Genomic DNA, 72,089 nt, shown 5'->3' with positions numbered 1-72,089 from the left:
GGCCTAAACTCTAATGTAAACAGTGGTGGTAATACTCGAACATACCAATTAGTCGAGAAGATAACACTCCATTCGACAAAACAGTAGACCTAGGGTTCGTTATCTAATCGACCAGGCCCTTGCCAACTCGACTCGATTAACTAACCACAGGGTTTTTGGAATTTCAAATAGTATTCAAGTCATACACATATATATATCAAGCCAATAGTAACCAGCGCACAGTAATAAGTCACATTAGGGCAAGTGCGATAAATTACACCCTTTCCCGTCCAAACAAGTCAAGTACTATCCAATCGTATTAGCAAAGCATTTGATTCAAGTATCAAGTTCAATCATGCACTTGAAAACACTCACCAATGATTTTTTGCTTTCCAGAATCAAGCTCAGGTTCAACTCCCAGGCTAGAGTCAAAATCTGCAATAAAATACTATAACAACTTGCAATCAATTAGGGTTTCAAAATATAGAGGTTTTGCTGAAAGAAAACCAAGTAAATAGAACTCATTTAAGTAGTACTCATTTTTCTTATTAAACCCTAGAAGATTCATGCTCGCTCTTTTGGTTTCAATAAAGAAGTGTTTAAAACTTTTAAGCTTGCAACTTGATATAAGAAACTAGGAAATCGTGTTTAAAGTGGTCGCTACTTTCTCCTTATAAAATTTTTAGGTTTTGGCAAACATTTCAGCTTATACATCCCTACTAAGGGAAACTCAAATACCCTAAACAACCTAAGTTCAATTCAACCAAGAATCACCGCTCAAGTTCCGATTTCACTCACTTGAACTTCAAGAAATAAAATGGACAGCATTTCCTTTGTGTGTCCCTAATTTTCCAGCCATTTTCAAGGCTACATTTTCTTCTCAAATCAATACCACAAGTAATGAGATAAATTTGGTTCTCATACTAGCCATAAAACCATCCAATTAAAGCTCACTTCTAGCATATATGCATCACAATATCAAAGCTGGAAAATCTCTAATAAAGCTGGAAATTCCTATCTAGAAGCTAAAAGGTCACAATAAAGCTACCAATCATCACACAAGTCCATAACCAAACTCAATACCAACATATAATGGATGAACAACACAAAACAAGGCTAAAAATCATAAACCCTAGGCTGAAATTTCACTAATCTTCACGAAATCTAGTTTATCATCCATAGAATTCCAAGTTTCAAGTCATCTTCACCATAAATTGCAAAAATAAGGAGGAGAAAAAAAGTTGTTCAACTTATATCTTCAATCCCTTGAAGAAAGTGAAGAACCAAGGCTTTCTCTACAAAAAAACTATCCACTACAAGCTTCCTTGCTTCCTTAGTGCTAGTTTGTTCGGTTTAGTTTTGTGATTCTAACTTAAACAAGGCAAGAATCAAGGTGGAAATGGAAGTTTTTCTCCTCTCTTTTCTCTCCCTAGTGTTCGGCCAAGACAAGAAAAAAATGAAGGAAAGTTGGTCCAAGAGAAAGATAAAAAGGTAAGAAAGTTTCTTGGTCAAACATGTCTTGGGTCATTGACACTTGGCTAGGCCAAGTTTTCCCTTTTTTTTTTCTTTTCTTTCCTTCCTCCTAGTCAATATTTTTGGCAAGCTTAGGGTTAATTTTGGTGAAGATTAAATGAAATAAAAACAAGGAGATTAAGGAAAGAAAGTGTTGGTCAAGTGGTGTACTCAATCGGTAACAAACGGCGCACGTCGGTTCAAGCCTACATTCTTAACTCTCTTGTACTTTTGTTTTAATATATGATTTGTGAGACCCCGAAAATTTTCTTATTTTTTTTCGGGCATTTATTTTGGGCACTTTTAAGTCTATTTTTAGGGTTTTCTTTTATATGAAGGTTTTCTGGGGAATTTTATGAGAAGATATGAATTTTGCATCATTTTCTGGGTGTATGTCAATTTTGTGCTTTAAGGGTGTGCAGTGCATGTGGACCCACTAGGACGATCGGTACCATAAGATGTAACTTTGGGAAATTTTATATACGGAAGCTTAGTACCTAGTGTTATGAGTTAATTAGATGTTAGCCATATTAATTAAGTGTTACAAGGCACAAATGAGATAAGCTTGAAAGACAAATGTTGGATTTTTATTGGCCCTTGAATTTTGACTTTTCCTACACCTTTACTAAAACAAATTTTGACCCAAATTTATTCATTTTCTTCCTCCTCTTTGTCGACCAACAAGAAAGAAAGAAAGAGAGAAACCTCTTCAACTTTTGCTTCATTTCTTGGCCAAATCTTGCAAACCAACCATTAATATTCCAAATTTCTCCATAAAACTTGCTTGCTAGGAGGGATTGAACTACTTGGTGGTTTTGTTTGAAGAGAAAAGCTATCCTCCACCTTGTATCCAACATTTGTAAGGTAAGCAAGTTAGGAAATGTTTCTTTGTTGGTTGTAAGATGAAATTAGTACATGTTAGTGGTTATAGATGCCATTTTGTGGGTTATTTCAAGATTTATGGTTGAGTTGTGGAAATTTTCTATTTATGGGGGAATTTTCTGTTTTATATGGTAACTTGTTGTTGAGTATGGTGTGTTGGATTTTTCTTGAATGATTTGGAGCCTAGATATGTTAATGGTGGTTAATTGTATAGAATTTTGGCATTTTTGAGAATTTCCGGTTTTTAGGTTTGGAAGAAATTGGGGCTTTTATATGTATGGTATCTATGCTAGTATTTGGTGTGTAATTGAGTAGTTGGTGACTTAAATGTGATGAATGGATCAATTGATGATAGCTAAGTGTAATGGTATGAGTTGGATGTTGTGGGGTAGTTTGGAGAATCAAAGAAATTAAGGGGTTATGCCGTCCAAATGGTTAGAGATGTGGATGGTTTAGAATTTAGAAGGAAGAGAGTAGAAATGGATGAGTTGTGAGCGTTTGTTCACATTCCATACCTTTTGTACCATTTTATGTTATTTTGAATAACTTGTCTTAGTTAGTTAAACTTGTACGTGATTGGTGTTTGAGTCTTATTTATGGTTACTTGCTTGTTTTAGGTCGTACCGGTGGATCGGGACCTACTTCGGATCCAAATGTGTGATTTGCTTGAAAATTTGGTGAGTGTACCATTGTATGGGTGAAAATACTTGTTATGTGATTTAAATGACTTGATTTGGATCGAGAGTGTACTTGATCGCTCTTGACCACTTACTTGCATTACCATTACTATTTGGCTGTGAAATTGTATATGTACATGATTTGACATTTGACAGGGCAATGCCCTAATATTACTGTGAAATTGAGCTCATGCCCTTAGACCGTTAGTCGAGTCGAGCCGGCAAGGGCTTGGGCGATTCGTTAACGAGCCTTTGGGTCCTTGGTAGGCGAGTGAAGTGTTAACTCCTCGACCTTGTGGTATACTCGAGTATTACCTTTTGGAACTATGAGGCGGCGGGCCCGAATAGGGGGTGAATGGTGGAAGGAATTGGTGCGAAGTGGTGTCTACGGATCTTGGTTACTTTCAATGGTTGACGGAGTGTCAACGAGTACGATCAAATATGGACTGCGGAAACGGCCCTTGAGGGTCGAATGTATCCTTTTATCTGTGGATTAGTGTATGAAGGCATGTGTGAATATGTGTTTGTTGGCCTGCATCGTTATCTGTGCATATTGGTACCTCACGAGCGTAAGCTCACCCACGTTATTTTGTTTTCCTTACAAGAGCACTGTTGGACCCAAGTTTTGATATGAGTTGAGCTCGTTACGTAGCTAGTTTTGATAGCTCCTCGTACACTTGAAAACTTTGATGTATTGGAATTCAAGTACTTTTGAAGTGTGTAATGGAACCTTTCTCATGTATATATAACATGTATATATGCTCTTATCAAGTCTTGGATAAACTGTGTTAAGTGTTTAATGTGTTTAAGCAAGTTTCGGTTTCGAACGATGGAAGGAAAGATTTTGGCAAAAACTCTGCCCAGAATCCGGCCAAGAATCCGGCCAGTTTCTGGCCGGATACAAGGCCGAATATGCAGGGGAAAAGAAAAAAAAATTGGTTTTTGGCTTCGGGTGGCAATCCAGCCGAAGCAATCCGGCCAACTTCCGGCCGGATTGACAGGGGATTTGGAAAAAATTTTGAGGTTGGCTACTGCCTCATATCCGGCCAAGAATCCGGCCGGATAGTGACGCAGCAGGTCACTGTTCATCCGCGGCAAATTTTCATTTTTTCGTTTTCTTGTCCGTTTGAAGTGCTCGAGCGCTATACGTTCTTGTGTGGTAATTTTATGGCTATAAGAACACCTTAATGGAACAAATCGTTCATTTTGTCGAGTTTTCCATTTACATATTAAATACGATTTGATTGCTTGCGACCCGTAGACCCGGCAAGAGCTGGGCAGGCGGTCCGTTGACCCCTCTGGTTCGCCTTAGGGGGAGATGGGGTCGTCACATGATTCACTAACTTATTCTTAGTACTTCTAATCACACACTTCCTTTTACTCAATACTCACTCTTATCTATCAAATTTAGTACACACACCTCACCAACTGATCATACTACCAAAATGCACAAAAATCCTAGTTTATTCTAACTATAAAAGTAAAAATAAAACTCTCGATTCTATTATTTATTACAACTATTGAGGGAGTAAATTAGTAGTAAAGGTAGTATAAATTACCTTTTTCAAAATAAAAAAGATTATAAGAAAATATAAACAAATTTCCAAGTCCTCACAAATAATCTAGTAGATATAGGATATGAAGGAAAGCCTTAGACATGGAGTTCACATTGGGATGGCTAGGAAATAAAACAAAGACTGGATATAGTGCTAGCAAATTAGGAGTGGTGTCAGAAATTTGAAATAGCAAAGTGCAGACATATTGGGAAAGAGGACTCTGATCATAGTATACTCTTGCTGGACACAAATTCAGTGAGAAAGAGAATAGGAGAAAGGTTTTATTTTAATAAGAGATGGGCTCAAAATCAACAAGTTCAGGAACTAATCAGTAAAGCTTGGAATGAACCTCAATAAGGATCTAAAATGTTCACACTGACAAGGAAAATCAAGAAATGTAAACAAACCTTGATAAACTAGAATAAGGAAAATAAAAACAACTCAGGAAAAATGATAAAGTCCTTGAAGCAATAGATTCAAGAAGCAAAGCAAGAAGAGTATGACAAACACAAGGGGAAAATTGCTGATCTAAATCTGAAGTTAAGTCAGGCATATAAACAAGAGAAGCTATATTGGGCACAAAAGGCAAGGTGCAAATAACTTAAAGAAGGGGACAAGAACACAGCTTTCTTTCATGCAAGGGTAATGACTAGAAAGGCAAGGAATAGATTAACATGCTTACAAAACGAGGAAAAGAAGTGGTGTGAGACATAACAGAAAATTGAAGAGGAAATATGTAGTTTCTACAACAAAATTTTCACATCATCCCAGCCATCAGCCTTTGAAGTAGTTACAAAGGGTGTTCCTTGAATAGTCACAGTGGAGATGAATGCAATACTGATTAAACCAGTAGAAGAAAGGGAAGTGAAGATTGCTCTACTCTCAATGCATCCAGATAAAGTGCTAGGTCCTGATGGTATGTCTCCCTTTTTTTTTCAAAGACACTGGCATGTTATTAGAAATGACATTGTAATAGCTGTTCAAAGTTTCCTTAATAGTGGTCATCTTCTAAAAGCCCTTAATGAAACAATTGTCATCCTGATCCCAAAAGTAGAGGCTCCTATTATCTTATCTCATTACAGACCCATATGATTGTGTAATGTCCTATACAGAATCATTCCTTGGTTTAAATGTACTCTTTTATCCAAAGTATAAATATGGTTTTGGAAGTGAAAAGAGTACATTTAAACCAAAGAACATGAGTAAAATATTTGTAAAACTTATGTTCGCTCGTAAAACTTTGAAATCTCCATTTGAGTCGAAGCGACAAAGAAAACGTATTTCTATTAGTCGTAAATTTCATTTTTTCAAAGGTACAAGTTTCGATCGAATTCTAACTTATATACCTCGATAAAAGATGACGCAAATATCCTAGATGGTTCAAGTGGTATTCGTCCTCAAATCCTTACCTAGTTCTCGAGTGTAAATTTGGGCAGTGCGCCCTTTGTATTTACCTATTTTTCAACCATTTATGATTTCATTATTTTTCTCAATCAGTCCCAAAGTCACACAGAGTTAATCTCATTACAATAGCCGTTCAATAGGCTCAACAATCATCCAAGTACAACACAAGTATAACACAAGTAGAATAATCCAATCAAAAATCATGGGCCTGTTTGGAACCTGAGTTTTTTGGGAGTTTGTCCAAAACTTTACTGTAGTGCACTGTAGAAGTTTATGAAAAAATTTTGTAAAAGTTTTTGTTAGGTGAAAAATTTTGTAAAAGTTTTTGTAAGGTAAAAAACTTTTTTTTTCCTTTTCTTTTTTTTTCTTTCCCTTTCTTTTTCTTTTTCTTTTTCTTTCTTTCCTCTCTTTTTCTTCTTCTTTTTCTTCTTCTTCTTCCCCATTACCTCCACCACCCCCAGCTGCAACTCCACCTCCCGCCGCCCCCCTCTGCCCCTTCCCCCTCCCCCCGCCTTCCCTCTCTCCCCTGCCGTCCCTCTCCCCTCGTTTTCCCCCTCGCAGCCCCCCTCTGCCCCTCCCCCCGCAGCCTCTCTCTCCCCCGCCTTCCCTCTCTCCCCCGCCGTCCCCCTCCCTGCCGCCTTCCCCCTCCCACAGCCGCCTCTCTCTCCCCCATCTTCCCCCCCACAGCCCCCCCTGCCCCTTCCCCCTTCCCCCGCCTTCCTTCTCTCCCCCGCCTTCCCCCTCCCCACGCAGCCTCTCTCTCCCCCGCCTTCCTCCCCCCGTAGCCCCCCTCTGCCCCTCCCCCCGCCTTCCCTCTCTCCCCCGCCGTCCCCCTCCCTGCCCCCTTCCCCCTCCCCCCGCCGCCTCTCTCTCACCCATCTTCCCCCTCCCGCAGCCCCCCTCTGCCCCTTCCCCCTCCCCCCGCCTTCCCTCTCGCCGCCCCTCTCTGTGCCACCCCCCTCTGTGCCAGACGTAAGAGAGAAAAAAAAAAGACAAGGGAGGATAATGGCAGGGGAGGAAGAGGGGGAGAGGGAAAAAAATGGGGAAAAAAAAAGACCGTCACCGGCACCGAAAATTGGTGACGGAGCCGGCAATGGAGGTGGTGGTGAGGGAGGAAGAAGAAGAAAAGGGGAAGGGAATTTTTTTTTATTGTGTTTTGGATATTTTAAGTGTGTAGGTTAAAAACTTTGATAAATTTTTTGGGGTTCCTGTTACAAAAGTTGTTAAAAAACTAGTTTTATACAAACTTGGTAAAAAATCAAGCTTCCAAACAGGCCCCATGTTTTGAAGGCAAAAGGCTAAATGGCAGATTCGACATATTATAACATTTTAGTCACAACTTGAGTTATGTTTATCAGATTGGTGTGAACTTTATACCAGCTCGAATCTAAGACAAAGGGCTACAACTTTCATGAAGACCACTCAATCCAATTCACAATGATCTAGGTCAAAACTACAGATTACAGAACCCAAATGTCCTTGTCAATACGGTTGCTAGTACTAAATTCAAATAACAATAACTCAGGCTACACAATTCCGTTTGAGGTGTTTTTAGTTGCATTGGAAAGGTAAAACATAGGGCTAAAAGTTTTGTGTTTTGCCCAAAGGCTAATTTGATATGGATCAAGGTGAAAAAACGCAGCCAGAATAAGAAAATGTCAAAACTGTCCACAAAACTATACCTATGGCAGCAAGGGTAATTTTGTCATTTCATGTGATACAGTGCTCGAATTAAGCTAAAATTTTACATGCAGCTATAATACATCATTTTATACAACTTTCATGTTTTAACCTAAGGCTGATTCAGCCTCCATCATGGTCGAATAAAACTGGGCAAAACAAGGTAATACAAAACCGAGAAACTGGAATTCTTGCATTCAAGTGCTAATCTTCACAATTATAGCTTAAAACACTACTTCACCTCCTTATCTAAGATTATTCACATCATATTCGATCTAAACAAGAAGAAATATAGCTGAACAATTCAAAACCCTAACTCACAAATTCTCCATAATCATCAAAACTACTTGCATAACTATCAATTAACCAAGAATATGAGTTGTATAGCAACTTAAGAAAGATTAAGGGAACTAAAGATAATGGACAGCCAATATACCTCACTATGATGCTTGTAAGAGATACCCACCACCTCTCCTTGTAAAGTTTTAGCACACCAAACTTCCCAAGTGTTCAAAGAAAGGATTAATCGGTTTAGTTTCTTGATTTTTCACTCAAATGAGCTAAACCCCAAAGATGGAATGAAGCTTTTTTCTCCCTTTTTTTCTCTTAGGTTTAGCCAAGATGTGTCAAAATGGAGGAAGAATGAAGCTTCAAGAAAGTCAAGGTAATAGAAATGAGCTTGGGTCAAAGATGGTTGGATTGTCTCCAAGTGTCACTCCAAGATCTTTTCTCAAATTTTTTCTTTTCCTTTGGTTTTTATGGTCAATAATTTTGGCCAACAAGAGCTGATTAGGGGCTGATAGTTTGACTCTAATAACAATGATATTAAGTTAATGAAGTGGTGGTCAAGTGTTGTGTTCAATCGGTAGTGAACGTTACCCGTCGGTTCATGCCGATTTTCCATAAATCGCGTGTACTAGGGTTTTCACTTACAATTCACTGACTTATTATTATTATTTCTAATCATACACTTAATATCATCTAAAACTCACTCTAAATCACTAAATTTGATACACACTCCGTGTCGAATAATTACACTACGAAAAGGCGTAAAAATTCTAATTTACGATAACTTAAAAATGAAAGGAAAAAACCCTTGATTCTATATTTATTTGCACTTATTGTGGGGTAAATGAGTAGTAAGGCTATTCTAAAGTAATAAATTCCAAATAAAAGGGAATTTTAAGAAAAAATATAAGAAAATTTTTCCAGTCGTCACATTTTCTCCCCCTTAAAGAAATTTCGTCCTCGAAATTTTATTTTTTTATTTTTCTTTTTTACCTTCAGTTGCCTCAGATGACTCTGGAGCTTGTTGGTTGTCTAAGGCATATACTTTTGCCGGTACTTTTGTTCGGTTCCCTCTTTCATTTATTTGTTTCGGTTTGGTTCCATCCAATTGTTGAGTACTACTCTCTCACGCCTGCTTCATCGGGCAAGTATTAATTTGATGATTGCTACTGCCACAAATCAAACACTTTCGTCCTGTCCTCCAACAATCATTCTCGGTGTGATTAACCTTTCCACAGTATCCACAGGCCAAGTGAGAAGTCACTTTTTGGCCTTCTTGAGAAATTTCATCATGTCCTATATGATTTTCTCTTGTAGATCTTTCATCTAATGCTCCTAATGTCTATGGTGGACGAGGTAAATGGTTCACTTTTTGCACTTTGAAGGGCATTATCTTTTCTCTAGATTGCTCAGGCATGCTAATAGATGTACCTTTTTTTCGTGTTTGAAAAGTTTTTACTTGTGCTTTCGCATCCTTAATTCTTTGAACCTTCTCAAGAGCCTCCGTAAAAGTATTAATTTGAACCGCCGCTAAAGTTTCCTGGATTTCAAATTCAAGCCTTGTATGAACCGTCTTACTCTTCTTCGCTCCGTAACTACCAATTCAAACGCAAACTTAGACAGTTTAGTAAATTTAGTCTCATATTCGGCCACACTTTGGGTTCCCTGACGCAACCCAATAAACTCATCCTCCCTCTTTTTTTGGACCAAAGATGGGAGGTACTTTTCGTTAAATTTCCTTATAAAGTTCGCCCATGTCCATGCAGTCTGTTTTCTCTCCCATTTTACCCTAATAACATTCCACCATGCTCGAGCCGATCCTTCGAATTGGAATACAATAAAGTTCACCTATTTTTGCTCTGTGTAGTTCAAGATTGCGAAGATATTAATCATTGCCTCTAACCACTATTCAACTACATCTGGATCAGGCCCTCCAAAGAATTTAGGAGGTACAAACTTTTGAAATCGCTCCAAAACCCTATCCTCTCCTATCTCGGGATTCTAGGGTTGATTCACTGGCATCTGGCCTTGTTGATCTACCAATCGCGCTAAAATATTTGTCATTTGTTGTATCGCCGTCGTTACTTGACCTCCGGCCTCAACCCTCGGTCCCCGATTTTGTTCAACTACTGTTTCTCTTTCTTCTCTCAATTCTTGAACTTGCCTAACCCCACAGCCACGACTAGCTCCCCGACCACAACTACATCTACCCTCAATACCCTTTTCTGTCTCATTTTTTTCAAAAGGTGATTTAGTATGTAATAAAGTAAACTGACTAAAACAACAAGATATAACACACTAAATTCACATTGTTACATATCAAGCTGAACAAAAATAAAATCAAGTACAGCAAATACCATACACGTAAGTATTAACATGCCACAAGCCAAATACATACGATAGCAATACAGAGGCAAAACAAAAAAAAAACACGACATGCCGTTCCACACTCGATTAAAATATTTTCCGTCCAATCTCTCACTTCTATTACTATCCAAACTAGACGTCCGTAGATCCCTTGAATCTCACCAAACGCTAGCCCATTCCTATTCCTCGAAATGAAAATCGCAAGTCCTTGGTATTGCCCTCAACTCCCACGTATTTGGGTACAAGAATTCGAGATAATTCACCACTCGAGTTAGCCAGTCCCAAAAATAAATTATCTACCATTGAGATTCCTACCTGACGTACATAACTATTGTTCTCAAGTACCATGAGAAAGATTTAAAACCTATAACACTTTATGGTTCATAACTTTTGCTCAAAAGAGCACACAGTCCTTCATACTTATTCAAGCAATCAGGACCATAACACCACTTGGCCCAAACTCACTCCGCGCAAAGACCACGCGAAGTGGTTCTGATACCACCTGTGACGACCCCACCTCCCCCTAGGGCGTACCCAAGATTTAGCGGTCCGCCTGCCCAACTCTCGCCAGGAATCACTCACTTACTTCAAATAAAAGAGGTTACAACCTCAAGAGTAAAGGAAATAACTAATACAAATCCAAATATAACAAAGGTTCTCAATCTCAATACATCTAACCCTATCCAGGCATTAGAGTGAGTACAATTGCAAAAATTTGAACTGGACTATGCTATTCTATACAAGTCTCTCGCTCTCGCTCGCATCCCCTGTAAGAAAAATAAAACTAACGGAATGAGTTAAAAGCCCAACGAGGTTCCGTACGCAAGAATCAAATCAATTAGACAAGGACATTAATCAGATACTAACAAGTCATCCAGAAAACATTTACAATATAAAACAATAATAACACATTCATTACAAGGATACAAGCTCACGTGGAGCCCTTTGTTCATTCATTCCACCAATCATTTCCTTAATCCTCCAGCATTAAAATAATTTCATTTGTAAGTGAAAACCCCTCCATTGTTCTTGCCATTCATTCATTCATTTCATTTCCCCCTACTGGACATTGGCCAGTCTCCACCCGACAACGTGGTAATATTCGAGTATACCAAACTTTCACCCAGGGTAACCAAATCGCCCGATCGAATCCTCTTCTGCCTCGAGTCGACCGGCAACGAAGGACAAGGGTTCAGTTCAGCCATAAGCCTTACATTCATACACAACTAGTGTATAATCAAATAATCATTGAAAATTTTACATTTATTTTGATCGAGTAGGATAAAGTACACACTCGCCTAACAAAACTCATTTTCAGCAATCATTGAAAGCATTTAACATTTAATCAAACATCCACAATAAGTCACACAGTCAATGGAAACATAACTTACAAAGAACACTCACCTATTTAAGAAAAATAATATCCAAAGTATCTTTCCGGATAATACCTTCAATCACCAAGGAACCCTAATATTAACCAAGGAAAAATATTACGGTTAAACCATCCAAAGTTTAGGTAAACCAAAGAAAATCTGAATAACTACTAGTACAAAGTATAAATATGGTTTTGGAAGTGAAAAGAGTACATTTAAATCAAAGGACATGAGTAAAATATTTGTAAAACTTATACTCGCTCGTAAAACTTTGAAATCTCTATTTGAATCGAAGTGACAAAGAAAACATATTTTTATTAGTCGTAAATTTCATTTTTTCAAGGGTACAAGTTTCGACCGAATTCTAATTTATATACCTCGAGAAAAGAAGACGCAAATATCCTAGATGGTTCAAGTGGTATTCGTCCTCAAATCCTTACCTAGTTCTCGAGTGTAAATTTGGGCAGTGCGCCCTTTGTATTTACCTATTTTTCAACCATTTATGATTTCATTATTTTTCTCAATCAGTCCCAAAGTCACACACAAATAATCTCATTACAATAGCCGTTCAATAGGCTCAACAATCATCCAAGTACAACACAAGTATAACACAAGTATAATAATCCAATCGAAAATCATGTTTTGAAGGCAAAAGGCTAAATGGTAGATTCGACATCTTATAACATTTTAGTCACAACTTGAGTTACGTTTATCAGATTGGTGTGAACTTTATACCAGCTCGAATCTAAGACAAAGGGCTACAACTTTCATGAAAATCACTTAATCCAGTTCACAATTGATCTATGTCAAAAGTACAGATTACAGAACCAAAATGGCCTTGTCAGTACGGTTGCTAGTACTGAATTCAAATGACAATAACTCAGGCTACACAATTCCGTTTGAGGTGTTTTTAGTTGCGTTGGAAAGTTAAAACATAGGGCTAAAAGTTTTGTATTTTGGCCAAAGGCTAATTTGATACGGATCAAGGTGAAAAAATACAGCTAGAATGAGGAAATGTCAAAACTATTCACAAAACTATACCTATGGCAGCAAGGGTAATTTTGTCATTTCATGTGATACAATGCTTGGATTGAGTTGAAATTACTACATCATTTCCTACAACTTTCATGTTTTAACTTAAGGCTAATTCGGCCTCCATCATAGCCGAATAAAAGTGGGTAGAACAGGGTAATACAAAACCGAGAAACTGGAATTCATGCATTCAAGTGTTAATCTTCACAATTCTCGCTTGAAACACTACTTCACCTCCTTATCTAAGGTTATTCACATCATATTCTATCTAAACAAGAAGAAATATAGCTGAACAATTCAAAATCCTAACTCACAAATTCTCCATAATCATCAAAACTACTTGCATAGCTATCAATTAGCCAAGAATATGAGTTGTATAGCAACTTAAACAAGATTAAGGGAACTAAAGATTGTTAATCTTAGTCTCTAACTTTTGATGTTTACAAAATAAATGGATAATATGTATATCTCTTCAAGAAATACTTTTAGTTATGCTGCAATTTGATTCTAAAAACAAGTGCAATTGAAAGAAGACAAAGGTTGCTAAAAGCTGTCGGACGCTTGGATCGAACGTCCGATAATCATTGCGAAACTTCGGATGCATGAAGAACTCCACCACCAGACGTCCGAAGGAAATAAGATATTCTCTTGGCTCACTGACCTCGATTGGACGCAAGCATCGGACGTCCGATAGAATCGTTCAAACTCGACGAAACCTGTCGGATGCTCACAAAGACAATACTGGACGTCTGATAGAATTGAAGAAGATTTTGTAAACTCACTACCTGCTGCCGGACGCATGCTTGGGTAGTACCGGACGTCCGATACTCCAACGGTTAATTGACTGTTCAGCTACTTTTTATCCATTGGAAGCATTAATGAAACACTTTCTTGGTCTCCTATAAATAGAGTATGATCAAAATCTTCAATTAACTTTTGCACACTGATGATACAAAAGATCTAGAATAGTTTTAGTGAGAAAACACTGTCAAGGAAGATTTGTAGTTAGTGGTATGAGATTCATTGTAAACTTTTCATTTGTGAGTGAATACTTCATGAGTTTAGCTCTATGAAGGTTGTCCTGAGGGATAGTAAAACTTCCTAATTTGATCGAGTGGAGTTCGGAGTAAAGAGGAGGTGAACCTTCCTTTGCACACAAAAGTGATTGCAATTCATCAACTTGAAGAAACTTGTTTGAATTAATCTACAAGCTCAAGAGGAGTTGGGTAGTTAATTGGTTTGCAATTCTTTCCTTTTTTTTACTTATTGTTACGTTTGTGATCTTTACATTGCTTATCTCTTCTACTTTTCTTAAGTGATTTTGTTCATTCATTAATTGATTCATTGTGTGATCACTTAAAAAAGAGGGTAAATTTCATATTGAACAAAAAGTTCTTATAACTTAATTAGGTTTTTAATAAATCTAATTTACCCTCTCTTAGGTTGTCTTCGATCCTTACAATTGGTATCAGAATTTGGTCTCCTTGAGATTAAGCTCAATCGGCTTAGGAGTAACAATGACAACCAATAATGCCATGTTTTTTGAAAGACATTCTGTCATTAGACCACCTATGTTTAATGGGTCAAATTATGTGAGTTGGAAAGAAAGAATAATTATGTTTTTGCAATCAATTGATATTGAATTGTGGTTTATTATTAGTGGTACCTCTCTTATAGATGAAAATACTCACAGATTTAGACCAAAAACAAGAAATAAACTGACTACTATAGATAGAACTCATCTCACCTTAAATGCAAAAGTCATGAATGTGTTACATTGTGCTTTAGACTCAAATGAATCTATTAGAGTCAAGGGTTGTAAGTCCGCTAAAGAAATTTGCGACAAACTTAGAGAAATTCATGAAAGAAGTGAGAATATGAGAGAATAAAAGAAATCTATTCTGGTTACCAAGTATAAATCATTCAAGATGGAACCTCATGAAATTATTGATAAGATGTACTGTAGATTCAACGACCTTATTAAGGATTTAGAGGTGCTGGAAAAGGAATACTCTCTAGGTGAGAAAAATAGAAAAATTCTGAATACTTTATCCAAGAATTGGGAGAGTAAAGTTACTGCCATTGAAGAAGTTAGAGATCTAAATTTCTTACCCATTGAATCTCTTATTAATTCTCTAACATCTTATGAGCTGAAACTTAAGTCCAAAGTACAAGAGAAAGAGGATGCGAAAGTAAGAAGGAGCATTGCTCTAAAGACATCTCATGATGAAGATGATTCTGTCTCTCTAGATAGAGAAGATGTGGAAGTTGATGATAGTAATCTAACTCTCATCACAAGAAGTTTCAAGAGGATCCTCAACGAAAGGCAATTTAGAAAAGGAGGACCTAGCAATTCAGATTCTAATCAATTCAACAATGCAAGAAACAAAGGAAACTATGAGGCCAACAAAAAGCAAGGTAACAAATACTATGAATGGGGCCAACTTGGACACTACATGAGTGAGTGTCCAATGAAGAAGAGAAAAGTTGAAAGAAAATCAAAATTCAACAACTTCCAATTCACATGGAATGAGTGCAACTCCGATTGTGAAATTGAAGAGAAAGAAAAATCTGCTCAATTGACTTTCATGGCCATTGGAGATAATGAGATAACAACTTGTAACTATCAATCTGATAGTGATGATGAAACTGATGATGATCTTGAGTCTTTCATTAAAAAATTGTATGATAGTTTGAAAGAATCTTATGTTAGAAATAAGGAATTGAAATACAAAATTAGTTTTTTTCTTCAGGACAACACACGCCTTTTTCAAGAAAATAAGAATTTAAAAACTGAAAATGATTTCTTGAAAAAGAATGAGATTGATTTACAAAATAACCTTGATAGAAAAATAAAATTTTGTAAAATGTTCAAAGAGGAACAAGGTGATTTGAAAAGAAAAATAGATAATTTAAATGAGTTACTCCAATATGAAAAACAAAACTGCTTTCAAAAAAATGGAACAAAACCTCATTTTGGCACTTATGAGAAGAAGATAAATTCTGCTGCAAATAAATTTGCTGTTTATAAGAGAAAACAAGTAAGATTTATTAAACCTGTTCATGTAAATAACTCTTTGATTATGTGTAATTTTTGTTGTCAAAAAGGTCACATGAAAAGTGATTGCTATGTGAGAATGAACATGAGAAAAGGCATGAAATGCATGTGAATAGTTAGACATGATGCTAACTTTCAAGAATCCAAAAATTAAAGGGTATCAAATATTAGTTCTTGAACTCTTGAGTAGGTGAATCTGGTGAACATTCTAAGGAATCAAAGTGGGTGCTCAAGATACATGACCGATGATCCATCACATTTCATTAAATTCAAGCCAAAGTCTAGTGGCAAAATGACATTTGGAGATGACATGAAAACTAAAACAATTGGAGTAGGAGATATTGGTAAGATCGGTGAGATTCTTGTTCATAATGTTCTTTTGTAATTTTCTTTTGATGTTTTTGATATTTTGAACTGAGTTTTCCTTGATATTTTTGAATATTACTGAATTTTTATGATAACACAAAAGGGGAGAAATGAATGATACTGATCTAATGATGATTTATTTTAATAATTATTTTGATTGTTATTTCTCTGTTTAATACTTCTTTTTTCTCTGTTTAATACTTCTTTTGATATCAATTCTCTGTGATATGTTCGTAAATGTTGGTATGCTGGTGATTGTTGAATTCTGATATCATTTTTCTAGAATACTGAGTCTCTATTATTGTTGTTGGATTATTATTACTGATTTTTACTCTCATCTTATGATGACAAAAAGGAGGAGAAATGAATGTTATGTGAAAGGGGGAGTTTTCTGAGATTATAAGTTTGGCACTTAAAAAATTTTTTGATGCATTGAGTGAGGGGGAGCTTTTGGCTCAATTATTTCTTCCTTTATCCATTGTTTTGTCATCATCAAAAAGGGGGAGATTGTTAATCTTAGTCCCTAACTTTTGTTGTTTACAAAATAAATGGATAATATTAATATCTCCTCAAGAAATACTTTCAGTTATGCAACAATTTGATTCTAAGAACAAGTGCAATTGAAAGAAGACAAAGGTTGTTGAAAGCTGTCGGACGCTTGGATCGAACATCCGATAATCATTGCGCAACTTCGGACGCATGAAAAACTCCACCACCGGACGTCCGAAGGAAATAAGACATTCTCTTGGCTCACTAACCTCGATCGGATGCACGTATCGGACGTCCAATAGGATCGTTCAAACTCGATGAAACCTATCGGACGCTCACAAAGACAATACCGGACGTACAATAGAGTTGAAAAAGATTTTGTAAACTCACTGCCTGCTGTCGGACACATGCTTGGGTAGTACCGAACGTCCAATACTCCAACGGTTAATTTACTGCTCAACTACTTTCTATCCGTTGGAAGCATTAATGAAGCACTTTCTTGGTCTCCTATAAATAGAGTATGGTCAGAATCTTCAAATAACTTTTGCACACTGAAGATACAAAAGATTTAGAGTAGTTTTAGTGAGAAAACACTCTCCAAGGAAGATTTGTAGTCTTAGTGATATGAGATTCATTGTAAACTTTTCATTTGTGAGTGAATACTTCATAAGTGTAGCTCTATGAGGGTTGTTCTGAGAGATAGTAAAACTTCCTAATTTAATCGAGTAGAGTTCGGAGTAAAGAGGAGGTGAATCTTCCTTTGTACACAAGAGTGATTGTAATTCATCAATTTGAAGAAACTTGTTTGAATTAATCTACAAGTTCAAGAGGAGATGGGTAGTTAATTGGTTTGCAATTCTTTCCTTTTTATTTACTTATTGTTACGTTTGTGATCTTTACATTGCTTATCTCTTCTATTTCTCTCAAGTGATTTTGTTCATTCATTAATTGATTCGTCATTGTGTAATCACTTAGAAAAGAAGGTAAATTTCATATTGAACAAAAAGTGCTTATAACTTAATTAGGTTTTTAATCAACCTAATTCACCCCCTCTTAGGTTGTTTTCGATCCTTATAAAAATGATGGACAGCTAATATACCTCACTATGATCCTTGTAAGAGATATCCACCACCTCTCCTTGTAAAGTTTTAGCACACCAAGTTTTCCAAGTGCTCAAAGAAAGGATTAATCGGTTTAGTTTCTTGATTTTTCACTCAAATGAGCAAAACCCCAAAGATGGAACGAAGCTTTCTTCTCCTTTTTTTTTCTCTTAGGTTCGGCCAATATGTGTCAAAATGGAGGAGAATGAAGCTTCAAGAAGGTCAAGGTGATAGAAATGAGCTTGGGTCAAAGATGGTTGGATTGTCTCCAAGTGTTACTCTAAGATCTTTTCTCAAATTTTTTCTTTTCCTTTGGTTTTTATGGTCAATAATTTCGGCCAGCAAGAGCTGATTAGGGGCTGATATTTTGGCTCTAATAACGATGAGATTAAATTAATGAAGCAGTGATCAAATGGTGTGTTCAATCGGTAGTGAATGATACCCGTCGATTCAAGCCGATTTTCCATAAATAGCGTGTATTAGGGTTCTCACTTACAATTCACTGACTTATTATTATTATTTCTAATCATACATTTAATATCATCTAAAACTCACTCTAAATTACTAAATTTGATACACGCTCCGCGTCGAATAATTACACTACGAAAAGGCGTAAAAACTCTAATTTACAATAACTTGAAAACGAAAGGAAAAAATCCTTGATTCTATTTTTATTTGCACTTGTTGTGGGGTAAATGAGTAGTAAGGTTATTCTAAAGTAATAAATTTTAAATAAATGAGAATTTTAAGAAAAAATATAAGAAAATTTTTTCAGTCGTCACAATCTATGCTGATATGGAGATCAAAGCAATAAGTATTTAGATACATCAGGGAAAAGGTACAAAATAAGCTGCAAGGATGGAAGAGAAATTTGTTGAGCCTAGCAGGAAAAGATGTACTGATAAAATCTGTGGCTATGGCACTCCCTACTTACACGATGTCATATTTCAAACTCCCAAAAGTGTTATGTAAAGATATAGGCAAAATGATGGCAAAATTTTGGTGGGGCAATAGAGAAAGTGAAAAGTGGATGCATTGGACTAGTTGGGTAAAAATGTCTCAAGTGAAAGATAACGAGGGATTGGGGTTTATAGACTTGGAGAAATTCAATAATGCTCTACAAAACCAAATCTGCTTGTAAGTAAGGTGATGAGAATAAAGTATCTAGCAAGAGCACAAGATTGGGAAAAAGAGCCTCTAAAGATATCTTCTTGGATATGGAAAAGTCTAATGGGAGCTAGGAAATTATTAAACAAAGAATTGTGAAAAAAAAGTAGGAGATGGAGAAACTATTCACATCGGGTATGACAAGTCGATTCCAAGTAGTAAAGATGGTAGAATCAAAACAAGTAGGGAGCCAGAATGCACAATCCAGAAAGCAGCTAAGCTGATGAGAGAAGGTGAGTAGAAATAGGAGATACTCAAAAGATGGATCATAGAGAAGGATGTTCAACAAATTCTGGCTATCCCTATCAACATGGTAGGACGCAAAGATAGAGTGTACCAGAGGTATACAATGACTAGGCTTTTCACTACAAAATTAGCTTATGTTGTAGCAATGGAAGAAAATCAACAACAACAATTGGCAATGAGGGAAGAGGATGGAGAAAGCACTAGCTATGCTCAAAAGAAATCTAACATCTGGAAAGTAGTGTGGTCTCTGCAGATGAAACACAAGCTCAAACATTTCATCTAGCGATGTTTGCATCATAGCATACCAGTAAATGAGCAAATAAACAAGGGGATAGGGAAAAGAAGTGCAATGTGTGAATGCTATGGAGAAGTAGTGGAAATAGTAGAACACATGTTGTTTTTCTGCAAAAATGCTGAAACCACTTGGAGAATAGCACGCCTGCAATGGGACGGATTACATGATATGAGGAGCAACTTTGTTAGATGGTGGGAAAGGATATTAGAAGCAAAGAGGAGAGATTAGGGACTGGAACACAACACTAACTGTAATTATTTTGTGGAAGATCTGGAAAGTAAGGAACAAAAAGGTTTTTGCTAAAAAGAATGCATATCCAAGGATAACAGTGCAAAAAACTCAACTAGAGTGGAATGAATTTATAGAAGCTCGGAACAATATAGGTGGAGAGTACATTGATCAAACAACCAACTCAAATAGTTTGGAAAATTGGAAACCACCAACAGGAAGAGTGATAAAGATCAATTCTGATGCTATCTTCTCAAAGACTATGAACAAAAATGGATTAGGAGATGTTGCTAGAGATGGGAAGGAAGGTTGATGAAAGCCTAGGCCATAGCTAATATAAAATCAAGTGAGCCACTAGTGGAGAAAGCAGCAGCAATTAGAATGGGAATGGTGATGGCTTGACAAGCACAATGGAAGGAAGTGGAATTCCAGTCTGACTGTAAGGAGGTGATGGACCTAATCAACAAGAAAAATAGGAGAGAATCTAGAATTGGTATCATTCTAGAGGATATTGCTAACATGAGATGCTTGTTTGGCAAATATATTTTCTCTTTTGTCAATAGAATAGGAAACAAGTATGCATATATGTTGGCAAAGTTTGCAGTGTTTCTAGTTACGAATGTTAACGGGGAAGGAAATTTCCTGTGTAGCTCGATGAGAGTACACAAAAAGATTACAAAGGTAGTAACTGTTATGTATCAAACTTTGTGGTATCAAGTTAATGAGAACAAATATTGTTTTTGACCAAAAAAAAAAAAAACAAAAGCATTGGCACCAATAACCCATTTTATTATAAAGACCTTCAATGTGATTATACTTCACTTTCTTGGTTGCCTACGAATGGAAAAAAGTTGTGTTAGATTTCCCTCATGGTACCATTGAACTTACTTCTTTGCTTACACATCAAATTTTTATGATCAAGAATGTCTTCCAATTGATTGGTTAGAGAACCGATATCCACTTCAGCTAAATGAGTAAGCACCCCTTGCTGCAGTTGAGCAATTTTGGTCCTCAATTCATCACCCTTTTTGCAACAATTTCCATATTTTTGTTTACTCCAATTTAGAAGTCCTGCTCAACATTCATTCATTTTAGACAGCAAATTATCACAGGCATTAGTAGCTGATACACTATCTCTTGCCTGATTAATGATATCAACATAATCAATAGCTTCAACCCATATAACCTCAAACATAAAGCGCTTTTTCTTACGTACATATGTATACTGCTAACTTTTGGATAAGAGGTCTGATTTTAATAATCTCAACATGATGGGAATGCGAACTAAATATAAAGAATGAACATGAGATACTTCTACTCTATGGAACAGGTCAACAAGTTCTTGAGCACATGTGCGATCTAATTTGGCATAGATTGTGTTCGATGAATTTGGCTATGACATCAAGTGAATTTAAACCCCCTATACCCCAAATCATAAAGGTGACAATCTGTTAATGCTGTTAATGCTTTTCAAAAATTCATAGCCTGCTAATTCTGCCTCTGACCATTGCTCTAAAATTCACATTTATTGAATACTTCATTATAGCCACTAATACATATCCACAGAAGTGCAGATTGGCTGTTGAGAGCGCGTAATAAATCCCATGAAGATTTCCTTTTAGCAGTTTTAGAATGACCATAGAAACCAGTAAGACGCCAAAGAGAACCATTTGTATGTACACTGACATCAATAATGTTATTGGAGAACTAATTCAAAGATATATCTATATCTTTTTTCCACAATAGTGCCAAACCACCAGAAAATCCCTTAGCATCCACTCCCACACCAAACCATCCAAATTGTGTTTTCAATTTGTCCATAACCCTACTAGAACATTTAGTTTCTAAAAGATAAACAATAGCAATTTCCTCTCACTCGACAATATTTTAGAGTTCTTGAACTGTACAAGAGTTATTTAACCCCTGACAGTTCCAACTTAGTAGATTCATGGTTCTTGGTGGGATTGGATCCAAGTCTCTACCATTTGATCATTTGAAGAAGTAAAAGTAGCTAACTCTGCCATCTTATATCTCTTAAAGTCTATGGCATCCTCCATGTCCACATTAGCTAGCCCTGCATTTTTGTCACTATGCTTAACTTTATGACTAGACAACGTGCTATCTCCAGACACTTGTGTGGGATGTGATTTCAAAGGTTTACGAAAGATTTTGCTTCTTTTCTTTCCAACTAAACTAGCAATAGAATGAAGCTCCTAGAGATCAATGTTCTTCTTCTGCTATAAGAAAGTTGCATCAACTAGGAATAAGTCAGATGAGATCGAGCAATTGGTATTAATGTTTGTTTTAAATGGGTGGTTTGACAAATTGGATTTGGATGTTATAGTTTCAGGTTTATGCTGAAGATTTTAGGTTTGATGAAAGTGAGTTTGGATTGACATTTTCTTGGTCATTATTTTTCGGGATCTCCATAGGGCTGATAAGTTGGAGTTGGGATATTTGGCTCATTAGTTTTGTGTTTAATTGGCTTTGCAGAAAGGGATGTAATATCTTTGGTTAAAGTTGATCCACTTTGTTCAATGGTTTTGGGTTTATTGGGAAAGATCATAATATTATTGGTTAAGGTTAAGATATCTTGGTCTCTGGGTTTGGGTTTGAATGGTTTAGTGTGATAGGTTGACATAGTTTCGTTCGAGAGGATGAACAATACTAGTTTTTGAGTTGCTACATCAAGCTTGTTTGGAGAGATTGAGGCTTTAGATGGGTTAGACATCTCTATTTGCTTGTCTAAATAATTGAATAAGGGACTACCAATCTACTGTTCCGAAGTAGAGTATTCTTAACAATAGAAGAAGACACACCTGATTAGAATGATTCTAATAATCTTCCATTTAACGCTGTTTCATAGAGAATGCAAGATTTCCCTTTGTTCAAAATGGGTTGGGACTTATCATTATCCAACAGAAAGATCATAATCAATTTCCAAGGTATCATTTTTGAAAGTTGAGTTTTCAAAATCATATCCAAAGAGGACTCCTTATTCTTCGAGATTCTATTAGCATCAGTATTGCACTAGTCTTCTCTACTAACCGGAGCTTTGGCTTTGCCAAACTACTACTGATCGAAAAATTGCTTATCATTCCCTACCCTGAGCCATGTTGGGTATTAAGGTTTACTTGTGTCCAAATTTGTAGAGTCTAACTGGATTTCACACAATCCCGTTCATCTTGTCCAATTCTTCCACAAAAATAACAATACAAAGGAAAGCATTCGTACCGGAACTGGATTTTGCAGACCTCCCCTTCAATGTAAAGTTGCATTTGAGTTTTGAGAGATTTATTAAGTTGCAGCTTAACACAAATTCTATGAAACTTTCCCCATGCAAAATGTTCCCCTTTACATTCAAAACCTTCATATTCTCTCAATCTACCACAAATAAATTCTATAGTCTTAGAATTCATCCAACTAAGTAGGACATTGTATGCTCGAACCTAGAAGGAGCAAGCATCAAGCTTCACTTTAGTAGGCTGAATATGACCAATATAGTTACCGACCACAAGAAAATTATCATCAAAAGCCCAAAGACTAGCCACAAAGACTTTCTTCTTGTCCAATAAATCATTGAATTTGACTAGGAAAAGGTTATCGCTGATTGCAATATGAATAAGACCTTTTGATGGATTCTAAGCTTTCTTCATGATAGCCATCATTGCTTCTCCATTGAAAGGCTTTCGAGTAAGAAGTTTACCAAGGATGCATAAGTCACCCTGGAAATTGTCCTCACCATCTTTGTTCCCCAGCATCAGCATTACTTCTTCCTCATCTTCACATAAGCTTAAATTTTGGCACATCTTTTCTAATTCCTTAGCCATTGTACTGGAGGAAAGAAGACAATCCTTTTCAGAGTAGAGGAAGTTGTCTACACAAACAAAATTCTTCACAATCTGAAAACCTACAAATCACAAAAGAAATAAAAGCTAGGAACAGATAAGGCTAGAGGTAGAAAAACTAAGGAAAATGGAAGGAAGAACTATGAAAAAAAGGATAATAAAAGAAATTAAAGCAAAGAAGAGAATCATAGTTAATAATGAGAAAAGGTAGAACGGAATACGAATGATATGAGTATTAGATGTAATTGAGAGAGGTGTTAGTGAAAAGGTGCGAGGTCCCGAAATTTTACTTGTCTTTATAAATCTTATTTGAACTTACTTGCCTTAAATTCTTGGTTGCTTTAATAGTTCAATCATGATTTTTCTTCCATTATATTATTCAACTTGGTGCATGCTTAATTGGATGCATGTTAAGTTTCATAGTGCACGATACTGGTGTAACCGACAAGTGAGATATGTACGATACATTTGGTGGATTTCTTGGTTAAGAATCATGCTAGATGTCTCTTCATATTATAAAGAGGAAGGATTAGGTACATTTCATGAAAACCTTAGTAGCTTGATGGGGAGATTTATGGTGAGTTTGATATATGCTTCTATGTGGAAATATTAGTCATTTTATGATGATTTTGGCAAGGTTTTTGTTTAAGATACTTTGTTAAACCTTAATCTTCACATGTATGTTGAATTTGTGCCAAGGAAGTGAATTTTGTTAATAAAAGTTTCATTTTCTCAAATTATTAGAAAATCTAGAAATTTTCGCAGGAGGCTCTACGCAGTTTTGGGAAATTGACTATAATTTCGTATAGAAAAGTTGGAATTGAGTTTCGTTTGTTGCATTTGAAACTAGGCTCATAGAGCTTCCTACGGTATAAAATTCAAAGTTTGATTCAATTTCTATAAATACCAGAAAATCGGCAAAGTTGACTGAAAATTCTGCCCTGCACAAGTAAAAATAGGAATGTTATAGTAGCTTACAACTCAATTTGGACCAACTTATGAACTGAATCTCTTTAAGGTATCTTCTAAAGATTATTAGTGTTTCAAGTCTAGTTTTTAACAGGCCAAGTTGTATGAATTTTTGACATTTATAACTCAAGTTATGATTTTTCTAAAGGAATGGCGTAAGTTAGGGTTTTTTGTGCATTTTGGTAGTGTGATCACTTGATGAGGTGTGTGTACTAAATTTGGTGGATAAGAGTGGATATTAAGTAAGAGAAAATATGTGATTATACGTGCTAAAAATAAGTTAATGAATCATAAGTTAAAACAAAAGTGCAAGAGAGTTAAGAAAGTATACTTGAACCGACGTGTGCCGTTTGTTACCGGTTGAGTACGCCACTTGACCAATACTTTCTTACCCCAATCTCCTTGTTTTTGTTTCATTTAATCCTCCCTTAATCTAACCCTAAAGATGGCCGAAATTGTTGACTAAGAAAAGGAAAGAAAAGAAAAAAAAACTTGGCTGCCAAGTGTTGGCAATCCAAGACAAGTTTGACCAAAGTAACTTTCTTTCCTTCTTATCTTTCTTTTGGCCAATTTCCCTCCATTTCTTCTTGTCATGGCCGAACCACTAGGAGAGAAAAGAAAGGAGAGAAACTTCCATTTGGATCTTGATTCTTGCCTTGTTTAAGTTAGAATCACAAAACTAAACCGAACAAACTCACACCAAGGAAGCTTGTAGTGGAGAGTTTTTGGAAAGGAAGCCTTGGTTTCTTCATTTTCTTCAAGGGGTGAAGGTATAAAATGAACAACTTCCTTTCTCTTTCTTATTCTTGTAAAATATGGTGAAGATGACTTGAAACTTGGAATTTTATGGATGATAATCTGGATTTGGTGAAGATTAGTGAAAAATCAGCCTAGGGTTTATGATTTTTCTGCCTTGATTTATGTTTTTTATCCATGATATGTTCATATTGAGCTTGGTAATGGACTTGTGTGATGATTGTGGCCTTATTGTGACTTTTTAGCTTTTAAATAGGAAATTCTAGCTTTATTAGAGATTTTTCAGCTTTGATATTGTGATGTATATATGCTAGAAGCGAGCTTTAATTGGAAGGTTTATGGCCTAGATTAAGAGCTACTTTTATCTTATTACTTGTGATGTTGATTTGGGGTGAAGATGTAGCCTTGAAATGGCTGAAAAATTAGGTAAACACAAAGGAAATGCTGACCGTTTTTCCTCTCCTGGGATAAGTGAGTGAAAGCAGAAATAGGGATGTGACTTGTACTCAATTCGGGACTTAGTTATGTAGAGATGCTTAGGTTGGCCTTATGGGTGACTTATAAGCTAAAATTTTGCTCAAAAGTGTATATTTTTCAAAGACAAAGTAACGACCACTTTAAACAAGATTTCCTAGTTTCTTATACCAAGTTGCGAACTTAAAAGTTTTAACCGCTTCTTTATCGAAACCAAAAGAACGAGCACGAATTTTCTAGGGTTTAGTAAGTAAAACGAGTACTACTTAAATGAGTTCTATTTACTTAGTTTTCTTTAAGCGAAACTCCTATATTTTGAAACCCTAATTGATTGCAAGCTGTTAAACGGTAGTTTACCACAGATTTAGGCTCCAGCCAGGGAGTTGAACCTGAACTTGGTCTTGAAAAGCAATAAATCATTGGTGAATGTTTTCCAGTACATGATTGAACTTGATCCTTGAATGAAATGATTTGCTAATACAATTGAATAATACTTGACTTATTTAGTCGGGTAAGGGTGTACTTTATCGCACTTGCCCTTATGTGACTTATTACTGTGCATTGATTACAATTGACTTAATATACATGTATATGACTTGAATACTATCTAGAATTCTAAAAATCCTATGGCTAGTTAATCAAGTCGAGCCAACAAGGGCCTAGTCGATTAAATAACGAACCCTGGGTCTCCTGTTCTGTCGAGTGGAGTGTTATCTTTTCGACTAATTGGTATGCTCAAGTATTACCACCACTGTTTATATTGGAATCCGGGCCCGGTAGGGGGTTGGATGGTGGATGAAGATTAGAGTTAAGTAGTGCTCTACTGGACTGGTTACAACCCATCCCCTCCTCTAGATCCTTAGGATTTCAACACGAACGGGGGAATTTCCTTGCCTTCAAAGGAGTTAGAGTTCCTTTTATGTAGCTAGAAGTGTAAATTGAATTCCTAAATCTCTTCCTTCCTTCGGGTCGACTACTTCCTGGCAAGCTATGGCCGAGTTGGCTCGCAAAAGCGACTGTATCCTTATACTTGAAAATGTTGGATATTTATCTAATTTGCTACTTGAAGTGTTATTGCTCACTTTTATGAACTTTTATACTCACTAATTTAATATTTCAAATTTTATACAATGGTCAACTCGCTTGATGTTTTGGAACCTCACTGAGTTTTGACTCACCCTATTAGTTTTGTTTTCCTTACAGGGGGTACGAGCATAGGCGTGAGGTTGGTACAGACTGGTGATGTCTAGTTTTTGACTTTTGTAATTGTACTTGCACTAGTGCTCAATTAGGGTTGAAAGTTATCTAGAATTTGAATCTTTTGTTATATTGGAAAATGTATGAATGTTTGAGATAGAACTAGGTAAATGTACATTCTAAGTTTGGGAACTGTTGTTTCATTTACTTTTGAATTTGTAACTCGTTTTATGGAAGTGAGTAAGCGAGTCATGGCGAGAGTTAGGTAGGCGGTTCACCAAACCCTTGGGTTCGCCCTAAGGGGAGGTGTGATCGTTACAAAAGGTTGAGAGAGAAGCAGTTGAAAAAACTTCCACTAGAGTTTTAGGGAAGAAGGAAACTTGCATTCACAAAGAAGTGCCCACAGAGAGCAAAAACTCTCATGGGAAAAGTATAATATAATTCTAATAAAAATTAATTTCTCTACAACGTAAAAAAAAAGTTAGTATCACTTTTTAACCTCAAATTCTATAAGTTTTGTAATTTTCTTTTAACCTTTTCATTATGACTAGTATTGACTTAATTCGTAGATGATGCTATCTCTAAGATGCAGATTGCCGAATTAAGCATCAAACTAAAGTTCAATAAGAATAAATAATTCATGGTCTCGTAACAAGTTCTACAATGGATAAGTTTAAGCATGTGATTTTTCACAATAAAGTCAATTTAAGCATATAATTAACGATTTTCAAATTCATTTATCCAGATTAAGAAGAAGCAATTTCATTATAAAAAATTTCAATACAACAACATTCATTGTTACGAATGAAATAACCCCGTTTGGGTTGTGTTTTTTCTACACAAAAAATTTTGTTATTTTCTGTAAATATTCCTTGTACATAATTTCCAATCACTTTTTACATTATCTACATCACATCCTTAAAAAATGCCACAGTAATTTTTCCCCTGGAAACTCCCTAAAAAATGCAATCCAAATGAAAGATTGCCCGTATTGTGTAAAATAACTTAAAAGAAAACCACAGACCATAACCCAAGTAAGACAAACTTACCGCAAGAAAATCATGTAACAGCTTCTTGTATTCCACAATATCTATGCATTTAATGCCATTTGAAGTTGTACAGACGAGCCCTCAGAAAAAAAAATTTGTGCAGATAACAAATTTTGCGAAGAATTCTGAGTTACTCTTCTATAAGTAGCCAGACATGAGATAATTCTTCTTCTATAAGAGGTGACAAATCGTTTTAGGTTATTCACCGTCTTTCCATACTTCATGTATATACTCATTTGCTAATAATGTGAGTATTCCTTATTATGGGAGTAATCATATAACAAATAAAGTATAACTATTCATACTTAAGATACCATGATAACGGCCAATTACATCACTTACATCTAAAGATCAATTACACAAACATCACTTAGAACTCTGCCCTAACGGCCACCTCTTGCCTCAAGCCTCATGAATTATAAAGGAGAGAGCTAGCAGTCTCCTTCTCGGATGATGATATCCAGCTCCTGTCTGCTCCCTTCAAGTTTGCTTTTGTTGGAAAATTCTCCAAGGGGCGGCCATCAATGAAAGCCCTCTGAAAGGACTTCGTCACTATTGGATTCAAGGGTCCTTTATCCTTGGGACTCCTTGATACAAGACATGTTCTAATCCATTTCAAATTAGAAAACGACTTTCATAGATACTGGCTGCAGGGCTTCTGGTCCTTTCAAGGATTTGGTATGCGAGTTTTTAAATGATCTCTGAATTTTTCAGTTGACACTGAATTCTCGGTTGTTCCCATTTAGATCCATCTGCATTGCCTCCCAATCCACTTTTTTAACAAAGGCCTTTATTCTCCATTGCAAAATTGATTGGGGAGCCCCTATGCATGGATGCGTCGACAACGACACTAGCTAGGCCAAGCGTGGCTAGAATTTGTGTTGAAGTGGACCTATTATGACCCTTTCCTGAATGAGTATAGATTCGGAATGGCTCCATGGGATTCTGGTAGCGAATCGATTATGAAAACCTACCTGATTACTATAAGCATTGCAGGAAGTTGGGTCACTCAGACAAATTATGTAGACAGTTGAACGACGCACTGAAACAGCCTAGCAACAAAGATGAAAATCTGTGACAAGAGTTGGGGTAGCAGAGAATCTGGGTCCCAAGGGAAACCCATAACCACTTGATGGAGGTGAACCACCCCTTGGCAAAAGAGAAAGAGTTGCTGGCTAATGATCAGGTGATAATATACTATTAACACGCAATTATTGGCCAATCCACAGGCCTAAGGACAGGCCCCCCACCTATACCAGGAGACTGCGCAGGTGGCTAAGGACTAGGAACATGTCCAGAGCGATCCTCAGGAACAATCCACATGGACGAACAAGCTATGCTTGGTCACACAAACGAAAATAGCAGCACTGCCAATACCAGAAAAACAATGCCAGAGCAAGCTGCAACAAGCATCATCTTCGCTGCACAGAGAGGAGGTACAGCAGCGGTTATTGGAAGATTGATATGACCCATAGAAACCACTCCTACCTAACCACAATAGTCTAGCCAATACCCTTATGGATGACCACCAACTACTCTCCTTGCAGTGCGGAAGCCTGGACTCACTGTCGGATGTTGAGGGATAAAAACAGCGCAGCAAGCCACGTGACCTACAAATGGAGGATTTCATTCGGTTCAAGAAACAAGTTGATCATCTTTTTCCAATTCCCCAGAAGGTGGCACCCTCATCTAAGCACGGGTGACGGAGGCCATTTTTATACTTACCCAAGGCAGTAGTGTCAAGGCTATCTTCAAAGGTAACTTTAGAAGCTCTCTCCCAATCCTATCATGATTTACGCTATAGTCTAGAACGTATGGGGCATCGCTAGTCGAGACTCTATTCGTCAATTAAAGAAGTTAACAAGATTGTATTTAGTATCGTTATTAGTAGTCTTAGAGCCTATGGTTAAGCCTGATCAATTGGACAGCTCCACATCAAAGCTTCGTTTCAACCTACGGGTTTGTAATGTTTCCAATAAGATTTGGGTAATGTGGAAGCGTGGGCTGCCGGTAGATGTTATTGTTAATGTAGATCAATATATCCATTTAGCGCTCATGCACGAGTCCTGGAACTGTGTGTCTTATTGCTCGTTTATCTATGTGAAATGCTCAAGCATTGAAAGAAGATCTCTATGGTTGGATTTGGTTGCCCTATCGAGTAACCTGGTGTCCAAGCCATGGTTGATAGGTGGTGACTTCAATGTTGTTGCATCCATTGACGAGTACTTGGGACGAGCCCCATCCTTATGAACATAGAATGGCAGCGCCTCTTCCCAAACTCCGCTGTCCAGCATCTTAACCGTGCAACCTCGTACCACAACCCTTTATTATTGCAGCTCCAGCCGCTTTCCAGCTCTGGGACTCGATCATTCTGATTTCAACAAATGTGGATCAAACACACTAGCTTCTTAGATATGGTCCGACGCAATTGGACTCAGTCGACTCCAGGTTACGGAATGCCTCTTTTGGTCACAAAACTGAAGAGGTTAAAGCTTGATTTACGAGTATGGAATAAGACCACTTTTGGGAATATCTTCGATAATGTAGCTAAAGCTGAAGAAAATGTTAGGCTAAAAGAACTACAGCTAGAAAGAGAGGACACTTGTGAAACGCGCCTACAATGGAGTCAAGCTCATGCAGCTCTGCTGAAACACTTGGCAGATAAAGAGATTTTTGGCGACAAAAAGCTAGAATTAAGTGGTTAAAAGAAGGAGATGCAAACACAAAATATTGCCACTCCTCTCTAATGGACAAGAGATCGCAGCTTGCTATTAGAAGAATCAAAAACCAGAATAGGAGCACCATTGAGAGCGATAAAGCCATTGGTACTGCAGCTGTGGATTTTTTCAAGTCCTTGTTGGCAGAGCCCTCGGCCATAGACAACCTAGCATCTATGGAATTGCTGAATAATATTCTTGCTCTTATAACGCCTGAATAGAATAGTCAACTTCTAACTAAAGTCTCACTTAAGGAAGTTAAAAAACCAATTTTTGAACTAGATGGTAGTAGTGCAGCTGGTTGTGATGGGTTTGCAGGATGGTTTTACACTCATTGCTGGGATATAATTGCGACCGATGTTCTTCAGGCTGCTCGAGAATTTATGTGTGGTGTTCCACTCCCTAAAGGCATTGTGAGCACTCTCATGATACTAATCCAAAAAAAAGGAATCCCCGACGACATTTGTGGATTTTAGGTCGATTAGCCTGTGCACATTCATCAACAAGGTGTTCACTAAAATTCTTGGTAATCGATTAAAAAATGTTTTGCCTACTCTCATCTCTCCAAAGCAATCGATATTCGTCAGTGGTATGGAGATCTTGAATAACTTCTTGCTTGCACAGGAACTAGTTAATTCGATAGACAAAAAGGTTAAGGGACACAACGTTATGCTCAAGCTCGACATGATGAAGGCGTTCAACTATGTCTCATGGGATTTCTTGTCACTCTTGATGAACCGGTTCGGCATCCATCCTTGATTTACCTCCTTGATTGTAAACAACATGTCCTCTGCTTGGTTCTCAATCCTTGTCAATGGAAAGCCATACGGGTTTTTCCACGTGAGCCGAGATGTGAAGCAAGGAGATCCTCTTTCTCCATTCCTATTCATATTAATGTCAGAGGCACTAAACCGGGGTTTGAAGAACATGATCTTGACAAGGTCAGTACAACCATTCGATTTGGGCCGCGGCTGCATGCTAATATCACATCTAGCCTTTGCCAATGATATTGTTATTTTCTCTATGGGAGGAAGACGCACTATTCAAGCCTTAATGAATTTTTTGGAGCTGTAGCAAAGAGACTCTTGCCAGAAGATAAATAAGGAAAAGAGTTTTTTTATGATGTCTTTCAAATGCCCAACGGCTAGGAAGCAGTTGATAGCTCGATGGATGAGGTTCCAACAAAAAGATCTTCCCTTTATCTACTTCGGGAGCAAGCTATTCAAAGGTAAAGGTAAGAAGGAACACTTTGAACAAATCGTGGATAGGATGAGAGGGAAACTAGTTGGGTGGAAGAAAAGGTTGCTATTTGCGGGAGGGTGCCTAATTCCAATCAAGCACGTACTCGCGGCCATCCCTTTGTATACGCTCACAGTCTCATAACTGTTTAGAAGTGTTTTGTGCCAATTAGAGATGGTCATGTCCACCTTTTTCTGAGTAGAAGTGGATGGACGCGACAAATGACATTGGACAAAATGGAGCAATTTGTGCAAACCCACGCACGAAAACAAGTTGGGACTATGCGAGCTGGATGACATTGCGAAAGCCTTCAGATGCAAGTTATGGTGTAAGTTGCGGTCTTCCGACACTCTTTGGTGTCAGTTCATGCTCTCCAAATATGCTACATCTGAGCATATCTCTATAGCTACGGTGAAGCCTTCAAGCTCCTATAGTTGGAAACACATGTTACGAGTATGCGACTTGGTGGAAGATAACCTACAAGGCCTATTAAGGGATGGTAGAGCCTCATTCTGGCATGACAATTGGATTGGTTCTAGGCCCCTTGCAGGCCAGAAGAGGCAGGTGCCTTTTCCACACATTCGAGTTTGTGATTTCTTGCATGATAATGGTTGGGACTTAAGCCAAGTAGACTCGACTTTGCCAGGGTAAGGATAAGGTGGTGTGGTGTCTGACTACGAATGGCGCTTTCCAACTGTCCTCCGCGCTAGAAGTGCTTCAACAACCCTCAAGCTCAATGGTCTCCAGGAGATTGATGTGGAGCAAGAGGATACCACTCAAGATATCGATCTTCATGTAGAGATTGCTCAACTCTATGCTTCCATTCCCAGATATCCTGCAGCAGTTTGGCTTCAATCTTCCTTCAAAGTGCCCGTTCTGTGATAATAAGGACATCCTTACCCATTGTTTCCTTGAATGTCGATTGGTTAGGCAGATGTGGGAGAAAATGGAGCAGAAGTTGGGACTACAGACAGCGCTATCCGATGACATCATGCTCCAATTACAAAGCTGATGGTCACACTGCTCCAGGGGGTTGCTACAAACTGAGCTGACTCAAATTATCCCACTACTAATTTGTTGGGAACTATGGAAAGCTAGGAATAAAGCCATCTATGAGGGAGCTGTATTGACGGCTAACTAGGTTTTTCACCTCATACTTGAGTTGCTTCATTTCATCTCCTTCGCTCACTTTTTTGCCTCGGACAGCCACAATGGACTGGAGCTCTAGCCACTGCGTTGGTTACACATCTCCAAGTGTTCCAAGCCCACAAGATGCTTAACTATCGCTTGGTCGCTGCCTACAGATCGGTTCGTAAAACTGAATGTTGATGGTGCCTCACCTGGGAATCCGAGAAACTCGAGTAGTGGTGGGATTGTTAGAGACTCAAGTGGCCAAGTCTTAGCTACTTTTGCCTCACACTATGAGTATCAAACGAACATGCAAGCTAAAAGGCACTACTCGAAGGTCTATAACTATGTATCACCTTGGGCTGCAATCACGTGGAGGTAGAGATGGACTCTCTGGTCTTGTTGCACATTTTTAAAGGGTTGCCCAACTGGCCATGAAGAATTGATGCCATGAAGAATTGATGTGGAGGTCATAGGGATTCAAAATTTGCTAAACTAGGTTGTATTCGCCCTGTCACACTACTACAGAGAGGTTAATACGGAGGCGGATGACCTTGCAAGACAAGCCGCACACTTACAAAAATTGGGCACCTTTGATGCGCACTCACTATAGTCATGAACTATAGGGATTACACGGCTAGACTCGAGGCATTTCTCGCATGTCAAGCACGTAAAGAAGAAACTTCCACGCTTAGTCCTTTTTGGTTCAAAAAATACACTCTTCACTGTTGGGAAAAATAATGACATGATGTAAGAGAGTAAGTACTCCTTATTTATTTTCCCTTACAGGTTGTCACAATGGCCTTCTCAAACTACATTGTAACACCTATTCTCTTGCCTATCAATAACATATATAAATTTAAAAAAAAAAAAGGATATCTCTATACGGATCAATATAGTGAATTTGATCATCCTATCAAACACCCGTATACTACCTTAGATGTCCCATATGCTAGTTGATGAGATCTACTACTTATCATATAGAAACAACATAGTATATGCTAGTTTAACTGTACTAATAATGCCCTTTCTTATTAATACTTTGACTATGGATATTTAAGAATAAACCTTATTTATAATCGAATGAACCTTACCATCATAACTCTTATGATTTCATCAAAAGTTTACTCTAAGGGTTTTATCATACTTACATAAATATAAGCAATCAATATGATAAAGATGTCATTTGTAATAACACAAATAGTTCAAGTGCATATTAAACCCTAGAATTTTTTTTTTTTTGGGAAACCCCATACACAATAATGGGATGCCAGTCCGTTGCTTTATTCAAAACCATAAAAGACTACAATGAGTTGGCAAAAATTCTTCTATAAGCTACACAAACAAAAGCAAGAGGTGTACTGCTCCCTTATACGGTGTTTGCGCAAATGAGGACTAAGGACTTGTTAAGATGCACACTGGATTTAAGTGCAATTGGTAGGTGCTCGGATACTGTGGAAACCAAATCGCACTCTAGCCTAGCAGATGCCAAAATGTCTGCTGAGGAGTTGGCTTCCCTATATATGTGAACCAAAGAAGCATGTAGCTCGTTCAGAAGTGCCCGTATATGCTACAAAGTGCCAATTAAAGACCACCTAGCAATTGACCCAGAAGACACCAATTGAACAAGAACCTTTGAGTCGACCTCCACAAGAACATTGTAGGACATACACTCCTTACAAAATTGAAGACCGATCAGCAACGACAAATCTTCCACCATCAAAACATCAACATCTCCAAACTCTTTGAAAAAAGAAAAAACTAAATCCCCATCATGATTACGAAGCAATCGACCGCCTGCAGCCCCTACCTGAGATACGCTCGCGTCTGTATTCAGCTTGAGAGAATGGGTTGTTGGTTTAGACCAAGAAACCGAAAAGAACTTGGATTTAAACCGTGATCGAGGAACAAAACCAAACCACAGGTAGTCCCAATCACAAGAGAATTGAGAGGCTTCAAAAAACTTCGCAGCTCCCATTTGTTCCATAAATTGGTCCGCCTGAAAATTCACTTGAGATGCTATGAAGGAAGCACCTTGGAAGCGAGCGTTATTGCAGCCTTTCCATTTGAACCATTGAACCACCAAAGGAAGAAGAATCCAAAAATGGCCTGCTAAGACCCGTGAATGCAATAGAAACCAAGAAAGTAAGAAAGAGGAACCTCCTCTAGTGTAATGAAACCAAACCTTCGAGTGTAATGATGCCATACACACTAAAAGAAAAAGGGTCATCAGTGACAATATTTTCTAGTAACAACAGAAAGTTGTCACGGAATAGGGCTCTTTGGACACAACATTGAAGGTTGTCACAATTGACTCAAAGCAGCTAACTATTCAATTACAGCTCCTAATTGTCGTCACAAAATTACTTCGCACCATAGGACTCTGAAAGCACAGGTTTTACGATAATGACAACTTAATAAAAGTCGTCAGTATTTCTACTTCTTTCTTTGACAACTTTTCATTGTTGTCACTGTATAAGTTTACTGACAACCCGTTATTGTCAATAAAACTATGGTGTAGTTAGTGACAACACCATATCATCACTTACCTTAATATCAATTTAATTTTCTTGTAAATTTGGTGATTTATTGAACTAGTCATAGTTACTCAAATTGCAATAGGTTTTTAACTAAAAAATTAACAAAAGTTTCTAGTTAGAATACCTATATAAACTATTACAACCTGAGCAAGAGTACTTTTTTACTAGTTGTTTAAATTTAACAAAATTTTCCACCCATTAGAATTTTTTAATAAATATATTAAGAAATAATAGTGATTATAAATATATTAGTAAAGGAGGAGAAATGGTTTGATGATTCAGGGGAGGGAGTGTAAATATATTAGTAAATTAACTTAAAGCTAACAGTTGTTCGTAAATATATTAGTAATAAAAATATATATAGGTAAATTTAAATAAAACTTAAAGTTAACAATTGACATGGATGGTCTTGTTGAGTAGTACCAAAAATTTGTTCAAACAAAAAAATGGAAAATATGGCGCAGTACTTGTAATTACAAAGTGGGAACTTATTTTGAGTTGGATGGTCTTATATTTGACTAGTACTAGACGTCTTCAATATTACTCTTCACCTTCTTACACTTGCTATTTACACTCTCCAAAGAAGAAAGAAAACTCTCCACCAATTGTGCGTTCAAACTCTTCAAAACTTTAGACCAATTGTGCGTTCAATGCTGAAAGGGATTGATGTGCTCTCCACCAACTCTCAGGTAGGGTATCTCATGGCTTGCGGCCATTCCCTAATTTTTGCTCCAATTATTTTCCCCTAATTTTTTTTCTCAAAATATTCTCTGGCAAATTTTTTTGGTTGGCTGTTTGAGTCATGGCTTTACTCATTTTCTTCTTGTGTTGCTATTTGATTCATGGTTGCAATTGTTGAAGTTATTTTTATACATATGTTATTCACGGTGACAATCATCAGTAGGTGCATATATCTTTTTATGTGCGGGTGCATATATCTTTTTATGTTGTCGCTGGTTGGAATTGCTTGGGGCTAGTTGGGGTAAAAGTGACGCTAATTGGATGGTAATAGAGGGAGTGGAAGAGAATTATAATAGGTGTGGGTGAGGCTATAGCTGAGAGAAATAGTGGGTTAATTATGCCCGCTGTCTCCACTTTGGTTTTTAATCCAGGGCAATAGGAAAAGGTTAATTCTTAATGGTGGTATTGTTTTCAAAAGCCAATGAAGAAATGAAATCAGTGAAATTGTTGGGCAGTAGTATCACTGGTTGATTTCGGAAAGCTTATGAACTAATTATTTCCAAGTCCATTGAATTTATTTTAGATTTTTTTTTGGACACCAAACTCAACTCTCTGCCAATACTATTTTCACGTGCTCTTACACTTGCTATTTTCACGTGGGCAAGTCGGACATTTGATGAATTGAACTTACTAGAGATCCGTGGAAAAAGCCTTTCAAGCTTTAAGTGCAGTGGTGATTTGGTGGAAAAAATTGTCTCATCTTACCCATCAAAAATAGTCAATGTATGAAATCAACATTGGGATATTATGAACAAACCACGAACGAATGGGCGAATAACCTCGCATAGTCTTCCTCCAGCGTTAGCTAAATTAGGATATGGCTATCATCAAGCATTCTCCTTTCAAACCCAGTGAAACAAAGAATTTCCGCATCATGTCCGTAGAAGGCCTGTGATGACCGAATCTGCCAATCAGCGTGTTACGAAAGGGAGCAGCTAACAGTGATATCTCCTAGTGAGAAATGTGAAGGGCGGGCTCCCCCCGAAACATTGAAACTGAACCAAAATCCCTAGCTGAATCAATGGAAAGGGCGTTCCCCATGACTACCGCTGCACAAGACGGTGCCGCAACCACCATCCGCCATTATCCAGTGGATGAGACGGGTGTCACGCCCCATTTTTTTAAATGAAAAAAATAATGAGTTTATAAAAATGAATTTTGGATTTATTTTGTGTGAAAAATGGGTTTTTGATTTATTTTGAGTGAAAAGGAAGTTTTTGATTTCTTAGAAAATAAATAAAGAAAATTGGCCTAAATGGTACTTGAAAGTGCGACGATTTTGACCAAAAAATAGTTTAAAAAGGATTTTTAATAAAAATAGGAATCACTACTTGATATTGGGTTAAAGTGTATCAAGTCACTTAAAATGAATTTTTTTTTAAAGAAAAAGTAGAGCAGACCCCTTTTTAAACGACTCTCAGTCTTCAAAAATCACAAAAAAAGGATCGGGAGTCACATTTGAAGAAAGGGAAGGCAAGAATAATAATTCAAGGCACCCTTTCCACCTAACCAAGGCCAGTTGCGTGATTTAATCAAAAAATTTTCTTATTTTAATCTAAGAATTTATCACATTTGGATATATGGATGCAAATCTAGACCTAATGGTTATCGAAAGAATAAATATGTTTCTTCAAAACTCGATTGGCACTAATCGCACTAATTGCGGTGTCCAAAAGTGATTTTTTGAAAAGGTCATGAAATTTGAAAAAGATGAGACTCGAAGAAAAGAAAGAAAAAACAATAATAATCCACAAATGACCTAAGAAAATGCACCATAATGGGGGCAGGAAACTCATACTCGTGACTTTAATTTTTCCTTTAACAGAGAGAATGTTAAGCCTAAAAAATCACACTCGTCCATATCCCATATTCGAGGGGTAATGTCCCTAATTTAATCAAGCAAATGCACTAATCTACTCCTAACTTTCCTTAAATGAAATGCAAGTCTAATGTTATGTCTCACATGGGGATGAGAGATATATATATACAGCGAAAATATCATGCAAAAGTGATAAGGATCCTAAAAAGTAAAAAAATATACATGAAATGTATTGATTGTCACACAAATGTGATCTAACGCAAGGATGGTTCCTAAGGGTCTAACGTTGGACTAACCCATGTCTATAAGTTCTCACTAGCATTGAACTAGTGAGAACTCGGAAAAAGGAGCAACAACTAGCGTTGGACTAGTGTGGAATCAGAAACGGAGCCACAATTGGCATTGGACTAGTGTGATATCAGAAAAAGGGAGCCACGACTAGCGTGAGACTAGTGTGGTGACGTCATGCATTTATTACAATCAAATAAATCATGTAAAACATAATAAAGCAAATAAACACATAAATTACATATAGCACATAAGCATGATATCTAGATGCAAGATGCTAAAAAAGCGAGTAACACGTAAACACATAAGCATGCAAAACACACAAAGCAAATAAAACCCTAACTATTACATTTGAAGGCCCTAGCTACAATCTAAAGGGAATAAAGAATGAAGTAAAATAATAACCTAACTATTACAATTTTTGCATTTAATTGCCTTCCAAATAATTACAAATTAAATTTAAAAATATATATAAAATCAAAACAATAAATAAATGAAATAAAACATAAAAAGCCCATAAAAGGACATGCAATTACACATAAAAGTCACATAAGGGCACATAAGATCAAATATGATGAAATAAAAAATAAAGGATAGAGTATACCTCCCTTGAATTGGTGACCTAAGAAAGTGAAAATTTTCTTATTTACCCTCCAAAAAAAAAATAAAAAAGGTCAAGGCATCACTTTAATTAACAAACACTTATAAAAAATGAAAATAAACATGAAATTGAATCAATTAAATCATGTAAACAACCTACATTTAAGAAATTAAAACAAGCAGGGACTTAATTGCACAAATTAATAAAGTTTTAGGGGTCGAATTATAATTATCTCAAAGATTCGGGGCCACCATCAAAGACCAAAAGAGGCCCCTTAAAGCACTCAAAAGTTTTGGCCCATTAAAAACCATCAAAGATTCGGGGCCACCATTAAAGTTTTGGCCTATTTGCAATTAAATTAGGGACCTAATTGAAAGAAGTTAAAAATTTTTAGGGCCATAGAGAAAATACTCAAAAGTTAGGGGGCTGGAATGGAAATTCGTCACCAGACTTCTTCACCTAACAGGTCATTTGGGCCATTTCCTTATTTGTTTGGACCGAAAACTCCCCAGCCCAACGCAAACTCAGAACCAACGAAATGGGCCAATCTATCATTTATGACCCGAAGATTAGCCAATAAAACCGGTGGGCTTCTATCCTCTAGCCCAAACCAAAACCAAAAATAATAAACTAAACCCATTCCCTTAAACCCAAGCAAAATGACCTCTCAACCCAAATCACCTATTTCACTAAAACCCAACATGGAAAAATCAACTAAAATTATTAAGCCACAATTATAACCTAAAACCAAGAATTAATCTACCCCAAAAGACTACTTAAAAATGAAAAGATGATTAAAGTCGGAAAGGACGAAATAACTTTAACTTTTTCCAATTTTTTGAGTCATATCAGAATAAGGCGAAGGTTGGGGGTTCAAATGCAACAAAAATAGCGACCTAATTGAATGAATTATGAAGGTTTTGGGGTCGAATTATGAAGTTCTAAAAGATTTGGGGCTAAATTACAAAATAAAATGAAAATGGAGGGACTGAAAATGCAATTTTAGACAAGTAATTGCCTTCTCCAACGAGCTAACATCAGTTAGCATTTCAGCTTTCCTTGCGATCAGAGCAATACCAGAAATCTGGTTTCAATTCTAACCATTCCCAACTGACAATGAAACTCACAACACCCCCCTCTCATAACATCAATTCGGACTCAAACATAGGGCAGCATAAAAACAGAAAAAGTGCAAAAAACCAGCACGTCAGAGCCTCTCAAGACTCTGTTTTCTACCATAAAAAATTAGCTATCATGTTCGGACAAACACTGAACTAGCCGAATGTTCCTTTTTCTCACACGCAAAACGCAGGCAAAATCATCTTCAAGTAGAACTCTCAACTGGGCATTTCATCGAACAGGTCAGGGTTATAAAGAATTTCGCCAATCCTTTGCTCAATTTGAAGTTAATCAGCTCCAAAATTTACAGCATCCCAATCAAATTTCTCACACACAACAGAAATAATAGCCCCACATGAATACATAGACGTCAGAAAAGGATAAAAGTTTTACTAAAAAGAAGAAAGGAAGAGAAAATCAGGTCAATACCTCTCATTTTCACCCATCCGCTAGCAAAATTAAAGAGAGGAATGGAGAGAGGGAACCTTACCAAGCTTTTGCGGTGAGGATTTGCGGGTGGTGGTGGTGGATTCTGGTGGCAGCAGCGGCAACAGCAACTCCTTGCTGATTCCTTCGATTCTTGGTTTTCCTTTGCTCTGTTTTCTTGTCGAACCTCTTCCCTTTTTCCTCCCCTCTTTTTTCAATTTTTCTTCCGTCTACTCTCTGGCTCTCTCTCTCTCTTTTTGCTCTGTTTTCTTTTTCCTTTCTCCAAAACCTCCTCCCTTTTTCCGTTCAGCCGATGACCTCCTCTCCTTTTTCTCTGTTTTAGCCGAAGCCTTCCCCTGTTTTCCTTAGCTCCCCTTTCTTCTCTTATTTTTCAGTGGCTAATCCTTTTTTCCTTTTCACCGCCGCCCCATTTTCCCCTTTTCTTATTTTTCTTTTTGTCTCAAATTTCCTTAGGCCTCCACGTGTCCTGACACCTCACCTTCTTGGTGTTATGTTGTCAAAGAAATAAAGGGACACTTGTCCCTATTGCATGTGCCCCATTTGACCCTATTGCATTTGTGTCATATATTATTTTTGTTTTATATTTTTCTTTCTTTTCAAAAACCAATTTATAAATAAATGCTAATTTCTAATTACCTTACAAAATGTCATTTTTTATAACAAAAATTGAGTTTGAAAAAGATAAAAATGGATCTTTATTAAGAATTTTCTTTTTTCTGAAATTTATTGTAAAAAATGTTTTAAAAAGAAAAGAAAATGATGAATCGTAACGTACCAAAATAAAAATAAATGCCAATTACTACTTGCAACCTTAAATCAATTAAAATAATAAAAATGAAAACAAGAATAAATAATAATAATAGTAATAATAATAAAATAAAAATAAAAATAACAGAATAAAACTAAAATTGAATTAAATAAACAAATAAAGCTAAAAATAAATTAATTAAATAAATAAAGCTAAAAATTTGAAATAAATAAATCTAAATTTGAATTAATTAAATTAATAAAACTTAAAATTAAATTAATAAAATTTTGATGTCTGGAACGGGGTCCAAAGGCTGCCATGCAAGCAAACCCTCTTGGCTCTTATTATCTCTGCATAATTTCAAATCATGAAAGTTACCAAACTCATATTTTAATATCTTTTTACCCGACAACATTTATAACTCTCTCATATAATATGCCAAAAGGTGCGCCAATCCATTTTAAATTCACTCTTATAACTAATATCACTATAATTAGTCTAAACAAATAAAAAATCTTGTCAACAACTTTTTCCTTACTACTTTTCGATTGACACTTTTTGTTATTCAAATTCATCATACTAATATGATGGCACATTGTAAAGAAAATAATCATTGCTACAGCCATTTGATGAAGTTAAATTAAACCGTACTTATCACTCATAAGTGCACAAATTGTATGTAAAAAGGACAAGTATTCATGTGTCGATTCCATAGAAAAGATTAATAAAATATCAACATTTACTAAACTCTCTATTATTTAGACTACAAATTATCTCAAAAACTTCAAATAGTAAATAAAATTCAATTAAAACTAAAATAATCAAAGACAAAAGATTCCTAGATTTTAGAATTCCTCAATTATCCTAACCAAAAATATTAGTCAATAAATTAACTCTTGTATAATTCTCCTTAATTTTTAATATCTACTTTTGTAATGCATTAATTATCTCAAAAACAAGTCAAAGTTTGAGATATCAAGTAAAATAAAAAGTCATTAAAATCATGAGGTTGTACAAGAACACTTTATATGCTTCTCTACGTTTGTGAGTTACACAATAAAGTTTATACATTTACCAACTAAAACTTAAGTTTTTTTTTTTTAGAAAATCAACAGCTTAAGTTTTCACGACTAATAGCCTTTTAATTTTAAAGATAAACAAACAAAGGTGTAAAATAGCATGTGCAATATTCATCAATTAACTAAGTAAGATCATGAACTAAGGAGTAATTGAATCCATCCAATCCCAAAGTAAGTAATTAACTACTCTTAACAAAAATTAACTTAATAAAAACAATAAGTAACGTTGAATAGATAAAGGAAAAAGAGAAACTTTTATTCCAAGACAGGCAAAGAGCTCCTTCTTCCTTCAATTTTCTTCCAAAGTTGTATTACAGAAAACAAAGAAAAGCGTGCTCTAATTCTACTCTAACCTAAGAAAAGTAAGTTTAATTGAAGATCTACATTATTAATAGATACCAAAGTACATCTAACAGCTTCTTAAATTTGTCCACAAATTGTCTTTTTATACAAAAAAGAATTGGAAATCGATTCAAAAGAGGAATCCCTACCATGATGGATTTTGACTATTTTGCAACCGACTTGAAACGAAAAATCTCTATGAAGCATATAGAATCAGTTTTTATGAGAAACAGGAAAATTGTATTTAATTGAATTAGCTTTTCTATGATTCAAGAATCAAGTCATTTGGACATGTAAGTATGAAGCAATGTCTAAAATATATACCACTAACTTTTCAGAAGGCAATTTTAGAAGTTTCCAAAATACAACACTAGCAAATCATTTCTATAATTTGGACTTTTGGATAGGAAACTAGAGTGGCAGAGAATTGTATCCTTGATCTTAACTTTCAAACGTGTGAAAATTCAACTCAATATGATCTCTTTAGCTCAAGTTATAGTCAAAATACCGAGATATGTCAAACTAGAATCTAAATTGTATTTGAAAACAACTTTCTTAACTTCTTTGGCATGGTTTCAATTTGATTTCTTTCTTACTCTAAACTTCCAAAATGCCTATTGGTGCTCCTTTAACACATGTTTAAGTACTTTTTAAGCCCTTGTTTCAAATCCAAACTACACAAACATAAAATACCACCTAAAACTATTAATTTTGTAATTTTACAACAAACCATGTTTAAAACATGAAAACCAAAGTAAAACCCCGAATTGAACAACTTTCACATATAAATACATAACAAATGTATTCAAATATATATGGAAATAATGTAAAATATGACACTTATCATTATTGCACACATGAGATGAATATTATGAATTCATCTTTATCATCTTAATGTAGTAGAAGAGTGATCCATTCTATACAAAGATATATAGATTAACTTAAAACCAGAGCATCAGCTAATATATTAGATTTTTAGGTTCATAAAACTAAATAATATTGTCTCCTAAATAAATGACTGTATGCATGTTCAACCATCATTGAGAAAAAGAAAAAGAAATAGAATCAATCAAGTTATAAATTAGGCCAACCTTTTGAACAACTGCTGTGACAGCCCCACCTTCCCCTAGGGCGTATCCCAAGGTTCGGCGGGTCGCCTGCCCAACTCTCGCCCAGACTCAGTCATTCACTACAGTTCTCAATTAAAATCGAAATAAATCACAAGAATAAATAGGGCAGTGGTCCAAACTTAAAGCAGAACTTATATACATTGCCATCCCAAAAGGGAGTATAAGGATCGAATATACAAAGGTTCTCAATCCTTCATACGTTCAACCCGTGCTAAGCACTAGGGCGAGAACCAGTACCAAAAAAAAAAAAAAACAAAAGAACTAGACTAGACTAGTCTATACTCTCATCCTGCTCGCCGTCCCCTGTTAAGGAAAACAAAACTAAAGGGGTGAGCTAAAAACTCAGTGAGGTTCCGAACACATAGTCAGGTAGTCAATTCAATATATTAAACATGGAGTAGTCAATTCAATACATTAAACATGGAGTATCAATAATTCAAGAAATTTTTACAATGGAAAGCGATAGTAACACATTCATTAAAAGGATACGGGCTCACATGGAGCTATTTGTTCGTTCGTTCATTCCCTTGACATTTCCCCTTATTCCTCCAATTATTTGAAAATTTCCTTTTTGAGAAGTAAAATCCTCGTGCCTTCATTCGTTCATTCATCCCCTTCCGGACGTTGACCGGACTCCATCCATCCGGACGTTGGCCGGACTCCACCCATCCGGACGTGGTCGGACTACAAGGTAATACTCGAGTATACTAAATTCACCCAGGGTCACCATATCGCCCGACCGAGTCCGTTTCTGGCTCGAGTCGATCGGTAACGAAGGGCAGGGCCTGTGAGAACCCTGAAAATGGATATATATAAGCTAGTACATATTTCATTTGCATTTCTTTTATTGTTTAATAACTTCTAGCATTACTTTTAATTGTTCACAATTAAGTACGTAATAAAAAAAATAGGTTTACGTGAAAAATAATATAATTTTCCAAAGTTATGAAATTTCTTGGTTTTATTTGACTAAATTAATATCTTTAGGGTTGGTATAATTTTTGCCTTAAAATAAAATGTTAAAATACTTAATTCCTTTATGCTAAATTAATGATAATTGAATTGTTAGATTTACTATCTTAAAATAAATTATTTAAAGCCCTATGATTAATTTCAATTAGTTCCTAATGGTAAATGTTAATAAAAATTTCCGCGTTAAGATAAAAATCAATGAATTTTAGATAAATATGATTCTGATATACAAAACATACTTAATGCGTGAAAATTCAATAAATATATCCTTATCTTTCCTTGTTTTCACAATAAGTGCGTAAAAATAATTTTTTGTGCGAATTGACACCCTTGGATTAAATTATTATTTCATTTGACTTTATATTACTAAATCGATAAAGTTCGAGTTAGACTAACTCTATTTCTTGAGAAATAATAATTGGAAATTATAATAACTAATTTAATCGCTAAATAATATAAGAATTACAAGAAACCTTAGTATTCAAGTTTAATCGATAATTATTCGATAAAAAAAATGGTTTAGGTATATTAGAGTATAATTAGGCGTTTGAATCGCGCTTGGGGATAATTTTTAGAATTAAGATGGAATTGAGAAATTAAGTTGAGGTTAGGGAGCGAAGTGAAAAGACTAAAATGCCCTTACCTTACCTTTCCATGCAAACCAAACAAGACGTCTGACTGCAAATCAAATCACAATTGCTATTACCAATTCGATACGCAACCAATGTTATACGCAATCAATTCTTACACGTAAACCACTCTCACAAACTACGGCACCACCAAACCATTCTTTCTATCTCACGGCTAAAACCACCCTACCAATCACTCTATTTCACATTTCATCCCACAACCACAAGACACAATTCAATTTCCTTCTCTGCACAAAACCAAACCGCAAACCATTTCTCCTTTCTAAATACCGAGACACCACCTTCATCGAATCTCATTTCCTTCTCTGCACAACTCCATCGAAACCGCTGCAAATCCTCTCCACAGACGCGCCTCACCTCTTCCTTTGCATTCGACCAAGAGCATCCGAGAGAGAGAGCCACTTGGTGAGCTGCATCCGTGAGCTAGGAAGGAGGGAACGTGAGCTGCCAGAAATTTCTGGTTCTGCCGTGAGTTGGAGTGAAGCCAGGGAGGAGATTTGCAGGAAGCTTTACCATTGTGTACCTTCATCCCTACCAACTCCAACCAACCAAACTCAAATCTACCAGCTACAACCAATTCCAGCCGCAACTTAGAAGCCAGGAACCACCGACTGCACTTGAAGCCGTGAGCAAGGAAGAAATTTCTGGAAATTTTCGTGTGAGAGATTAGCTGCTATCTAAGGTAAATTCTGGATTAATTAGGTTGTTTATTAGTTGAACAAGCTATATCAGAGCTTGCATGTAGGGATTAGGCAATCGGATGCTGAAATCAAACCATTAGGAAAAATTTCTGTTTTGATAAAATGTTGCTACCGAGACTTTGAGCTGTTATTGCAGCTCCAATTGTGTTTTTATGTGACAATCTGAACACCTAAGTGTCTTTAGCTGAGTGAAAACTTGAAGATTAAGACCATGCATGTTGAATTGGGCATTCGGATGAAGTGTTAAAGCAGAGAAATATTTCTGGTTTGGTTAGGAAAATTTCTGCCGAGGAACTGGCTTGAATTTGTAATTTTATTTCTGACTTCCTGCGATAATCTGAGCTCAATTTGGTGTTTAACCAACTAATAACAATAAGGTTAAGTCATCTAAGAACTTGCATGTGGGGGTTAGGCATCCGGATGAGATTTTTAAGAAAAGAATTTCTGATAGGTGCTAGTATAGAAACTACCGAGAGCTTAGCTGGATTATTGCAGCCTAACTTGGTTCGATTTTGTTGTTGTTGTTATTGATGTTGTTGTTTAAACTTATAACCATGATTAGATGGTTAATAACAAGTTAATTAGGCTCTGCATGCAGCTAATTAGTTAGTTTAAACCAGAAAAATAAAATAGAAATGCCATCTGTTGCATGCCTGTTTGTCCGAAGCTAGCTGTACAAAATTTCTGGAAGTTTTGGGGATTTGCAGCTGTTGTTTGAGTTAAATTTTGAATTGGAAATATTAATTAGCTAGATAAGTTTTTGCATGACTAATTTGGGTATCTAAAACCATGTTTTAGCCGAGGAAAATTTGATTTATAAACACCCAAGTGCTGGAAAAATTCTGGAATAGCCGAGAGGTTTGATCAGAAATTTTCAGTTTGTTTTCTTTTGGATTTTAAACTATTTCTGGATTTTTCCTTGGAATATAATGGCTTAGAAATACAGAGGAGTTGTAAGTTTTAAGTTGTGTAAGTTGGTTATCAATGAAATATTTGATAAATTGAATATGGAATCAGAAAATGTTGGGTTATACATGTTGGAAATTCTTAAGTGATAGTCAAAGGGTGAGTTGGAACCTTAACTTGTTTTTTTTTTCTTTAAATTGTTCCTTGAAACTTGATGGATGGAAATGCTTGGAAAATGTTGTTTTGGAGTTCTATAAGAAGTGTATGATGGTTTAAATAAAAACATGTTGGTGTTAAAAGAGAAAAGGAGTTCTCACAAGTGAAAAATTGAAATTTCAGATTTTCGAATGTCCTGTTTCTTTGTGATACTGAAATTGGGTTTTGGATTGAGATTTTAGCTTACTTGTGGTTTAAATTTTTGATTGAATTGTAGTTGGAAGTGAATGATGTTGTCAAGGGCTAATGATTGATGAAGCCCTTAGCCATTTCAATGATTTTATAAGTACTACTGGGCGATGAAAGTTAATTGCTGGAATGTCTTGGAGGCTTTACTTTTATTTTTATTTGCTTATGATGGGTTTGCTGAAACCAAGTGCTAATGATTGATGAAGCCTTGGTTGATCATTTTATTTTATTCAGAAATGCACTTGTTGAAATCTAGGGCTAATGATTGACGAAACCCTAGTAATTTGCTATGTGATTTTTGCCATATTTTGATCCATATTATGATTTCGAAACGGAATCGGAGCTGTGGAAGTTGTATCGACCATGCGAACTCGAGTAACTGTGATCAAAGTAATCAAAAAATATTTTTCCAGCTAATATTATATTATAAAACTCCATATCTAGTGCTTTGCATAAAACTTTCCAACCCGATAATTTCCTTTAGCTCAAACTAGCCTTGATAGCTTTAGTAAATAAGTTCTATAGCTTTTGAAAACCCTAAGTCTTATTTTTATTCCTTTTCTTTCCATTAAATATTTCTCTTGGCTAGTTAACTATAGGAAAAGTTCCAAAATACGAGTTTTACTAATTTTAGTGAAAAGCTTGGAAAACTTGCTCGGCTAGAAACCCTATTTTAGGAAAAATAGTTTTTAAGGATAATTTTTGCAAAAGCCGTAACTTTGGAGAAATGTTCAAAGTAACTTTCTAACATTGATCTTGAGAGGTTTGTCGACTTATTTCAAGAAAATAATACTAGTTATTTTTTTTAGAAAAATACCTCAAGGAAAACTATAAGAAATATCTCTTCTACTTTTGTCAAGTTTTAACCTAAGGAACTCTTGATTTTTCTAAGGGAAAGTGAACTAGTAGTATATTAAATATACCTCAATGTCTATAAGCTTAAAAACTAAGTAGAAACTTATAGTTTCAAATTTTGGTTTTTAGGGTTTTTCGAGGACGCGGAATTCGATCCCCAACTTGATATCTGAACTCCACTCTTGGTGAGTGTCCCTGCTTGTTCTATTCCTACGTGATTAAAGTGCTTTCTTGAATTAAAATGTGATATTTGCAAAAATTGGTTTTTGATCCATCGAAGTGAGCGGTGGGTACTTTATCACACTAACCGTTCGAGTGGTGACTTGTGTGAAACATTTTCTAATAAATCCGTGAATCTAAATGTAGTTACGTCGTTGGGTGAATCCCTCGACGCGTGAATCAAACTACAATTACGTCGTTAGGTGAATCCCTCGACGCGTGAATCTAACTGCAGTACGTCGTTAGGTAAATCCCTCGACGCGTGAATCTAACTGCAATAACGTCATTGGGTGAATCTTTCGACTAATTTTATACGGGTATATCTCGAGTATACTGCGTCGGTAGGCGAAGTTCGGGCCCGAAGCAGAGGTATGAACGGTGACGGGTTAGGATTAAAATAAGTGGATCTACATGGACTACAAGTAGTGAAAGTTGACGGAGGGTCAACTACGATGGTATCTGATCAAGCGTGGAAAATGGCTCCTGAGAGCCCACGTATCCTACCTTGTGCTGTTATATGCTTTCCTAACTGTTTAAAGTTGTTCAGTTATTAATCGCTGTTTGAAATTATGTGATTGCATGTTTTGGGGCACCACTGAGCTTTAGCTCACCCCACGTTTATTGTTTTCCTTAACAGGTTCTGGAAACTGAAAGCTGGATGCTTACTTATGTTTTTTTTTTCTTTTGGACTGCATTTGAATACTATAACTTATTCTGTGGGTTGTAATGTGTTATTTGGGATAATGTATTTTACTTTTTGGATTGCCACTTGAAGCTGGAAAACGTGTAAACCCTAATTCGATTACTTGGCTTGTAAGTTGTATTATGGATTTATGCATTTTATCTATCCGGTTTGTTATGACTTTGTACTTTGGTAAGTAGCACGTAGGACGTTTAAGGGCATCGACTGGCGATTTTATCATTGCTATCTCTGAAGTTAATGTGGCTTTAGGTATGATTCTATTCGGGGAAGATTGTTTTGTAATAGATTAGTTTATTCTTCGAAAGGTTTCAGGTTAGATTGCTCGCGTGAGTCCTGGCGAGAGTTGGGCAGACGGCCCGCCAACCCTTTGGTTCGCCTCAGGGGGAAGTGGGGTCGCCACAGGGCCCAATTCAGCCAAAAGGCTTACATCATGCGCAACTAATGTTTCAATCGTTAAATCATTGAAAACTTCACATTTCATTTAGGTCGAGCGCGATAAAGTACACGCTCGTCTAGAAAATTCGTTTTGGAAATCATTGAAAACACTTAACACATCATCAAACAACAACAACAAGTCATGAAGTCATGGAGAATATAACAAACAAGAAAAACTCACCTATGTACACAAAACAACGGGTAAAATATCCTTCCGGACATTATCCTCAGTCATCGAGAAAACCTAAATTAAACGAGAAAGAATATTACAGATCATCTAGCACAACAATTAGGTGCAATCAAAGAAACTCGACAATTATTGAGTAGAATGTATAAAAAGACTTTAGAGTGAAACGAGGACATGTGGACCCGTGGACAAAAATAACTAGGGTTTCATAGACCCAACGTAAGTATACCAGTTCAAATAGAAACTTAGTCCTCGAGCGAAAATTTGGGCAGCATGCCCTTTGTATTTTCCTATTTCCAGCCATTTAGGCTTCATTCTTTTACTCAATCAAACCCAAAGTTACACACAATACAAATCCATTTCAATAGCCATTCCATAGGCTCAAGACAATACAAGAACAAAAATCAAGCTAATAACGAGTGCGGAAACGAAGTTTATAAAAGACAGTTTTGACGGATTTTTGCGGAATGGGCACATCCGAGGCTACGCTTATCGGATTGAGGTTCAAATTATACCCTTTCGAAACTAAGACATAGGGCTACAATGTTCATGAAGAACACTTAGTCTAATTTCCAGTGTAACCTAACCAAATTCCCAATTCACATAACCTAATTCCAACTAATCGGCTATTTAACCGTACTGCATTCAAATGGCCATATCTCAGTCTACCAAGGTTCGTTTAAGGTGTTCTTGGTGGTGTTGAAAAGCTAAGACAGAGTACTAAAACTTTTATGTTTTGGAAATTAGCTAAATCAGCACGGATCATAATAAAAAAACGTGATAAACTGGATGAACTGACTAAAACGGAACACTGGAAACAACCTAAAATAGTGAGGGTATTTTGATCTTTTCACAAGCTACGTTGCTCCGATTGAGCTGAAATTTTGTAGAAACCTATAAAATACCATTCTCTACAACTTTAATGTTTTACACCAAGCCTAATTCGGCCTATAACATGGTGCAATAAAACCAGACAGAACAAGGCTGAAATTTTCCAGAAATCTGGAAATTTTGGGATTCAAAGAAACTTTCTTCATTTCTTGCCTCAATCCACCACCACAACCTCCTATATAAGCTTAGATACAACATATCTCATCCATATAGCAAGTATAGGCAGAAATCATCAAACCCTAATTCATGTATCCACAAGGAAAAACAACACCCAAAACATGATAACAACCATTATTCACCACAAATTTGAAATGCTAAGCTAATTTAAACAAGATTAAGAGTAAGAATTGGAGAAATCATCATCTTTACCTTGCTTAGTGTCTACCAAGAGTAAACCTAGCTTTTCCCTTCAAAAATTCACCAACACCTCACTAAACCAACACTCAAAGATAACTTTAATCGGTTTACTTTCTTTGCTTCCTCACGTAGCTCAAATTCAAGATGAAGGAAGGTGGGTTTTTGCTCTCTCTTTTCCCCTCTCTTGTTCGGCCAACCAGCAGAAATAATGAAGAAGAAAGAGCAAAATTGGGGATAAGAAGGTTGGACTCTTGGTTGGTCAAGAAACCTTTAGGTGGCGACAAATGGCGCCACCACCACCACTCTTTTTTTCTCTTTCCTTTCCTTGCATTTGGTCCACATTTTTTGTCAAGACTAGCTGGAAATGAGGGAGATATTTTGCTCAAATATTAATGAGTTCATGTGGTAAGAAAGTGGTGGTCAAGTGGTGCGTTCAATCGGTAGTGCGCGGTACCCGTCGGTTCGCGCCGTTTTTCTTTAAAACACACGTACTAGGGTTTTTACTTCCTATTCACTAACCTTTTATCATTGCTCCTAGTCACATATCATTTCTCACCTAAAAGTCACTTTTAATCACCCAATTTGATCCTTACTCCGTACCGAAAAATCATCCTTTGGAAAATCGCGAAAACCCTAACTTTCTAGGTTCATTTGCACTTATTGGGAAATGATTGGGTAGTAGGGTTATAATAAATGAATAATTTCTAAATAAAAAGGCATTTTTGAAAAAAAATATAAGAAATTTGCGAGTTCTCACAACTGCACATTTTGATAACTCTCATTTTTATAATTCAAAATGAATTGCAATTTAAAGTAAATGGTCTATCATCAAAAGCAATACCTAATATGTCACAAGATTTATAGGATACTATAATATATATTGTTAGACATCATAACCCATAATGCATAACTCAATATTATAGTGGCACTAAAAATTTAGTTGAGCATCCTATCTTTATGATGATAGTGCTACTAAGTGTGATGCAAGGGAAGGATTTAACCCTCAATGAGACCAAGGCAATATTTCCAAGGGCATACGTCATTCATACCCTTGGAGGACTTCCGTATATAAGAGTTGCCACGAGAACTTGTGTTATGCATTTGGGCTATCTCTAGAGACTCTCTTGAGAATCAAGATAAGATCCCATGGCTAGTAATAGTGCTAAGCCACATTAGAACTAATGACCAATCAATATTATGTGTGTGGTGGTTAACATTTGATCAAGGGGACATGAGTCAAGGTTTAAACCATTATGGTTTTGGTCAAATAAAAACTATCAACACTAAGTATAGCTATCAACATCTATACCTATTGCGGAGTATAATGTCACCCAATAATTAATAATATAAAACTTTGAAACCTTGTAGGGAATTGTTAGTAAAGCTTTAAAGCTTCCAATAATACTTTGTCAAGTATCTTTACTTAGTCAATTCTCTTCACTTTTGTTAGTAAACTAAATCCTACAATAAAATAGCTAACTAAACTTGCCATTAACTAGCCATTATGATATCGATAATTATCTCAATCTTAGGAACCTATTACTACTTATGTGGCTTTTATTACGTCCTTCATCCTATTTTTATATCATGATTAACTTTGTACATAGTTTAAAAACTCATCAACTATTAAAGTAAGTCTTTCCATTAGTGCCCTCAATTAAAATTCAACATCTTGTTAGTTGAGCTTGAAATTTTAAAAAAGGCACAACTACTAAATTACAAAAATAGTCTGTAACATGATTTATTAGGAAAATAGAATTTAAAGCTTTTTCTTGGAAATTGTATCAAAGATATAGTAGAAAAGTTGGGCTTTATTTTTTGTATTGAAACCATGACAAATATTTTAGGATAAACCAAATTTGAAACCAATGACTAATAAGTACTATAAATAGTAGACATATGTGAAGACGATTGACAACAATATATATCTCTTCTGCTATTCTTCTACTTCTATAAAGAATTCTCTAAGTTCAGTAATTATGGTAGAGTAGATCAATTGAACAATTAGACTGGTAAATTCTACGCTGACCTCCACTATATGTGTACGTGTACATTGAAGAGGAAAAGCTACATTTGAATTTTATTTTGGAGTTACGGATGATAGCTAGAACCTGTACGTATGGAGGTCCTTACGACTTTAGAATAGTGACATTTGTCATGACTCTAGAAAAGGCTAGCTTTTCTTTTATTTTAATTATTTAACTCTTGCTGCTATTAGTGATTTATATGTTGCATGAAAATGAAATATTCATATTACTGAAGTGTTGAGGGAAAATATTAAGATGTTCATACAAATAGGCAAAAACATGTGTAGGTACAGCCTATGGGCCCATCAGTAAATCAAGTGGTTCATAATTTGCCACATCATCGTGGATAAATTTTTAATCCGGAAGCTCTCTCCTTCACAAAGCCTAATTTTCAATTGACACCTTCTAGGGGATGCTTGTTTCACAGATTAAAATCGGAAATGAAAATGAAATTATAGACTCTGGTTTTGAAATTAAACTTTTCATTCCAATATCTAACTTGGTTCACACATTGAAATTAGCATCATCCCAATTCCTAATGCTTGGTTTGATGAGTGTTTCGGAATTAAATGCAATTAAATTTTAAATTTACCCCTGATATAACAATTCTTATAAAACAAAAGAATTACACATACGACAAATTAACATCTTCATAATTGTAACTACAATAGTTATTAACTTTTTTATAAAATATAAGAAAATCATAAACCATAAAAAAAATTAATAACAGAAAATAAATATAGTAGCTACATTAACAAGGAGTAAATTCCCAAAAAAAGGGAGTTTTTAAACTAACTTCCCAAAGGACGGCGATTTTTGAGTCTCTTCCCAAAGGGTGAAAAATGCATCCAAGGAATGCGTTCTTCCAAATAAAAACGCAACTTTCAAATATGTTATTTTAATTTTCATAAATTTGTTTAAATATGAAAAATTGGTTAAATAGTGCATAACATACTAGCTCTTTATGGGAAACTGACAGGTTTTATAATATGTTTTGTACCAACTCTTTATGGGAAACATACCAGCTCTTTATGGAAAAAAAAAATGGTTAAATAGTGCCCAAAGGAAAAGTAGTATGTTTTGTATTTAACATAAATTAAATATGTGAAAGTTAAAAAAAAAAAAAGAAATTGCTCATATCATACCAGCTCTTTATGGGAAACTGGCAGGTTTTGTATTTAATGCCCATAACTATGAAACTGAAAGGTATTCAGGCAAACAATTTTACAAATAGGTACAAGGCAACCAGAAGCCCACCCAAACTATACCAGTATTCACGGATCAAATAACCAAAAGATCAAGAATCGATTCGCCCTTTGTTTCTGAGCTTCCATTGAATGCATAATTCAAGAAAACACAGTGAGTAGCGTGAGTGGAATAAAAGTGAGAAGGTGATGGGTCCAGAGCATAGCATTTTGGTCCAGTTAGTGTTATTGTGTCACATTCCCTTCTTTTCTTTTTTATTTTTAGCTAGCCAGTGAGTAGCCTGATAAAACAGAGAAGAAGGAAGAGAAAAGCTTGCATACGGAGAAAAAAATTGCAGAGGCAACGGAGAAGAAATTTTGGATAAGAGATGAAGAAAAAGAGATAGGAAATCTGATGAAGAAGAAGAACAGAAGGTGCGGCGTGTGATGGAGAGAAAGAGAGGATAGGTCCGTCATAAATATTGTCTGAGGAAATCAGTTGAGGGTTTTGTCCAAAACCTCCCGATTTGCTCGGGAATGCGATAAGTTTGATTTTTTAGAAATGATTCCAAAATTTGCATTTCAATAAACTTAACCCAAGCAACAAATAAAAGGTTCATTCCTTTCTGTGATTCCCAAACCCTTTAACCAAGCAGCCCCCTAGTTTTTTTTCTAAACTCCAACTTGGCTCTTCAATCATCATGACCACCATAAAAGATCACCACCCACTTCTTTACTTTTTCCTATCTAACTATAGCATTACCACTTCCTTCTATACCACCACCATTACCTCTTACTCGTCACCTTGCAAGTTGCAATCTATACCATCAATCCCCTCTAATGATTGTCTTCCCCCACAAGCATCCCCTTCACCTCCATTAGGGACTACAACTTCCCCTCCAAATATTTCATCCTTTCCTCATCCACCGATTAGAGTCTCATCAAACCTGCCTTTCTCAATTCCTCTAAAAATGTAATACTTGCAATTTTTTTAGTAGATCTAAAAATCTAAGAAAGAAGTGCATTAGGGATGGGTTTTGAAATGGAAGAGCCATAATTTTATTCCCATAAATTTGTGTCGTTAAGAATCAGTTCCAATGGCTTAGTTCAGCATAAATATGATGGCAAAGGGAAAACTAGTTGATACTTGATAGTAGAAAAAAAAGGAAATAAACGAAAATGAGAATTTAGATCTATGAATATTCAATGCACTTATGATGATGTGGCAAATTGTGGACCAAGCCCATGCTCAAGCCTACATAAATGTCTTACATTCTTTTCATCCTCAACTGTTGATTCAAATCCTGAGTCTAATAATGAAGAAAACTTGACGAGCCCTCACTAACCACAGAACCTACCCTAGCAGTTATATGAAATATATATGTTATTGAAGTGTTAAGCAAAAATATAGAGATAATATTAGAAACCTCCCTTGAGGTTTCTCTTAATATCACCTAATACTTTTGAGATTTTAAAAATATCACTTGCCTCCCTAACTTTTACTATTTATATGATAGAAATCTTTAAAAATTCTAAACTACCATTTTGCTCCTTTTGCTAAACAGAAATACTTTTAAACCATTTTTTTCACTCCATTAGCAAAAATAAATTTTACAAAAAGAAGATGTTACTCTTAAATGACATCAGGGAGCCATAGCTCCTAAAAGTATAAATTTGAAAAACAAAAATGATATTCATAAAGAAATACATTAGCACCAATATAACTTTACATAAGTGAAACTAAATTTTTTGTGAACCTTACTTTTTTCCAACCTCTTCTCAATCATGACTCAAGCTTTTAAATTGTACTAAATCATTATAAAAATCAAACAAAAATAACCAAAGAAATTGTACTACACTCTTACCACAATTACTCAAAAAAAAAGATAAACAAAATTTAGTTTACGACAATTTACCAAAAAAATGCATAATTATCCAAAAAAAAATGGACAAGATAGAATGTTGGAGAAAGGGAAAAGAAAAGAAAGTAACTTTTGTTTCTTTTTTTTTAGCTTTTTGAACTTCATTTATTTGATATATATGTTGGTATGAAGCGAGAATTAATATAATTATTTTACAATTAATAGGGGATGTAAGTGATATTTTCAAAATGTCAAGGATGCTAACTGCTGTTAAAAGAAACCCTACCAAACGGTCCAACTAATGATTCTTCATCCCGTTGCCCTAAGTCGTCGGATTTCTCTCAAACCCACCACGTTCAACACCGATGTAGCTGGAATTCACAAAACGAAGATGAGAAAGCTATAACTCGAATAAACCCACCACCGCCCCGTCACCGCTGAACGAAAATTCACGGAAAACGAAATACATCAAAGGTCTGTTTGTTTGGAAGGAAAAGGTTTTCCGGAAAATATTTTCCATATTTTCTTTTGTTTGGTTGTCAATTATTTTGGGAAAATAATTTCCGATAGAAAATAAATTACACCCAGATGAGGAAAATAACTTCCTCATCTGTCTTTGTGAAGTTATTTTCCTTTCTAAAAAGGGATAATTGCAGAAACCTCCCCTGAAATTTCTGACATTTGCACTGACCTCCCCTCTAGGTTTTGAAATTGCATTCACCTTCCCTGAACAGTAACAATTCGTTGCAGAAACCTCCCTGACAGCTTTTGTAGAAGTGAGATAAGAAATTTCTTCCAATTTTGCCCTTTTCTTGCTTGACAATTATTATTTTCTTGACAATTGCTTAACTAATTATCTAATTAGTTAATAGTTAAGCTAATTAACTATGAACTAATTATCTGATTAATTATTAACTAATTAACTAATTATCTAATTAACTAATTAACTAATTAATTAATTAATTTCTATTTATCTAATTAACTGCTTAACTAATTAACTAATTAACTAAAGCTGTTGTCTGTCCGAAACTAACAAACTATTTGCATGTTAAACTAATTAACTAATTAACTGCTTAACTAATCAACTAATTAACTAACTAACTAATTAACAGACTATTTGCATGTTAAAGTATATGCAGTACGCATTACCTATTTAAAGTATCGGCTCTTTATGAGTATTTTACTTTCAAACATTTAATTTATGATAAAAACATCAATGTTTGTAAGTAAAATTCAAAAGTGCTACAGTAATATTCTTACAAAAAGGGAGGGGCATAGGGCCATAAATTAAATGTTTGAAAGTAAGAATATTGATATTTTTTGTAACACTTTTTGAATTTTACTTACAAACATTGATATTTTTATCATAAATTAAATGTTTGAAAGTAACATACTTATAAAGAGCCGATACTTTAAATAGGTAATCCGTACTGCATACAGTTTAGCATGCAAATAGTTTTTTAATTAGTTAGCTAATTAATTAGTTAAGCAGTTAATTAGTTAATTAGTTTAACATGCAAATAGTTTGTTAGTTTCGGACAGATAATAGCTTTAGTTAATTAGTTAATTAGATAAATAGAAATTAGTTAATTAGTTAATTAATTAATTAGATAATTAGTTAGTTAATTAGTTAAGCAGTTAATTAGTTAATTAGTTTAACATGCAAATAGTTTATTAGTTTCAGATAGACAACAGCTTTAGTTAATTAGTTAATTAGATAAACATAAATTAGTTCATTAGTTAAGTAGTTAATTAGTTAATTAGTTTAACATGCAAATAGTTTGTTAGTTTCGGACAGACAACAGCTTTAGTTAATTGGTTAATTAGTTAAGCAGTTAATTAGTTTAACATGCAAATAGTTTATTAGTTTCGGATAGACAACAACTTTAGTTAATTAGTTAATTAGATAATTAGTTAATTAGATAAACAAAAATTAGTTAATTAATTAATTGGATAATTAGTTAGTTAATTAGTTAAGCAGTTAATTAGTTTAACATGCAAATAGTTTGTTAGTTTAGGATAGACAACAGGTTTAGTTAATTAGTTAATTAGATAATTAGATAATTAGTTAATTAGATAAACAAAAATTAGTTAATTAGTTAGTTAATTAGTTAAGCAGTTAATTAGTTAATTAGTTTAACATGCAAATAGTTTATTAGTTTAGGATAGACAACATGTTTAGTTAATTAGTTAATTAGTTAAGCAGTTAATTGGTTAATTAGTTTAACATGCAAATAGTTTGTTAGTTTTGGATAGACAACAACTTTAGTTAATTAGATAATTAGTTAATTAGATAAACAAAAATTAGTTAATTAGTTAATTAATTAATTAGATAATTAGGTAGTTAATTAGCTAAGCAGCTAATTAGTTAATTAGTTTAACATGCAAATAATTTATTAGTTTCGGACAGACAACAACTTTAGTTAATTAGTTAATTAGTTAATTAGATAAATAGAAATTAGTTAATTAGATAAACAGAAATTAGTTAATTAGTTAATTAATTAATTAGATAATTAGTTAATTAGTTAATAGTTAATTAGTTTAATTATGCAGAAATAGTTTGATTAGTTAATAACTATTAACAATTAGATAATTAGTTATTAATTAATTAGATTATTAGTTATTTAGTTAATTAGTTAAACTATGCAGAAATAGTTAATTTAGTGTAATTTTAATTAACAAATGTTTTGTTGGGTTTGATGAAAGTACTCATCACTAGGGGTGAGCAAATTCGGTTCTTACCGAATTCATAACCGATTTCAAATTCAGTTCGGTAATTTGAAATCGGGTATTTGGTAATTTGGTACAAATTCGGTACGTACCAAATTCATCGAATTCTAATATGGTATGAAATAGGTAATGAGATTATGAATTAGGTAATAACCGATTTCGCATTCAAATTCGGTAATTGAAATCGGGTACCGCATTACCGCATTCGAATTACCAAATTAGTATATAAAATTATATAATATATAGATAAATGCTATTTAGTATTAGTATATACTTCTAATACTTTATTATATTATATAGGTAAATGCTATTAATAATAATTAGTATATGGTATTATCATCATATCATGTACTTATAATACTAATAATATATAATAATGTACAATATATTTATATTATTTTAGTATTTATTAATTGTTATATGACTACAATAATGCATAGTAATACATTACAATATAACATAACCATAATACTTATTATTTTACACATGAGTAACATGACTAGAATTAGATAATAATTAATACATATATGTATAATACTAAATATTAAACAATAAACATAATTAGTAATTAGAATTTAGATATTGGTAATTTGATACATCATTCATGTTTGAATTATTGAATGTTTGAATGCGTAATCTATAACTTGCAAGTATTAGTGTACTCTAAATTTACATTACATATTCACTAATCTTAAGGCTTTAAGTATAGATAAGATAACTAAGCAGTGTAAGTGAATGTATATGAATTGCAAATCAATGTATTAGTGTATTGACTTTCACAATAACATATGTAAATAAATAAGTTTAATTTTGATTTGAAATAAATTATAAGTTTGTAACTAACATAACTTATCACTAATCATTGTAATTTGTAAGTTTGTAACTAATATTACTTATTATTAATCATTGTAAATTATAAATTCATAAATTATTACTAATCATTGTACAGTCTAAGGTTTATTCTAGTTTAAATTAATCACTTTTTATGTGTTTCTTAAATCATAGACTAAGGATTGTAGGTATAAGTGATCAAATAAGTTAAAAGTTCATATTATCTATTTACTAATCTTAAGGCTTTAAGTATAGACAAAATAACTAAGCGGTGTAAGTAAATACATGTGAGTTGCAAATCAAGTAAATAAGTTTTATTTTTATTTGAAATAAATTATAAGTTTGTAACTAATATAACTTATCACTAATCATTGATTCATTATAATTTGTAAGTTTGTAACTAATATTACTTATTATTAATCATTGTAAATTATAAATTCATTGTAACTACTAACTAAATTAGTTTAAATTAATCACTTTTTATGTGTTTCTTAAATCATATATCAAGGATTTTAGGTATAAGTGATCAAATAAATGCCAATTAAACCACAAAATGATTTGAACATAAGTAATGTGTTCAATTATGAATAAATTTGGGGATCAAATCAGTAATAATTTTTAAATCATTGAGGAGCATAATGAATGTATTATAATTTAGGAGCCCCAATTTGTAAATTAAAAATTACAAAATCACTTCATTTGGGAAAAGTCGGATTTCATCTTTAGCTGATGAAAATTGAAAAGTGAGAAAACAACCATTGCAAATTTGCAATATTGCATAGTGCCGTGACTGCCGTCACCTAGGGCTTTCACAGCACTAACAATCCCAAGTCCCAAGTCCCAATTCCCAAATCGAAGGTGCTCTCTGCCTCTCCGGCCTCCGCCAGTCCGCCGCGCTCTACGTCTCCTGTCGGCTGTGTCCTGCCGTGCTGGTTCGTCGCTGCCGAGTGTCGAAGACGAAGCACCAAGATCTCACTAGTTCATCGCTGGTTCATCACTGCTCATCTCTGGCTCACTTAGGTAAGTGCTCCTCTGTTTTTGGCTCTGTATCTCTGGCATTAAAATGGGCCAAGATCGACTAGGAAATTTGTTATCCTGAATTGATAAGGGGACGAAATCTGAGCTTCCAATTGCAAACTCTAACTGTTGTAGTAGTTTAGATTAGGTGTGATATAACATAAGCTTTGTATTTTATACACAAGAAGCTCTCTCCAGTTGTGCAGCCTTTAAAAGTTAAGGCCTTGGGGAAAAATTCCACCTTTTACCCGTTAGAAAAATTAAAAAGGAAAAAACTTGTTAAAATGAAAATTTTACCTCCTTGTCCGTGGAGATTCTCAATCTTTGGTGCACATCTAGTGAAAGTACGGCTCCAGAAGTTGTACCTAGGATTCTGGATATGAATTTTCTGCAATGTGTAAAAGAGAAACATCTAATGGCTTGCGGGGGTTGGTAGTTGCTGAACTATAAAGATTGGTTTTATATATTCTCTTAATTTGCTTCAGGTTTTTTTTTTTTAAATAATAGATGAATTCGGTTAGACCGAATTCATTACCGTTTTCGAATCTGAAATCGGGTACCGCATGAATTCGGTAATGCCCAATTCGAAATTGAAAACGGTTTAGATTTCTATAGGTGCAATAACCGAAAAAACCGAATTCAGCGCACCGATTTACCGCATTTGCACCGAATGCTCACCCCTAATCTCTGGCATTAAAATGGGCCAAGATCGACTAGGAAATTTGTTATCCTGAATTGATAAGGGGACGAAATCTGAGCTTCCAATTGCAAACTCTAACTGTTGTAGTAGTTTAGATTAGGTGTGATATAACATAAGCTTTGTATTTTATACACAAGAAGCTCTCTCCAGTTGTGCAGCCTTTAAAAGTTAAGGCCTTGGGGAAAAATTCCACCTTTTACCCGTTAGAAAAATTAAAAAGGAAAAAACTTGTTAAAATGAAAATTTTACCTCCTTGTCCGTGGAGATTCTCAATCTTTGGTGCACATCTAGTGAAAGTACGGCTCCAGAAGTTGTACCTAGGATTCTGGATATGAATTTTCTGCAATGTGTAAAAGAGAAACATCTAATGGCTTGCGGGGGTTGGTAGTTGCTGAACTATAAAGATTGGTTTTATATATTCTCTTAATTTGCTTCAGGTTTTTTTTTTTTAAATAATAGATGAATTCGGTTAGACCGAATTCATTACCGTTTTCGAATCTGAAATCGGGTACCGCATGAATTCGGTAATGCCCAATTCGAAATTGAAAACGGTTTAGATTTCTATAGGTGCAATAACCGAAAAAACCGAATTCAGCGCACCGATTTACCGCATTTGCACCGAATGCTCACCCCTACTCATCACATTCATTTGGTAAAATTAAATCATGTCAGGGGTACTTTAGTAAATTGACCCACTTTTACCTATTAAATTGCCTCCAACTTTTGATAGGGGAGGTCAATGCTATTACTATAAAAGTCAGGGGAGGTTTCTGCAATTATCCCTTCTAAAAAAGCAGTCTTCTTTTTCGCAGCGACATCTCCTCATCTCCGGCAATAAAAGCCTCCAGCGATACCAATAAAAGCCTCCGGCGACATCTCATCAGCAAACAAATCCCTTCTTCGCAGGCGGCATCTCCAACTCCGACAAAGACCCAATTTCGGAGGTAACAGATCATCTCCCTCTCTCTCTCTCTCTCTCTCTCTCTCTCTCTCTCTCTCTCTCTCTCATTTTTTTTCCTTTAAAAGCTGCCAATATCAACGGTCATGTGTGGATGCGTTTGTGTGAGTGTGAGTTTGTGTGGTCCATTTCTCTAGTCATCGGAACTAGACTTTGCCATTGCGGCCGGTAACCATCTCTCTCTCTCTCTCTCTTCAGTCTGCTTTTTGTGGGTTGCTTTTGTTTTAGTTTGTTCTTACCTGATTAGGGTTAAATCTGATTTGATTGATGCTAATGAATTAATTTGGCTGCTGAGTTTTGGGGCTTTTAGACCATTTGTAAAAGTTTTAGTGAATTCATTGAGTTTGTGAAGCCACGGGCTGATTCTTGCCGCAGCTGCTTGATTGAAAAGGGCATATAACCGTGGAAATACTTCTGTCTTAATATACTGAAATCTTTCCTCAAACGAAATGAAACACAAGCAGGGCAGCTTCCCAAGGCAGTGACTTTAGAAATTGCCCTGCACAAGCTTGATTTTCTAGTTTGTTCATCTGAACAAATACCTATTAGAAATTGCCCTGTACAACCATGAACCAGCTGAAGTCATAGCATTTTCTACTGCACCTCTAGCCTGTGATTTTAACTGGAATCTAATGGACTGTGCTTGAATATGTCTCAAAGGCAAATTCATGGAGTGCTGGGAATTTCCTCGTGTTAGTTGGTGCTAACTTTGTTGTTTTAATTTCATCCTCTTTTCTGCAACCTATAAAGCCACTTTCGACATGAATGGAATCATTGAAAAACTTAGACAAAAATACTGGGTAATTCAGATTAGAAGTAGAAAATTGCAGTGTAAATTAGGATAAGCATAGACTAAGAACAGGCTGAATTTGGAATAGCATAGATTTGTTAATGGCTTGCAGCTTGAAGTTTTTTAAGTTTAGCATTTGGTGCACAATTTAAGGGACCGCCTGAAGAAAACCAATTTGTTACCTGTAAAACTAGAGATTAAACAGTTTTTCCCTGGCTCTCTGCTGTAGTATTTGCTTGTACTCCCTCTGGCTAGTTGATAAGACATGTCCCTTTTAGTGCAAAGTGATAAGCTTGGTTGGGCAGCTAGATCATGCAGGACATGATGGTGATAAATTCCCAAATGACAGGCTATGGTGCATTTTTTACACTGTCATTTTGGCTCTCTCCCGGTTAGAGCTTGGGTTCACCCCTTGGTTTCCCCTACTTAGCAGGTTTTCCCCCTTAAATGGTTATGTGTCATGTGTAGGGATGGAAGATTAGAGTAAATCAGCAGTTTGAGAGCTGAGAGCCTGGAGTAATGGAATTTTCTTCATCTGGTCACTTGGAGGTTGATTACCATTAAAGTACAATGCTCTAGCTGCCCAAGTTCAATCAGCACTTTTTTTTTGGGTAATAATTCAATCAGCACTTTGAACTAGAATAGATACCTCAAAACATGGAACTTGGGGGGAAAGAATGTGTTTGAAAATGTCTACTGTCCTAAACTTGTACAAGTGTTTTAGCCCCACGCAGCCCATGGAGTGCCCAGAATCCCACTTTATAATAAGGAATTCTGGTGGATGGTTATTATCATTACTTTGATTACAAAAGGAAAAGAAATATCTACAAGCATTTGAGTACATACTAGTGATGAAAGCGCAATTCTGCATCTCTAATGAAACAGACACATTTAAATCTATTGTTTGGGAAAAATTTGACAAAGGCAGACTTCAGAATAAGATTAGTGCTATCTTGTTCTCAAGGTAAATAAGGAATCTAAATGCTGTTTTATAGGTGATCGAAGTCGAAATCAAGGTCCAAGCAATAGAACAATATGGTGCATAGGAGCAATATGGTATATGGTATTCGCTTGTCCTTCTGACTTTTGTCCACTGCCAACCCCAACTGCAAATTCAGATGATGAATTTTGGCTGCATAGCCTACCAAATACATTTCCAAAATTTTGTGATTCTATGGTGGGAAAATTGTAAATAACAGGTGCATTCGCAATATTTTTGATTCGATTATTTTGTGTACATGTAAGAGAGACAGTTGATTCAGTTGGTCAATAGTACCTCAATTTTTTGTAGTCCGAGATTTTAATATTAACCATTTCAAATTGCTCAAAATATTAACAATATACCCTTACTTGATAAAAACCCCAACCTAGGGCCGAAGTTAGGAATAGCATAAGTAATCTCAGTCTTTATGCGCTAAGCATATCTTTTGATGAGAAATGATTAAATCCTCAGTGTCGCAAACACGTGTATAGTTCAACTTGAGCCTTTACTCATTAAGTGTATATTTCTTACACAAGCTAATATAATCAATTATCGTTTTCGAAAAAAAAAAAAGATAAAAACCCCAACCAACAACAGTCCCAAGGGAAAAAAAAAACAGAGAAAATATTATCAGCAGAGTCAAGAATTGGCTAGTTCTAAGCTGGGAGATATATGGCCATAAGCTAGCCATGGAAACATGAGAACCTTAAGCTGAGAAGTAACAGCAACTGGTTTGGGAGGGGTGAGCTATGAATTTTCTAACCGAGTTTGCTGTTATCTGTCAAATACTCATATGCTTGACCTTGGACTTTGCTAATCGAAAGCTCCATTGGTCGGCAGCAAGAATTAACAAATTATGAATAAATCCAAGATTCCATTAATAATTCCATTTAAGAATTCATGGTATAATATGAATAGATATTTTATAGAAATGATAATATGATTATAATGGATAGAAACTAAAATTAGCTTGTAATGAAATGAATGTTTTGATAGTAGAAAAATATTTGCAACATATCAACAAATATATCAGAAAATATTTTCATTGACAAACCAAACACCGGAAAATTATGAAAAAAGGAATTTGGAAAATATTTTCACTTAATAACCAAACACTGGAAAATTATGGGGAAGGAAATGATTTTCCAGAAAAATGACTTCGATGGAAAATATTTTCAGTCCAACCAAACGGACCACAAGAGTCTGTTTGATTGGTGTAAACAATTTTCACAAAAATTTTACTTGTGAAAATGTTTTTTTTAAATTTATTTTCCCAATAAGAAAAAGTAATTTCACTATATTTTCTGGTGTTTGGTCGAATTTTGAAAAGTATTTTCATCGGTAACTGCAAAATTAGCTCACGGTAACGGGCCGCCGCCACGACCACCACCATACCACTACCACTACCATCCCTGCAATTACTCAACAGAACCACTACCATCCCTGCAATTACTCTAACAGAACCAGCACCGTCTCCGCTGTATTCTCCTTGCGCACTATCCTTAACTCGTCCAGAGGTCTTTCTCTATTTTACCTAATCATCAAGCCTTTTTTAATTTCAAAGTTTTCTGTCTTTTTTTTCAAATTCCTGCTTTGCGTGGGCTCCATGGGTGTCATTGCTGACGTATGTGATGAGTGAAGCCTGGGGGGTCGGCGGCGGCACCGACCAATAGGGCAGACTACGTTGTATATTTAGCTTTTGATATTTACATTCGATTCATTGTGCAGGAATTATCGGAAGAAGTTTGGAAGGGAGGAAGAGATGCCGGGGTTAACCTGTAACGCTTGCAATAAGGAATTTCAAGATGAAATTGAGCAGAAGCTCCATTACAAATCCGAATGGCACCGTTACAACCTCAAGCGCAAGGTTAGTTACTTTCTGTCTCATCAATGGAACAATTTTGCCCATTTTTGTTTTTAACATAATTTGCAACATCTCTTAATTTGGGTAGTTTTTGAGCTTATTTTTGGCCTCTTTTGGACAGCTCTAGCCAGGGTATATACGTTGCTTTGTAGTTGTCCACAATAATTCTAGCCTAAGATTCTATAAAGACTTTATGAGAGAATTAGGCGGGACAGAAAATTATGGACACTAACATATGAGAAGAAAATTAAGGTTGACAAGATTGTAACCGATTTAGGACTGAGATTGTGATTTTTCAGCTGATTTCAGTGTATGTGTATTGCAGTGTCCCACTAGCTGGTATTTGGCTGCATTTTGATGATAGATAGTTGGAGCTTTATGTAGTAGCTATATTCAGAATTTCAAGGGTCAAGCATGTTCAGTAAGGGTTAGGCATTGTTAGGAGTCCAAGGGTCTTGCATGGCTAGAATTCCAATGGACAGCCACCATAGCAGCAGCTTTGGTGGACCAATTTGTCAGGTAAAGTTGCCAGTTTGTTCTGTTTTTAGAGTCTATTTATAGGATGTAAAATGCGCAATAAATGAAGAGATTTAGAATGACTCCACCTTCTCTCTAAGGTGCGAAGGTAGGCATCTAGTTAGAGAAGAATCAACACATTGAATAGGTTTACCTGTCTAATGAAGCTTTTTGTAGGTATTAACCCACTAGTTTGGCTCTCTGCTTTGTCAATTGGTCTCTGGCAGTTTGTCTAGGTAGCCTTGGACAAGATCTTTATGGTTAGTATAGACAGTACTAGCTGTCGACCCGGTCGCCCCTAGCAATGAATCTGTAGAGATTTGGGGAGGTATCATTTCTTTGGTGATATTGGTACACCATGTCCTTATCTAGATTTTGAGCATTCAGAATCAGATTGTTTGTTTGTTGTTGAGACATTGTTAAGTGGAAAGAAGGAAAAAGGAGGCAGGAAGTCCATGGTCCAATTGATGGACAAGTTGAGATTCTAGCTCCCTACTTCAGGATGCACACAGAATATAACAATATTCCATCAAAGTTGAATAAAAAACACAAATCAGTACAGTATCCAGTGTTTGTTCTACCCACTTCTCATCATAATTAAGTGCAAAATATTTTTCACAAGCTTGACTTATCAAATAAATTTTGAGAGAATTGGTGAATTTCTTCTCCTCCTCCCCTTTTGTTACTTCTTTCTCCTCCTGCCTTGTCCTCATATTTTGGAGCTAAAAAATCCATTCTAAAGTCTCTACAACTTATGTTCTGAAATCAATCTTATGCTCCACAAGCTTTTCGGTAGTGCATGTGTATTTTCTAATTCTTAAATCCTGCTAAATAATATGTGCAAGCTCACATCAGCAAGAGCATATCACCTGTGTAGCCTCAACGAGTGCCTCTAGAGCATGTGGGTAGTGTGTTGGTCCCTGACACATGTGATGGTCCACACTGATTTTATTGGGCTGATCTTCCAGCCAGAATGCATCATGTTGTGTTTTTATCTGTAGGGGGTTACAAGGTTTACTGCTGTAAGATTTGAGTAAAATAAGCAGCAGTAATCAATAAGGCAAGCAAAAGTGCCATTTCAATTTGTAATGTTGCAAGTTTGTGTCATGCACCATACTGTTCTTGGAAAAGGTTTTTAATAACTTGGGATGCTACAAAACCACTAATATTGTCAAATGCAACGATTGAATGTGCATGTCACAATTTATCAAATAATGTGCAACCATGCCTTGAGCATACTGGTGATATGTATTGTGCATTAAACACTGTCTTTACTGTTATATATATATGTGTATATATATATATGTATATATATATATATTTTATTCCAGGTTGCTGGAGTTCCTGGCGTGACAGAAGATCTATATTTAGCTAGACAGTCTGCACTTGCAGAAGAGAAGAAAAACTTAAATGAAACTCCAATGCTCTATAGTTGTGGTCTTTGTGGCAAAAGTTATAGAAGTTCCAAGGCACATGCTCAGCATCTAAAGTCTAAAAGTCACTCACTACGAGCTTCCCAGGGAGTTGGAAATCATGAAGGTGCAAATGCTATTATCAAACCTTTCCAACCGCGAGTTCCTAATAAGCTTTCCCAAGACAATGAGTTGGACGATGAAGAAAGTGAAGAGAGTGAATGGGAGGAGGTTGACCCAGAGGAAGACTTGATGGGTGAGGCCACCGATTCTCTGACGCAGCTAAATATGAATGAGCAAAATTCTATGGATGAGGATGAAGGTAGTGATCCAGATCAGTTTTTGAAGGAGTTGGACCCATCTTGTTGCTTTATGTGTGACTTAGAGCATGGTACAATAGAGAGCTGCATGGTTCACATGCACAAGTGGCATGGATTTTATATACCTGATATTGAATATCTGAAGGACCCAAAAGGCCTGCTTACTTATCTTGGCTTAAAGGTAGTGACTGCATACTTTATCCGAAATAAAATTATGCACTCTATCTGCCCTGCAATGCTCTGTAGGAATAGTAACTGATATGTTTGTATGCTATTCTTCAGGTTAGAAGGGATCATATGTGTCTATATTGCAATGACAGATGCCATCCTTTTGGCAGTCTCGAAGCAGTTAGGAAGCACATGGAAGCAAGAAGTCATTGCAAGGTGCATTATGGTGATGGAGGAGATGATGAGGAAGCAGAATTAGAAGAGTTTTACGATTACAGCAGCAGGTATTGGCTTTCACAAGATATTTCTCTTATTATAATGAAATGAAGCTTGAGAATATTAACCCGCATTTTAAGCTATACTGTCTCTGAAATAAGTACATTGTTTGTTGCAGTTACACTGACGCTGATGGTAAGCAACTAGTTGTGGCAGATGATAGTCAAAACAGGATTGAATTTGGAAGTGGTGGATCTGAGCTCATAATAACCCGGAGTAACAAAGGGGGAATGTCAACAAGAGTACTTGGATCAAGGGAATTTCTACGATACTACCGCCAGAAACCACGTCCAATGCCTGCAACTGATGTTGCTATTACTGCTGCATTAGCTTCACGGTTTGGATCTGGACCCTTTCTCCTGTCTTGTTTGTTGGCAAACCTACATACCACATAACATTACGTTATTTGAAAGAGAGTCTGTGTGGCAATTCTTCTATATAATTATGCTTTCTTCATCCATTGAAAGGACAAAACAAAATTGACACAGAATCTATCTTGCTTATCCAACCATAGTGTTATCTCCTTGATCTTTTAATTTTTTTCAAAACCCTTGTAGAGACCCAACAAAGTGCGACACAGCCCATTTTTCTCAGCTACAGACTGGTTTAACCCAATGTAGCAATGAATAGACTGCCCTTGAATTAATATAATCATTGTTAAGCCATGTACTGCCAATGTGTTACCAGTGGGAACTTGTTTGTTAACGATTAAATTTAAGGTAAAATAACTTGGATTAACCAGCTAGAGAAGTTCGGCTGGTTGGCCTCATGCAATTGAAGTATCTATGAAACCTAAGCAAACTTAAAGGTGGGAAAAATGTTTGGGATTTAACCAATGAAAGGAATCTATTGCTGACACAAGGTGCAGGAAACTTGTAGGGTGTTGTGGATAGACTGTTGGTTTGGGCGGGTGAGTATCTTGTAATTTGTGATGACATATTTACTTCTGTGCTTGAATTTTTTCGTACATTTTGCACTCAAAATTCTGACAGTTTGGTTAGAAAAGAAACAGAATAACACACGGGTTTTGGTAAAGAAGGTTGAAACCATGTTTAAGAAAGTCAGAATACATATGATAAAACAATCATCTAATGGGCGCAAGTGTTTGATCATCTGCAGGTATAGGAGCATGGGTCTGGCAACGGTGCAGTCAAGAGAGCATATTGTGAGGATGAAGGTGTTGAAGGCCATGAGTAGGTCTGGCGTGGAGGCTATGCGTTCCAAGATTGGCATGAAGAGTAACGTCATCCGCAACCTTCCCAAGAATGTAACACATTAGCGTTTCAGTATGGTTTTACTGGTGATACTACAATGTTTTTCAGTTCTTATACATAGGATGCTGCAAGACCACATCGGTTGTGGCCTCAGTACTCTGATGGTGTAGTGATATGTTGAATGCTTAGGACAACCAAAATGGAATGCTTTTATGATGTTCTCCTCATAAAGAGTTGGTAAATTCACTATTTGGAGTCCGAAACTGCCATAAACATCGTCGGATAAAGCATCTAAAGGCAAGAGCTGGATATCTTGCCAATTTAGATGCAGGAATTTGATTTGTGCCTTGTATTTTTATTTAAGAAAATTCTAATTTGCATGCACCTGATTTGGGCTAAACACAATGATGGCCCAAGACAGACCGCAAACCACCCTATGTGATCCACGGATAACTGATTGTGCCCGACGGGCATGATACGAATTAATCACTGCTTCTCTTGTAGTTGTAGCATGTTTAATTGAAGAGAATTGATGGGCTAACAAACATTTGGATTTTATCTATTTCTCTTTTAGTTCTCCTCGAAGCTCCAATCAAATGTACTTCAAATTTCTGTCTTCAAACAAATTCTATCTCTTTCAATAAATTTGAATTATTCTTTTTACCTACATATGGCAACATTGCTTAGTGTGTGAATTTCCTTTTCGTTTTGACGATGACAATGTTATCATCAATAGATATAATCTTTAGGATGGATTGGCTAACTAAGACTGTGCAGCGAACAACGAGGGGGAAGAATTTTCTGACACAACCTCCACATCTAAATTCATTGTGCAATGCAGATTAAAATGGGTAACATGATTGCCAACACGATTACATACCCATTTACAACAGAGAAGGAATAGAAACAAAATAGCAGTTCGAGGTACAATATTCTGAAAAAAAAAAAATTACCCCATAGTTTGTAAATGTGCCCCTAGATCAAAGGAAAAAATTTTCATTTTTAGGTATTGGTGTTTGAAAATTTTGAACTAAAAAGGAAAGACAACAAAAAATTGAACATGGGTTCCTTAATAACTTTTAAGGTTTTGTTTAATTAGTGTCCCGTTAATCACCAGGGAGCTCTTTTTATTTTATTTTTATTTTTCTAGTATAAGTAAAAGGGTTCGAACCCAAAAACTCGTTAAGATACTTTTGCATAATATTAATTTTTTTACAAGAGTTAAACTAATTTGAGACAATATCTAAATGTATGGAGATAATAAATGTGAATGTGTACATTCATGTAACAAATTAAGTGTAATTTAGATATTTTAATGAGTGCCTTAGGAGTACTCATTAGAAAAACCTTTATTTTAATTGTGAGTTTTCATAATGACAAACCATACCCTATCGAAATTTTCATATTCTAAACTAGAAAAATTCAAATTGTTAAAGGAATTTAGGATTGAGAGTTTGCCAGAAGGAGGGACTTAAGTTCCCCTTGGGTGCTAAGTTGGGGTTCTAGTCTCCCTAACTACATAACTAATAAATAAATAAATAAAAGCAACAAAAAGATTTCATGTCGAAATGGTTATCAAGCCCTAGCAGTTAATAATGTGTATTCAATCTGGACCCTCTATTTGGTTGTGCAGCCTGGAGGCCCTAGACCAGCAATTGACCGACCAACTCGGAGCCACCAATTGGTACTAGATATAAATATATATATATATATATATATATATATATATATATATAATGGGTACATTACCTTTTATCCCTGTAATTTGGTATTTTATCACATAACCCCCTTATGATTTAAAAATCTATATATAACTCTCTCATGGTTTGGGTTAATGTGTCACCATTAGTTTTTTCGTTAAAACTAATTATCAATAGTAAAAAGTCGAAATCAAACTAATAAATTAACAAATTTGTGCTTTCATTTCTTCTTTTTTTTCCTCCAAACATAAAAAAGAAGAAATTGAAATATAAACACAGATAAATAAGAACTAGAAAATACCATTAAAGATTTGGTTTAAAAACCAA

The 72,089-nt window shown here is 35.6% G+C and overlaps 1 protein-coding gene and 2 long non-coding RNA genes across 5 annotated transcripts; 2 read left to right on the top strand and 1 right to left on the bottom strand.

The window, feature by feature from the left end:
- The first annotated feature begins 45,702 nt into the window (after positions 1-45,702).
- On the top strand, positions 45,703-49,497 carry LOC140013890 (uncharacterized). The gene is made up of 2 exons (XR_011820732.1): positions 45,703-46,234; positions 48,549-49,497. It is a non-coding gene; the product is annotated as an uncharacterized lncRNA (long non-coding RNA).
- An 11,095-nt stretch (positions 49,498-60,592) lies between these two features.
- On the top strand, positions 60,593-70,311 carry LOC113705564 (cytoplasmic 60S subunit biogenesis factor REI1 homolog 2-like). 3 transcript variants are annotated; one of them, XM_072064142.1, is made up of 8 exons: positions 60,593-60,865; positions 62,375-62,506; positions 64,306-64,366; positions 66,021-66,159; positions 68,004-68,585; positions 68,687-68,856; positions 68,967-69,185; positions 69,968-70,311. In XM_072064142.1, exons 4-8 carry the CDS (start codon positions 66,055-66,057, stop codon positions 70,125-70,127), a joined length of 1,236 nt encoding a protein of 411 aa, XP_071920243.1. In that variant the 5' UTR covers positions 60,593-60,865; positions 62,375-62,506; positions 64,306-64,366; positions 66,021-66,054; the 3' UTR covers positions 70,128-70,311. The 3 variants fall into 3 exon arrangements, with proteins under 3 accessions (XP_071920243.1, XP_027083266.1, XP_027083267.1); XM_027227465.2 differs by lacking the exon at positions 64,306-64,366; XM_027227466.2 differs by lacking the exons at positions 60,593-60,865; positions 62,375-62,506; positions 64,306-64,366 and adding an exon at positions 65,638-65,809.
- LOC140013905 (uncharacterized) lies at positions 60,705-61,465 on the bottom strand. The gene is made up of 2 exons (XR_011820751.1): positions 61,160-61,465; positions 60,705-60,940 (listed from the first exon to the last, which is right to left on the bottom strand). It is a non-coding gene; the product is annotated as an uncharacterized lncRNA (long non-coding RNA).
- Positions 70,312-72,089: the final 1,778 nt, after the last annotated feature.

The sequence above is a fragment of the Coffea arabica genome, chromosome 8c, assembly GCF_036785885.1.
Source record: "Coffea arabica cultivar ET-39 chromosome 8c, Coffea Arabica ET-39 HiFi, whole genome shotgun sequence".
Taxonomy (NCBI): Eukaryota; Viridiplantae; Streptophyta; class Magnoliopsida; order Gentianales; family Rubiaceae; genus Coffea; species Coffea arabica.
The sequence above is the reverse complement of the archived record's forward strand: the minus strand, read 5'-3'. Positions and strand labels throughout refer to the sequence as shown.

Coding starts and splice junctions, on each gene's coding strand:
- LOC113705564 (XM_027227465.2), top strand. CDS start 66,055: ATGCCGGGGTTAACCTGTAACGCTTGCAATAAGGAATTTCAAGATGAA. Junction 68,586..68,686: donor TTACTTATCTTGGCTTAAAG/GTAGTGACTGCA, acceptor GCTATTCTTCAG/GTTAGAAGGGATCATATGTG. Junction 68,857..68,966: donor TTTTACGATTACAGCAGCAG/GTATTGGCTTTC, acceptor TGTTTGTTGCAG/TTACACTGACGCTGATGGTA.